Source organism: Balaenoptera musculus, chromosome 10, assembly GCF_009873245.2.
Source record: "Balaenoptera musculus isolate JJ_BM4_2016_0621 chromosome 10, mBalMus1.pri.v3, whole genome shotgun sequence".
NCBI lineage: Eukaryota > Metazoa > Chordata > Mammalia > Artiodactyla > Balaenopteridae > Balaenoptera > Balaenoptera musculus.
The window spans coordinates 47,153,069-47,225,157 of record NC_045794.1 but is presented as its reverse complement, the minus strand read 5'-3'; the positions used below and the strand labels follow the sequence as shown (position 1 = coordinate 47,225,157).

The 72,089-nt window shown below is 37.9% G+C and overlaps 1 long non-coding RNA gene across 1 annotated transcript; it reads right to left on the bottom strand.

Moving 5' to 3' along the window:
* Positions 1-17,763: 17,763 nt before the first annotated feature.
* LOC118901690 lies at positions 17,764-40,706 on the bottom strand. Its single transcript, XR_005021446.1, has 3 exons — positions 40,596-40,706; positions 19,739-19,824; positions 17,764-17,853 (listed from the first exon to the last, which is right to left on the bottom strand). It is a non-coding gene; the product is annotated as an uncharacterized LOC118901690 (long non-coding RNA).
* Between the last annotated feature and the right edge of the window lie 31,383 nt (positions 40,707-72,089).

The window sequence follows — 72,089 nt, the reverse complement described above, 5'->3', positions numbered from 1 at the left end:
ATATATGGCCTTTATTAGGTTGAGGTAAGTTCCCTCTATGCCTACTTTCTGGAGGGTTTTTATCATAAATGGGTGTTGAATTTTGTCAAAAGCTTTATCTGCATCTATTGAGATGATCATATGGTTTTTCACTTTCAGTTTGTTAATATGTTTTATCACATTGATTGATTTGCATATATTGAAGAATCCTTGCATCTCTGGGATAAACACCACTTGATCCTGGTGTATGATTCTTTTAATGTGCTGTTGGTTTCTGTTTTCTAGTATTTTGTTGAGGATTTTTGCATCTATGTTCATCAGTGATATTACACAAAAGACCCCAAATGGCCAAAGCAATCTTGAGAAAGAAAAATGGAGCTGGAGGAATCAGGCTCCCTGACTTCAGACTATACTACAAAGCTACAGTAATCAAGAGAGTATGGTACTGGCACAAAAACAGAAATATAGATCAATGGAACAGGAGAGAAGGTCCAGAGATAAACCCACGCACATATGGTCACCTTATTTTTGATAAAGGAGGCAAGAATATACAATGGAGAAAAGACAGCCTCTTTAATAAGTGGTACTGGGAAAACTGGACAGCTACATGTAAAGAATGAAATTAGAACACTCCCTAACACCATACACAAAAATAAACTCAAAATGGATTAAAGACCTAAATGTAAGGCCAGACACTATAAAACTCTTATAGTTAAACATAGGCAGAACACTCTTTGACATAAATCACAGCAAGATCCTTTCTGACCCACCTCCTAGAGAAATGGAAATAAAAACAAAAATAAACAAATGGGACCTAATGAAACTTAAAAGCTTTTGCACAGCCAAGGGAACCATAAACAAGATGAAAAGACAACCCTCAGAATAGGAGAAAATAGTTGCAAATGAAGCAACTGACAAAGGATTAATCTCCAAAATTTACAAGCAGCTCATGCAGCTCAATAACAAAAAACCAAACAACCCAATCCAAAAGTGGGCAGTAGACCCAAATAGACATTTCTCCAAAGAAGATATACAGATTGCCAACAAACACATGAAAGAATGCTCAACATCACTAATCATTAGAGAAATGCAAATCAAAACTACAATGAGGTATCACCTCACACCAGTCAGAATGGCCATCATCAAAAAATCCACAAACAATAAATGCTGGAGAGGGTGTGGAGAAAAGGGAACCCTCTTGCGCTGTTGGTGGGAATGTAAATTGATACTGCCACTGTGGAGAACAGTATGGAGGTTCCTTAAAAAACTAAAAATAGAACTACCATACAACCCAGGAATCCCACGATTTGGCATATACCCTGAGAAAACTATAATTCAAAGAGAGTCATGTACCACAATGCTCATTGCAGCTCTATTTACAATAGCCAGAACATGGAAGCAACCTAAGTGTCCATCGACAGATGAATGGATAAAGAAGATGTGGCACATATACACAAGGGAATATTACTCAGCCATAAAAAGATACAAAATTGAGTTATTTGTAGTAAGGTGGATGGACCTAGAGACTGTCATACAGAGTGAAGGAAGTCAGAAAGAGAAAAACAAATACCATATGCTAATACATCTATATGGAATGTAAAAAAAAAAAAACTATATGGAATCTAAAAAAAAAAAAATCTATATGGAATCTAAAAAAAAAAAAAAAAAAAAGTGGTTTTGAAGAACCTAGGGGCAGAACAGGAATAAAGACACAGATATAGAGAATGGACTTGAGGACAGGGGAGGGGGAAGGGTAAGCTGGGACGAAGTGAGAGAGTGGCATGGACATATATACACTACCAAATGTAAAATAGATAGCTAGTGGGAAGCAGCCGCATAGCACAGGGAGATCAGCTCGGTGCTTTGTGACCACCTAGAGGGGTGGGATAGGGAGGGTGGGAGGGAGAGACAAGAGGGAGGAGATATTGGGATACATATATATATGTATAGCTGATTCATTTTGTTATAAAGCAGAAATTAACACACCATTGAAAGCAATTATACTCCAATGAAGATGCTAAAACAAAAAAGCATAGCTGAAACATTTTAAAATTGTTACCATTGTAAAACTACGTCAATGCAAAAGGATAAAACATTTGGATTGAACAGCTATTGATTCATAATTGTTAAATATTTATATTACTGGGAAACAATATTTTATTTTGCAATAATCTATTTCATTCATGCTATATGAGAGAATGATTTGATCAATTAATTAGTATTTTCTCTTTCTTAAGTGATCTGTGGGTTTCCATTTGTTCTCTGTCCTCTGGCCCTGCAAATGTTAGCAGTGGGCAGGACCTGAACTTGCTTTCAAAGACCCGGAGCAAGTGATTGATTGGCAGGTAGATAGCTAATTTTCAGTTATTCCTACTGTTTTCATTTGCTAGGTCTGCAAAAAAAAAAAAGGAAAAAAGTAGCACAGACTGTGGGGCTTAAGCAACAGAAATTTATTGTCTCACAGTTCTGGAGGCTAGAAGTCCAAGATCAAGATGTCAGATGGGTTGGTTTCTTCCAAGGGCTGTGAGAGAAGGACCTGCCCCGGGCCTGCCTCTTTCCTTGGCTTGTGGATGGTCTTTTCCCTGCGTCTTTACATCATCTTCCCTGTATGTGTCTGTGTCCAAATCTCCTGTTCTGATTGGATTAGGGTGAGTTATATTGCTCAGGGCCCACCCTAATGGCTTAATTTAAATTTAATTATCTCTGTAAAGACCTTATCTCCAAATACAGTCACATTCTGAGGTACTAGGGGTTCAAACTATGAATTTTGGGGGAGGATACAATTCTGCCCATAACGATTCTGCCCGTAACGCCTAATTACAGACATGAAGATGTTGGCCCTTTGGGGTTTTTTCCTATTGAACTGAACTGTTGTCCATAAATACTTGCACATTTTCCAAAAGACATTAACACATGTCAAGTGGTTTTTAGCCACAAAGGACAAAAGGTCCTATAATTATAATAATTTTTCTGGATTTAATTTTGACTCTCATTTCCTTAAATGAGACAAAATTTTATATGATAATAGCTCAGCTAATAGATATAATGTGGCATTCTCCCCAAAATCTATTTGTGCTGTGCTTGACAGAAGGAGGAGTTCTCCTCAACTTTATCAAGTTTTAGCAATGCTTCATTTTTTGAGTCCTATGCAATTACTCTTCAAGCTAATAAACATGTCATTATTTTATGATTGCTAATCTATTTTTATGTATCTGCATAATATGTAGTTGATGAACTTTAATAAAATCTGAAGTGAGGTCCCCCCGCGGCCATTTTCAGGCTTATTTTGCTGCAAACCAGTGCGTGGAAATTCAGTTCGCTCAGCATCCAGTGTGTTTCTCTTTAAAATAGATGGGCTAATGAGAAGCATGTCTGTGCTGGCCCTGTATAATGGTCTGGTCTGTAACACTGGTTGTTAAAACAAGCTACACACCATCCAAGACCTAACTGCCAATGATTCGATGGTGTAACATAACTTAATTGGATATACTTTCAGCTTAGAAAGGTAAATAGGAAACAAGGCAGCAAGAATAAGCATGTCTGCAAATATGCCATCTAACTCTGTTTCTGGAAGAAATCCAGGAGATTACAGTCTAAACTAAATCAGATAATTCTGTCAGTTTTCTCTCCTGAAGAAATGTTCTATCCCAAGTAATCAGTAAATGATTGAACTATTTATGGGTTCTACCTAGGACCTAAATAAGAATTCTGGAAGCATAGAAATTTGGTCTACAGGATGGAATCCTAAATACTTCTTCTTTTTGTAAGGGCATCCTCTAGGGTCTTTCTCTTTTATACTTCTAACAAATAGTTTGCATAATTGCTCTTCAAATCATAATTTTTCCATGTTATATTGTATTTTATTATGTACCTGTCTACCTTCCCTATTTATTGCAAACCACTATAGGCCAGAAACCCTTTTTCTAATTTTTTAATTTAAAATCAACAACCATAGTGTGTTACACAATTTAAAAATGGAATAGGAATAGCATAAAAATGAATTTTAAACTCTAAAATTAGAGAATGAAAAGGGTTTCCATGGAGTCAACTTGAAGAATTCCCCATTTTCAGGTAACTGGATGTTACCTGAAACATCCAGTTTCAGGTAACATAAGGTATATAAGTGATGAAAATCCCCCACAAACCCATAAAACATACCAGCGAAGGGCCATGAGCCTTAAAAAATTTTTTTTTAACACATAAGCCAGTTGCTAATGTTACACTTTCTCTCCATGGTGACATTCACTCCAGCCACAAGTGTGTCAATGCATATTTCTCTTTCAGCTGGAAAGCAGTGTCGGTAGTTAGGTATCAATTCTCTATCATGTGGTCCCCACCCCACACAGAAACCCCAACATCCACCCAGTTTTCAGAAATGAAATGTCAAAGGGTACTTGAATCCCTAGTGTGCTTTGAAAATAAAATATTAAAAGTGCTCTTCTTATTTTACTTACTTTCATTATAATTACTGAATATTACCATGAGCTCATGCTGATTGAGACATATATTCAGATATTCAAAATCAGGTTAAAATTGTGTCTGTGTGTGTGTGTGTGTGTCCATTTTCTGTATGTTTGTGATTCTGCTAAATACTTTCATGCCTCATTAAGAGAAAAGATTATTCTCCATCTTATTTCCAAAGTCCCAAAAAAGGTCTGGCACATAATGGCTGGTGATATATATCTATTTGAGTTTGGCAATCCTTAAAAAAAAATTATGTTCTTAATGACACCTCATCAAGGCTGTTTTATCTTTTTCCTATGAGGGCTTTACACTCCAGTTTCTTTGTTTTGTAAGAGCTTCTTCTTTATTTACAGCTAACTGAAAGTTCTTTAACATAAACCACTGTTTTCTCACTTACATATTCCTGAACAAAGAAAACATTAATGTATCATCCCTCATTTATGCATAATGCTTTTTAACCATCAATTCTTACTTCTAGAGTTTGATCTTCCCTCCATAACTCTGCCATCTGTTGTTACCAAAAAGTAGATTCAACTGCAATCGTGTGTGTGTGTGTGTGTGTGTGTGTGTGTGTGTGTGTGTGTGTGTGTAGTAGGGATGGCTGCGTTAAATGAAGACAGCAAATTGATTACTACCTACTTCCACTCAAGAAACCCATGAGTTATGCATTACTGTTCTATGTCTAGCATGAGCAAAGACTATTCTTAGAAACAGAGAAGAGGATGCTGACAAATCGTGGTACCTTCCAGTAAACTGTATTTGAAAACCAGCAGCTAAAACTGTTAAAAATAGGGGTACAAAACAAAAATCAGAGCATAAGACAAAAATCCCTACAAGTTTAACAGAAATTTACTGAACCATAAACCAAACAGATATGCGTCACCTATTTTTTGTGTGTGTGTGTGGTTAATATAACTGGATGCTAGGAACGTATACCAGGAATCATTTGTGAGTGTGTGTGTGTGTGTGTGTGTGTGTGTGTTACAGGTGGGTGGAGGATTGGAAATTCCTGGAAACTAAAAAGACCTAGATTTGTTTGATGTCAAGATTTGCTTTCCCACTATATTTGCTGGTAATTATCATATCCTTAAATCTTTGGGAAAATACTGACTCTGGTCAGAAATGCTAGTCATCAACTACAAAGGATATAACACTTCTGCAGTTCTCTGCTACTTACTAATTTGAGGAACGTAGGTTAGAGTCTGTGAACTTCAGTTATCTCACCTCTTATGGGGAGTAACCGAACCTTCTAGAAACGCTTTAAAAATTAAACATGGTAATGTCTATAAGCACCGGGCAAATAATAGGAGTTCAATAAATAGAGGTTAACATTTTCTTGGCATAGTATCTTTCGCATTGTAAAAACCTCCAAAATACTGGTGGAATGTATGACTGATTTAAAAATATACTTTTTTAAAGAATAATTTAAGGACAAGCCTTTATATAGGAGCCAATCTGAAAGAGCTCTCAATAGTCAAATATAGAACAATTTGAGCAATAAATAATGTGATATTGTATTATAACTCAAAGAATAAAATAAATATAAACAAATCTATCCTGATATAAATAATGGTTGAGTAAATAAATAAAAGGGGGAGAAGGGACAGATCTTCCTTATGAAGGAATTCTGAGTAATGTATGTAGATACTCTCCCTCCCACTGTTTGATCCTCCCTCCTGTCTTGAGTGTGGGCTGGATTTAGGACTTACTGACTCCCTTATAAAGAATATAGTGGGGAAAGGGGTAAAAAGGTAATTTTACAGTAGTGAAACCTGAGACACCCTACCTTAACCAAGTGATCAAGGTCAACCTCACCAGTGATAAGTCATCACAGTGATATCACAGGTCCCCTGACGTAATGTGATGAGAAGGACACATCACGTCTGTGGTGTTCATCACAAAAATCCATAACCCCATGGCTATTCTGACCCTGAAAATAAAATGTGAGGGATCCTTTTCAAAATGCCGGACTAGTATACTTCAAAACTGTCAAGGTCATGAAAACAAGGAGAAGTGGAGAAACTGTCACAGTCCAGAAGAGACTGAGAAGATGTGACAACTAAAGGCAACATGGTGTCCTGGATTAGAGCCAGGAATGCAAAAAGGACATTAAAGGAAAAGCTGGTGAAATCTCAATAAATTCTGTAGGTTAGTTAATAGTAATATACCAATGCTAATTTCTTACTTTTGGCAAGTGTGCCACAGTTCTATAAGGTGTTAACTATAGGAGAATCTGAACAAAGGATATGGAAATTCAGCATTAGCTCTGCAACTCTTCTGTAAGTCTAAAATTATTCCAAAATAAACATTTTATTTAAAAAATGAAACTTTCATCTGTGGCATCACTCTTCTTATTAACTAATTTCAAACAAAAAGAATATGCACATAAGAAGCTGAAATCTTGCCTCTTCCTCTGGTTCATCCATAATATCATAATTCAGTGTTTAGTGAAGTTGTGAGGTTTAATCAACTCAAAAAGCAACATTATAAAGCTCTTTGAATTCCCAAGATGAAAGAAAATTATATATAAGTGTGTAAATGAAGTCTTCATTTGGCCATTCAGAAATGTTCCTGGATACGGGAGGCCTAAATAAGAGATGAATCTTTGTAAGCTGTTTTCTCTAATCAAATCCATTCTGCCTGTACCTGTGAGTGCATAATGCAGAAATGACTGACTAAAAATGGAAACGCCAATCAATTTGATTATTTAATATCATGTATCACACAGCCCCAGCCAAAAAAAAAAAGGAATTTTTCTTGCTGATTTCATCTATGATTTTGCTTTTTTTGCTTTTTAAACTCGTGAAATTTAGACTGCATGCAGATAGAAAGGCATTTCCCCATCCACGGGAACACGGACAGGTAGCACTTTTAACACTGTGAGATGAGAGCCATCACATGGTTAATGGTCTATCAAACACACCTCTTTGCAGAAATGATGCAATTCAGCTGGAGGGGCTTCATAGTTTTTGACAAGTTTCCCAGCCCCCAGTACTCAGGGTCATCAGTGGGTGGTATTTAACAGGGGCTCTGCTCCACTCTCTGTGGATGTAGGAGAGTCGCTCAGATACCTGCCTACCAGCTTTGGTCCCAGCCTTTGACCTTCCACATTATCAGGTTTGCATTTTTGGTTTTCACTGATGAATAAACTTAGAGCAGATTGGCATTTCTGGTATCTGGTTAAACACAGGCTGCAACTACATCAATGCTAAAACTACTACATTTGATTTTATCAATGCAAACTGAGGATCAATCTGGTGAACAAAAGTTTTAGTTCTGTTATTGACTCATCTGTCCAGCTTTTATTATTGGTTTCAGCAGAAGGTTGATTCCAAATAATCCAAAATAGAATTTAATTAGGAAGTCCTTCTCTTGGTCTCAAAATATTTATTCATAAGTCAATTCATATAGCAGGGAAAGCATGGGCTTTATAGTTATACAGATCTTCCTGATAACTTTATTAATTATCTGTGTGACCTTGGCAAGCCAGTTAACCTCCCTGATCGTAATTTCTTTTTCCATAAAATGATAATATAAAAACCAACCTTGGGACTTCCCTGGTGGCGCAGTGGTTTAGAATCTGCCTGCCAGTGCAGGGGACACGGGTTCAATCCCTGGTCCGGGAAGATCCCACATGCCACGGAGCAACTAAGCCCGTGTGCTACAACTACTGAGCCTGCGCTCTAGAGCCCGGGAGCCACAACTACTGAGCCTGCGTGCCACAACTACTGAAGCCGGCGTGCCTAGAGCCCATGCTCCTCAGCAAGAGAAGCCACCACAATAAGCCCGGGCACTGCAACGAAGAGTAGCCCCTGCTCGCCCCAACTAGAGAAAGCCCACGCGCAGCAACAAAGACCTAACACAGCCAAAAATAAATAAATAAATAAATTTATTAAAAAGAAATAAAAACAACCTTACATAGCTCTGGTTAAGATGGAGTAGATTCAAATATGCAAAAGCACTTACTACGATGCCTGACTCAATAAATTCCCTTTCAACATCAAAATGTTAGAGACAGTGATTATATTCCAAGTCGCTCACAAAAAAACTAGATAGTCACGCTACATAACTGAAATATGTCTGTTTCAATAAAAAAAATAAATCAGAAGAAAACACACTGTTGCCACATTCCTAATTAATGCAACATAGGAAATTTTTTTAAATGAGGAATTAAATTTGTGCTCCTACATGCAATCTAAATATCTTGATTGTTGGCACTTAAAAAAAGTTCGTTTAGTAATGAAAGTGATTTTTTGTTTGTTTATCTAACAAATGTCTGTTTTCCAGGCATTTTGCTGGGCACTGGAAATAGGGGGAAAAAAACAAAAACAACCACAAAAAAAAAAAACAACAGTGAGCAAATGAAGATGAGGAAACTGTCTTCTTGTTGCTTACAGACTAGTGAGAGAGATATTTAAGAACAAACGTACAATTTGAGGCTGAGATAAGGCCCCTGAAAATGCAATGAGTGAGAGTGATGGAGACAAGGATTTTCCCGGATGATGAAAAGGGCGGAAGGTCAGGGTAGGGAAACAGGGACCAACTTACACAGGCAGTGTGTTTATACATGAGAACGATCTACGGGATGAAATGTTAACTGAACTGTGATTGGTGAAAACAAAAGTGAGAGGATTTGTTCGTGCTTCCCATGAGGGAATGAGCCAGGGAGGGAAAGAATGAAACAGTGAGGAGACTCCGTTTCCCCTGTGAAGTGGCTAAACATGTGAGGAGGCTGAGTGCAACTGGCTGTTTTCAGGTAGAAACATGTATCTGTGACACTGACATCAGCCACTGAGAAAGGAATTCAAAGGTAGCTGATCCCAGAACAACATAGATGACCTGCTTTGGAAAATGTAGAATAAATGCGGCTTGCCTGGGCAACAAGAATGTTAGCCATAGGACTGCACCAAAACCCAAGAGCTTTAGGAAGGATAGTTTAGAGACAACAACCTGAAAAAGCATTTTTTTTAACAGGATAAATGCTTCAAACCTGTGTGAGTAATCCTGGAATTTTCAATAAGCCGTATTAATATAAGGAATGACTGACTCTTGACTAATAAATGAAAGAATGAAGTTTTAGAAATGCAATCACCATTCCCTAACTCAAATGGTTTATTTCACAACTTAAAGTTTAACATTAAACAAATACACCTCAAGTCACAATGCAATGATGATTGATGTTTTTCATCAACAACCAATTATCATTCCATCAAACCCTGTTGCCTGGGCCAAGGAAAACACACAGTACGCATCTAGAAAGGGTTATTCTCCATACCATTTCAAAATAACTTGCAGGATATAACTACACTTACTGCATTTCTGACTTGTTAGATCATGTCACAGGGAACCTCGGTGAGAGAGTTTGGGTGTTGTGTTATCACCTGTGCTTTCCAAAGGATATTAATTGCTTTTGCTATTTGAAGTTAAAAGGAAAACACCGTTCATTTCTTTGATTTATTCCATTAGAACAATCTGCATCTGTGCGTTCTTTGTCTTTTGTTAGCTGTGAAGGCAGCCACTTAGGTATCGAACATGATGTCAGGCTGTGGTGTGAGAGGTCTTGCAGGAGGTACAAAAACTGAAGGGATTTCAGAAAAACAAAAACAAAATAAAAACATCCCTTTGACAGGGCTTCAAAGGAGACCATCCCATTCAGGAATGGCTCTTCAAAAAAAAAAAAAAAAAAAAAGCACAATCACTTCCCATTTTGTTCTGGGCTCAGCCAGTGGTTCAAAAGAGGAGTGATGGATGGCTTGAAGGCCGCTGTTGTAAAAACGCCCCACGTTCACAGGGAGGCCTTTTGTCCCAGCTCACTTTGCAAGCAGCTCCCTCAAAGAAGCAGGAAGCTTTCTCACCACTTCTCAAACGACTCTCCTCTGGGGAGGCAGCAACAGCTGCTTCACCCTCAGCAGTTCCTTGCTGAGGAAGACAAAGAATGCACCTTCCCTGCCTGAAACTGCAGGGAGGGATGAGCCTTGAAATGTAATTAATTGCTCAAATTGGAATTTGGCCAGAACCCCAGGGCTAACAACTACACTTACAGGGGAGGAAGAAAGGCTTTAATGAACCTAGAAAAAAGAGATCTAAAAATTATATTAAAACAGACAATACAATATATCTCACCGTGACACTGCAGCAGGGAATGACTTGGATGGGAGGAAGGAGGGAAGGAAGCTGGGTCTCTTGGAATTCTGGCTCTCCACAGTGTGAATAAAATCACTAAGATGACTTTGCCCCACTTCTAAGAACTTGCATCACACCAGAAAGATAATTAAAGAGCAGATTTGGCTTGACTTTATTATTATTTTCATCTTAACCTCAGTAAAAATGGATACACTCTTATTAAGGACGTGGGTTCCTATGTGAGTGGCCTACACGGAAGCTTATGCAGAGCAGCTCTCAGGGGCCTGAACCCCAGCCCTCGCCAGACTCTCCTCGCCCAACCTTAGAGTCTCACTGTGTGCAGTACATGAGAAGACAAGGAAGGGGGCACCCAGCTGTGGAAATTCAAATTCAATTCAGCCAACATTTGGGGGGGCAAGTGGGACTGGGTGCTAAAAGCTGTAGGGCATCACAACAAGTATCTCAGATAAAAGATGTTAACGGGCCACTCTGGGCTTTGGGGAGGTGGAGGGAAAAGACACAGCTGGCCTTTGACTTGAAACCCAGAGCATGAGAGGGGAATCAACGCCGAGAGCAATGACTTCTCTAAAGAAATGGGCTCAGAAAGCACAGCCAGATGCACCAGACACAGCACACAAGGTCCAAAAAAGGGTGTTTAGGGATGGGCAGGACACCATACCTGCCAAGTGGGAGAGTGATTTCCCAGTGGGTGGGCATCATCTATGGCAGAGGATCTGGGCCAGGAGATAGTTGGCAGGCAAGAACCCTGGAGGTCATCATTCAGTCTTTCAACAAATACATATTGGGCGTCTACTGTGTTACAGATGCTGTGCTTGATGTTGGGGGTATAAGTGCTCAGCATGATAGACAGAGTCATCTGGGAAGTTAGTTCACAGGCAGCAGTAAGTCAGCAAGAGATCTAGATTCATGAGCCAGAATCTAGTTCTCTTTGGTAGGAGAACCAGAGGCCAGCTTTCAGATCAGAGGTCCCCATTCTAAACAGTGACAGCTTACAAATAAGTAACTAGGAAACATGAAAATCAGAGTCTATAGACAAATATTTTTCAAAGTAGGTTTCACAGGTAAAGAGCAAAGAAGTGAAGGAGGAGGTCTTTCTTCTGACCAATGAACCTATGTGCTTTCATGTGGCCTCCTTGTAAACAAACCTATTTTGTCCTGGTCGAAGAATAAATTGTCTCATGTAGGGCTTAAAATTTAAGAATAATATGCTCTAAGTTTACCATTCACATATACTTTATAAATATTTATTAATCATCTACTATGTACTAGGTACTGTGTCAGGTCCTTACATGCCAAGATGAAGGTAAGTCCTGCCCTCAAGGAATTGGTAGTTAATTGGAGACAGACAAGAAAACAAACTATCATGAAACAATGTAAGAAATGCCATAACTGCCTCCTACCCCTCCACCTGCATCCCACTAGGATTCTGGTCCAATGGACCCAAGATGGAATTTGGGTCATCGAGAGCTCGGCCTAGGCCAGGAAATTATAATAGAGATGAAAAGAAGCAGAAAGGTCCACTTCAGAGGCAAAATGCTTATGCAAAGGCTAAGTGGGACACTCAGATGAGGCAACAAGTCCAAAGCCTGCAATACTGGGTGGACCTAGAATGAAGTGGGGGCTGAAGGAGAGAACTCTGTGTGATATGACACAGAGAAGGAAGCTGCTCAAAAAGTGAAAATGTGGCTTATTGATCTGGCTTTAGAGGGAGAGGGAGGTTAAACAAGTTTCAAAAAGTCAAAGCAGGGTAATATAAAAGGCAAATGCATAAAGCTCTGAGAACAGAGGGGGTGAGGATGGGGCCTCAACTGTGGTGCAGCAGAGACGGGTTTGTGGAGGGATTAACGGGAGGAAGGATAGTGATTTGATTTTCTAAGAATGAGCAGGAGTTAATCAGATGCAGGAAGAAAAGAACATTCCAAGGAGAGGCAACCCCCCAGCAGAGACATGGCTGCTTCTGAGACCTTGTTGCAATTGGCCCGATGGCTGGGCTTCTATAGAGCAGCTGCATGCGATGAGGTTAAACCAGAAGACAGGAGTCAGATTAACGTTATTTTCATCTTAACTTCTTAATGGAGTAGACGTAGGGAGAAAATGTTCTTGTTTACATTCTTTGGATAGCTGATCTATAAATCACAAACTTATAGACTTAGGGATATTATAGAAACTATCCAGTAAAGATTATTTTTATTGACTCCTTCGAAAATTAGTTTCTATTTAGCCCACCATAAGTCAACTAGAATTATTTGTGGCTTGCTAACAGTTCAATATCTTCGTCCTTTCTTAGGAAAGCACTAAATCTGCTTTGTTCAGTTAAAAATGAACATGTCTCCTGATGAAATTACAGCCCCTTATATGAACCCAGTACTTAATCACTGTTAAATATAAATTTAAGTGCTGAGGGCTTAAAAGTTGCATAGCTTTCATTTTTGGATCTTTAACCTCTCATATACTTATTTTCTCAGATTTCCTGATTTAAAAATTACATGAGATAGATTCAGTCATTAGCCACAAATTAAAGATTTGCCACAAGATACTTCAGTCCTGTGTAGGCTAAAATTCTGTTGCTGGCTATTTATGGGATTCATCTTTAAAGTCAACAATCCAGCATCGAGAGGCACTTGGTTGCTGTGCCATTGTTTAAACAATTATTTGGGTGCTTGTTGTGATGGTGATGTGTCAAATACTGTTCCTAATTATAAAAATCCTATCCTTGGATCAATCTGTACCCAGGTAACATTATTTTCTTCTTTACGCACGTTCTTTTAAATATTACCAAATGCACAATCACATAACATTACAGATTAAACTTTTGGAACAAGTAGCTGGGATCGTTTGGTGCTAATAGCAGCCAAGGCAGAGATTTGTGTTATACAGAGCAGGAAACTGTGAGCACTTTCATCAGATCTATTTATCGTTCAGCTTAGTTTGTAGTCTTTATTCCGGGTGAATTAATAATAACCCTTTAGAATCACAGAGGACCTTTCTTATGAGAATACAAAGCATTCTCTCATACCTTCTCTAATTCATTTTGCAACAACCCCGTAAAGCAGGAAGGGTCAGGTATTCAGACAGGAAACCAAAGCAGACGCTAAATGACTTTCCCCGGGACATATGGTTAGCCACAGACAGAGCCGTAACAAGAATGTGAGTCCCTTGACATCAAGGTCAGCATGGATGCCATCGGAGTGGTGATTCTCAAAGGAGGATCTGTGAGGGCTCTCAGCTTAGCCACGGGCTGGGGGCTATGAAGTCAAAAACATGTCCATTCACTGTTACTATTAATTCTATACAATGAATGTCTGGGATGTGACAATCGCTGTAATATGGTTGCTGGTGTGAGGCCTCCTGTCTTTAAAAAAACATATAAAACAACCCTCTCCCTGAGCCCTTCTTCTTGTGCTACTACTCTACTATTCAATTTCACTCCCTTTCTCCTTCCTTCCTTCCTTCCTTTTTTCCCCCATCAAGAACAGGACTGAGACACACAGGCTGCAATCCTGGCACAACTTCAAACTAATAAGTTAAATCTTTGTTCAACACTTATTTAGTATGGAATGGGAGACACCAATTTTCTAATAGTAAAAATATTCTAGAAAAACAGATACACTTAATAATTCACATCAGCTGACTGACATGGGTTTCATTTTTTTCCTCCGGTCGTATTTTTGCAATTATTTTTCAAATCAAATGAATTCTTGGGAAACATATTAAAGCATTTGAAATGTAAGCAATAAAATAAATCACTTGCTCCCAGTAAACAGCACCACGCCTGTGCATTATTCAGGTTCAGAATTTAGCTGACTGTAACTGCTGAATTCAAAGACCAGTCAACTTTCATATGTATGCTACAATAGTACTAAACACACACACACCAGAGATTGATTAGCATATATGAGGGAAAGTTCTAATTTTTCACTTTTCACTGGAGGGCACAGTCTACTTTGGTGAGAGGAGAATGGGACCAGTTTTCATTTTGCTTGTCTGTAAAGAGCCCTGAGCAGAGCCTTGAAATCACTGGCACCATATTTCTGATTGTTTCCCCAGACCTGTACATCTGCAGCCCTAACCCTTCTCAGAGCTCCAGGCTCACTCTCTAATTGCCTGATTGCAAGATCCCTGTGAAGGCCACTTCTCCACATCAAACTCCATAGGTCCAAATCAACTCAACATTTCTCCTCCAAAATCCTCCAGTTTATGTCTCGAGACTCAAAAAAATATTTCTTTCATGGAAATCTCCTTCTGCATTTCTATAGTCACTAACTTTCGTTTGTTGACTCATTCACTCAACAGTTCATTCAAGAGTCCCTAGGCACTATTCTAGGCACTAGGAAACCAGAGGCCCTTAGGAAATTACCTAACAAGCAATGATAGTTACAATCCCCAGATCATAATTATTACAGCGCTACACCCTGGCTCTGTTACCTCATCCCCGAACAACTGCAATAATCCTTTCCAGGTCCGTTTTCTTCTTCCCCAGATCTATCCATCCTATTCCTCCCATCTAATCTATCTTATTACCTTATAGCTGCATTACTTTTCTTAAAAATCCTCTCCTCAAAAACAGTCTGTGAATTTCTATAGCCAATGAAATAGCCCACATTAGGGTCCTCGGCAATCTGGGCAGGGTGTCGTAGACAACAGAACCCTCACCTGCGCCTGGGGGGCCAGGTTTCAAGGCTGACCCCCAATGCTGATGCGACAGTGACAGAGCCCTTCACCACCCCGCGCCTCAGTCGCCTCACTTGTAAATGAGAAGATCATATTTAAAACGTATTCATGTCTAAAATCCTTTCCACTTCTGAAACGTTATGCTTCAGTCGATGAATGTACTCCAGCTAGTAGACAACTTGTTTTTCCCATGCAGGTCGTGTTCCTCTGTCCCAGTGTCCTGACTCTAAAATACCCATCTTTACTCTTCTTCTTCTCTCCCATTAAAAACCATGCACATCCCGTAAGGTTTTGTTCAAATGTCACCCTTTAATCCGTGGACTAGGAGTGAGATCCTCATTTGAACCCTCTTATGACTTTGTACACACCACTTTCTTAAATCAAGTATCCTGTAATTAAAGTGACTTTAAAATTCACACACTATGAGTCAGATGTAAAGAAACGTTATTTAATCACAAGCCTCTATTGTCTTTGAATAGCAATGGAAAAAAATACCTTATCCGGGTAACAGAGTCAATTTTTGTTTAAAGCTTATTCTCTTGCAGTTTAGCTAGGTGTATTTGGGGTACATGTTTTCACGGTTATCTCACACCTCCATATCTTAGTCTTTCTCCCCCAGTAGCTTCTGAGCAACAAGAGATTCCTAGAAAACATCATGGCGGCAGGCGTGAGCGGTCCCTGCCACCTGTGCAGTCCTCAGCTCCTCACTGGTCTCACCGAGCCATGTCACCTCACTTGACCATTGGAGAAGTCCTCTTTGCCTGCTGCATCTCCTGGTACTCCCCTGGCCTGCATGCATCTGCTACTGATGCCCAGAGGCTCCCGACCCAACACTACCCATTTGGCCTTGTCCTGCCCTAACATTAGGTCTCCTTGTTTCCCCTTCTGGGCCTGGGCATTTCTGTATCTCCCCATGACATACATGGGCTGCAGGCTGCAGGGGACCAGAGGTGGGAGGGGCTCCATCTCAAGCGCTCTATAGACTGAACACACACAATCATTTCTGCTCTACTGGAGTTGCTCCATGTTATTGTGGGACAAGAGTTGCAGAGCAGCAAAAAGTTATAGACATTAAAATTATCCAATTACTCCACTCATTCTGCTTTATGTTTTCTTATTTGAGACCATGCTTTATTCTTCCTACTAGAAGAAACCTGTGTTCAAATTGTGGTTTACTCTTCTCTGTATCCTTCTCCATAAACTAGCCCTAGAAATTTGCAAGTCTTCTGCCGTATTTTTCTATCAATTTATTAGATGTTGATTTCTCTTTTTTCTTATAGAAGAGAAAAGGAAAGCAGGTATACAGAACAGACGGGATTAAGAAAATGGATTTAAATTCTTTCTGTGCTTTATAGCTAGGAATTATGAATATTTGTCACAGAAGACAAATTTGAAAATTAGAAGAAATTTCACTAAAGTGAATGAATTACAGTGTTTATATGATACGGAGGATTTAAAAGCCAATATAATCTTATATCATATTTACAAAAGTATCATGTCCAAGCCTAAGAAAGTTTATTAGTTATTATTTGTATGCTGGTTACAGAAAAATGTGCTACATGGCTTTATACAAAACGGCTCTTATTGTCTCACGCAACAAGCAGTATTGTAATGGCAGCCCATGGAGGATATGCCAGCTCAGGGATAGAAACTAGGAACCAGGTCTTTTTTATTCTCCAGCATCAGCATCCTTGCTACCTCCTCAAAGTCATATGAGGGATGCTACACTTCCAGGTATCTTCTCCTTATCCTAGACAAGAGAAGGATAAAGGATTCTCCCCCTAGAAGATGTTTGCCTTTTCGTTCAGGAAAAAATGTTCTTCCTAGAGACTGTAACTGAGCAGGACTCTATGGGGCCTTCCCAGGACAGGACCACCACCCCCACCCATGACCTCATTTTCCCTCTTGTTTGTAGAAAAATTTTAGCCTCCTAGGCCTTCCCCGAGTTACAAAGAACAAATTTAATCAGAGAAGTGAGAAAATGCAAAAACAAAGGAAAACAGTCAAGCAAGACAAAATAATAATAGCTTAGCCATTAAACAAAGTCAAGGAACTTTAGTTCCTCCTCTAGGGCTATAGATAATATTCTGGGCCATATCCTTGAGCTGTTCTTCAGATACTGAAAGCCCCACAAGGTGGAAGAAGTTAACTGCATGCTGACCAAAAGCAAGTAGACCCCAAACCAGTTGGAGCTAGAAGGTCAATGATGTTGACTTCTGAAACACCACCCTGTTCCCTGTTACCTCACCACCAACCAAGCAGAAGAATGTCTAGGAGCTGATCACACACCCTACAAACCCCCTCCCTCACCCTGTATTAAAATCCTTTCCCTGAAAGCCATTGAGGAATTCAGGCCTTTTGAGCATTAGCTGCCTGGACTCCTTGCTTGGTGCCCTGCAATAAATGCTGCACTTTCCTTCAACCCAAGCCAATGTCAGTAGATTGGCTTTACTGCACATGGGTGAGTGGACCCAACTTTGGTTTGGTAATAAGACTTCTACTTACATATCATTAGCTAAGAATATTCTTCAGGTCCTCTCCATCTCCCCATAACTGGAAGAGAGTCAGGGACAGTGAGTGCTTTAATTTTCCTGCCTTGAAAAAAAACACAGGAGAAAAGAAGGTTGTGAAAAGAAGGCGCTCAATTTTGAGTACCATCTTTAACAAGAAATAGATGACAGAACAGCTCTTGCTGAAGAGAGAAATATTTAGCCTCAAGAATAGGAAACTGTATAAAAAAACAATGCCTGTCTTGAAATATTTGAAGGGCTATTATGAGAAGGAGACTTGTTTTGTGTTGTTCAAAAAGGCAGATCCAGAATCAATAGGTGGGTCTTACTGGGGAAAAGTTCCTACTTTACCCTAGTCAGAGCACATTTGTTTTCAAGAAAATAAACCTAATCAAATTAGATTAAGATAAAAGTACAATTGACACTTGAACAACATGTGTTTGAACTGCATAGGTCCACTTATATGTGGATTTTTGTTGTTGAAGTATCGCTGATTTATAATAATATTATATTAGTTTAAAGTGTACAACACAGTGATTCAGTAGTTTTACAGATTAGCGCATTTTTTTTCAGTAGTACATACTACAGTGCTACACGATCCAAGCTTGATTGAATCTGAGGATGCAGAACCACAGATAAGGAGGAACTGCTTCTATGGAGGAACAGTATATACGAAGGGCCGACTATAAATTACAAGTGGATTATGTGGATTTTCAACTCCTTGGAGGGTCGGTGTCCCTAACTCCCACATTGTTCTAGGATCAACTTAGTTAATGACGATAACACAGAGGAATATCATGGATCATGAGGTACAGCAGGTATCACAGGACCTCAAAGCCATCAGGCATTATCTCTCTCTCCCCTTACTTCCCTTCTCCTCCCCTCTCCTCTCCTTCTCTCAGTCTTCCTCTCTGTCTGTCTGTCTCCATTTCTCTCTGTCTCTCTGCCTCTCTCTCACATGTGCACGTGGCCTTTCATATCTGCTCCACTTTGCACAGTTGCAGTATTGCTCTCTCTCTGCACACAGCACACCAGTTCTCTGCTAAACTCATTTCTTACTCATGGCCCACCTCAGGTATCCCAAAAGGATGAATTCCTATAGTTTAAAAAGTTGCTTTCTGGTCTTGATTTCAAATTTCTAAGAGGACAATATCTCACTGAACCAGCGAAAGTCATATGTTTACCCCTGGTTCTGTCAGATGTAATCAAGAAAAACAAGGATCCATGGGACATGGGGCTATCCTTACTTAAACTGTGACAAGGCAAATTCTCTAAGAAGACTTGGAGATAGAGAAGAAATCACGGACATATCAAGTAAATATTCCCATGCCTGCCCTCTGTCATTCATCTTCCTCTCTACTGTCAAATTAATCTTTCTGAAAGACAGTTTCATTTATATCATGTATCCACCTATTCACAAACTTTCCATGACTAGACTGTCTATAAAATATCGCCTGGCACTCAAGGTCTTTCGCAATGTAGTCCCAATGCACTTTTCTAATTTGATTTTTTACTACTCCCCTCTCTTGCTCCAATCAAATACAGAGAGGTCTTCTACCCTTTCCCCTGTACTTTGAGTGACCACACGTGCGGTTTGCCCAGGACAGTCCCAGTTTGTTCTGTTGCTTAGGTACAATTATTAAAAGTGCCCCATTTTTACTCTCTAATATGCCCTGATTTAGATGACAGAGGAATAATCCTCCTACCTAGAGGCCCATCCCCTCATCAACTTCAAGTTGGCAAAGCTTCACTATTACTCAACATCCAGGAAAAATGCCAACTTATTTTTACACAAAGCCTTCTCCAACCTAAGAAGGTCAAAATAATGCCTCTTTCCTCTTAACTCCTATAGTATTTTATTTGCTTCTTCTCTTTATTATCCTTGACACTTCCTATATTTTATCATAATTGAAATTTCTGATTGCCCTTGTGCTCATTTGGAGGACCCAGATGAATAATTATACAATTACCTTGCTTTTGTTAGGATGTAAAACCAAGAAACATGTTCAGCCGACCAAGGTGGTTTATCATGCTGCAGAAATGCACCTGGAAAGCACTAAGAAAACAAAATCGCATGGATGAGTGAAATCAACTAAGAATCAAATTTTAACATTAACTCAGTGGCTGCTCTAGGAAACTGAAAGAAAATCCCTTTGTTGTGTGTGTCTTACCTTCACTGTCAGGTTCCAGTTAGCTCCAGAGAATGGCTGATATATCAACAACAGAGGTGGCAGGGCTGGGCGTGGTGGCAATTCTGGGTACAGTTCTTGCACTCAACCACCTCAGATTCTCTTACCTTTATTTGCAACCCCTTTCCTGGTGTCTGATGGTAAGGTCATAGAGTCAGGCTCTCAGGGCAGACAGGCCTGTGTCAAACCTCAGCTTTGTCACTTCTAGCTCTATGTCCGGGGCCAGTTACTCATTCTCTTGGAAGCCTTGGTTTCCCCATCCATAAAATAGAGTTTGACAGTGTAGATCCCATAGAGTAGTTTTGAGGACTAAAGGAGATAATGGGTGTAATCTGCTTTGCACAGGATGATTCTATAATTATATTTTTATCATTATATGGTTCAAAGTCTATGAAACATGTATCTCTGAGCACCCATGGAATTATTGCCAGGATATCATAAAGTTACATATACACCAAGCACTGCTGACAGTTGAGTAAATAATATGTCTCACATGCATAAGTGCCATTATTTTTTGAAATATTAGAATTAATACAACAAAAAATAATCTTAAAGTATTCTGAATGCATCAATTATAATTATTTTCTTTATCAGTAGAGACTAATAGTGTTAACTGGATCAGATGACTGGCCATGAGAGTTTTAGATGTTAAAAGTGCTTCCATATTTGAAAAGGGCGGTAGTTCCTGCATTTACTTTCCAATTCTTGATGGACCCTTTCAAAGGAGAATTTTCCATTTCTGCAGGTTTCTATGACCAGCTATTTTCCATGACATACATACCTGGCTCCACTGGCTTCTGCAGGGCTGGGGCACTGAGCACCTGTGTGTGGCCAAGTGTTCTGGAATCTTACAGAGGACGTGAGGGTGGGGATTACTTGCCCATGACTTGTGAAACAGGAACTGAAAATGTAATCAGGCAAAGAGCCTCTAGGAAGTGCCCATCGAATTCCCAGATGTTTATGCAAATGTGTTATCAATTACAAGTTGTCGGGCAGGAAGGGAAAGTTCAGGTACAAACTTAAGGAGATGCAACTTAGGGGACCCTGGAGAGACAATGCTCAAAGCAGAGGCCCTGGTAAGCAGATATCTGCCTCAACTCTCTATTGGAGGTCAGAGCATCTAAAATCTACATGGGCAAGTGAACACAGTTCCGCTATTACAGTGTCATTTTTTCATGTAAACATATTATACCCTCAACTTGAGTGTCAGTACTTTATGTACAAACAAAGTCTGACTCAAATTTATACCCCATGTAATATCTAGAAGAGTGTCTTGCACATATTAGGTGTTCAAGAGCTGTCTCCTAACTATTAGCATCATTCAGCCTTGGAAGAGGCTGCCCTCTCTGATGGTACACATTACAGCCCTGGTGGTATTTAAGCAATGTCTCATTAACAGTTGTGTACTGGGGAGACCTTCAAGATGGCAGAGAAGAAAGACGTGGAGATCAACCTCCTCCCCACAAATACATCAGAAATACATCTACATGTGGAACAACTCCTACAGAACACCAACTGACTGGCAAAAGACCTCAGACTTCACAAAAGATATATATATTTTTTCCTTTTTCTCTTTTTGTGAGTGTGTATGTGTATGCTTCTTTGTGTGATTTCATCTGTATAGCTTTGCTTTTACCATTTGTCCCAGGGATCTGTCTGTTGTTTGTTTGTTCGTTTGTTTTTGTATAGTTTTTAGCACTTACTATCATTGGTGGATTTGTTTTTTGGTTTGGTTGCTCTCTTCTTTCTTTCTTTTTTATTTTCTTTTTTTTATTACTTTTAATTTTTTTTAATTTTAATAATTTTTCTAGTTTTTATTTTAATAACTTTATTTTTTTTCCTTTTTTTCTTTTTTTCTCCTTTTTCTTCTGAGCCTTGTGGCTGTCAGGGGCTTGGTGCTCTGGCCAAGTATCAGGCCTGTGCCTCTGAGGAGGGAGCACCGACTTCAGGACATTGGTCGACCAGAGACCTCCGAGCTCCACATAATATCAAATGGCGAAAGCGTGCCAAGAGATCTCCATCTCAATGCTAAGACCCAGCTCCACTCAACAACCAGCAAGCTACAGTGCTGGACACCCTATGCCAAACAACTACCAAGACAGGAACACAACTCCCCCATTAGCTGAGAGGCTGCCTAAAATCATAATAAGGTCACAGACACCCCAAAACACACCACCAGATGTGGACCTCCCAACCAGAAAGACAAGATCCAGCCTCATCCACCAGAACACAGGCACCAGTCCCCTCCACCAGGAAGCCAACACAACCCACTGAACCAACCTTAGCCACTGGGGCAGACACCAAAAACAACGGGAACTACCCACCTGCAGCCTGTGAAAAGGAGACCCCAAACACAATAAGTTAAACAAAATGAGAAGACAGAAAAACACACAGCAGATGAAGGAGCAAGGTAAAAACCTACCAGACCAAACAAATGAAGAGGAAATAGGCAGTCTATCTGAAAAAGAATTCAGAGTAATGATACTAAAGATGATCCAAAATCTTCGAAACAGAATGGAGAAAATACAAGGAATGTTTAACAAGGACCAAGAAGAACTAAAGAGCAAACAAACAATGATGAACAACACAATAAATGAAATAAAAAATACTCTAGAAGGGATCAATACCAGAATAACTGAGGCAGAAGAACAGATAAGTGACCTGGAAGATAAAATAGTGGAAATAACTACTGCAGAGCAGAATAAAGAAAAAAGAATGAAAAGAATTGAGGACAGTATCAGAGACCTCTGGGACAACATTAAACACACCAACATTCGAATTATAGGGGTCCCAGAAGAAGAAGAGAAAAAGAAAGGGGCTGAGAAAATATTTGAAGAGATTATAGTTGAAAACTTCCCTAATATGGGAAAGGAAACAGTCAAACAAGTCCAGGAAGCTCAGAGGGCCCCATACAGGATAAATCCAGGGAGAGACATGCCAAGACACATATCAATCAAATTATCAAAAATTAAATACAAAGAAAAGATATTAAAAGCAGCAAGGGAAAAGCAACAAATAACATACAAGGGAATCCCCAAAGGTTAACAGCTGATCTTTCAGCAGAAACTCTGCAAGCCAGAAGGGAGTGGCAGGACATATTTAAAGTGATGACGGACGAAAACCTACAACCAAGAGTACTCTACCCAGCAAGGATCACATTCAGATTTGACGGAGAAATTAAAACCTTTACAAACAAGCAAAAGCTAAGAGAATTCAGCACCACCAAACTACCATTACAACACATGCTAAAGGAACTTCTCTAGGCAGGAAACACAAGAGAAGGAAAATACCTACAATAACAAACCCAAAACAATTTAAAAAATGGTAATAGGAACATACATATCAATAATTACCTTAAATGTAAATGGATTAAATGCTCCCACCAAAAGACACAGACTGGCTGAATGGATACAAAAACAAGATCCATATATATGCTGTCTACAAGACACCCACTTCAGATCTAGGGACACATAAGACTGAAAGTGAGGGGAAGGAAAAAGATATTCTATGCGAATGGAAATAAAAAGAAAGCTGGAGTAGCAATTCTCATCAGACAAAATAGACTTTAAAATAAAGACTGTTACAAGAGACAAAGAATGACACTACATAATGATCAAGGAATCAATCCAAGAAGAAGATATAACAATTATAAATATCTATGCACCCAACATAGGAGCACCTCAATACATAAGGCAAATGCTAACAGCCATAAAAGGGGAAATCGACAGTAACACAATCATAGTAGGGGACTTTAACACCCCACTTTCACCAATGGAAAGATCATCCAACATGAAAATAAATAAGAAGACACAAGCTTTAAATGATACATTAAACAAGATGGACTTAATTGATATTTACAGGACATTCCATCGAAAAACAACAGAATACACTTTCTTCTCAAGTGCTCATGGAACATTCTTCAGGATATGTCATATCTTGGGTCACAAATCAAGCCTTGGTAAATTTAAGAAAATTGAAATTTTATCAAGTATCTTTTCTGACCACAATGCTATGAGACTAGATGTCAATTACAGGAAAATATCTGTAATAAAATGCAAATACATGGAGGTAAAAAATACACTACTTAAAAACCAAGAGATCATTGAAGAAATCAAAGAGGAAATTAAAATATACCTAGAAACAAATGACAATGAAAACACGATGACCCAAAACCTATGGGATGCAGCAAAAGCAGCTCTAAGAGGGAAGTTTATAGCAATACAATCCTAACTCAAGAAACAGTAAACATCTCAAATAAACAACCTAACCTTACAACTAAAGCAATTTGAGAAAGAAGAACAAAAAAAACCCCCCAAAGTTAGCTGAAGGAAAGAAATCATAAAGATCAGATCAGAAATAAATGAAAAAGAAATGAAACGGTAGCAAAGATCAATAAAACTAAAAGCTGGTTCTTTGAGAAGATAAACAAAATTGATAAACCCTTAGCCAGACTCATCAAGAAAAAAAGGGAGAAGACTCAAATCAATAGAATTAGAAATGAAAAAGGAGAAGTAACAACTGACACTGCAGAAATACAAAGGGTCATGAGAGATTACTACAAGCAACTATATGCCAATAAAATGTACAACCTGGAAGAAATGGACAAATTCTTAGAAATGCACAACCTTCCGAGACTGAACCAGGAAGAAATAGAAAATATAAACAGACCGATCACAAGCACTGAAATTGAGACTGTGATTAAAAATCTTCCAACAAACAAAAGCCCAGGACCAGATGGCTTCACAGGTGAATTCTATCAAACATTTAGAGAAGAGCTAACACCTATCCTTCTCAAACTCTTCCAAAATATTGCAGAGGGCGGAACACTCCCAAACTCATTCTACGAGGCCACCATCACCCTGATACCAAAACCAGACAAAGATGTCACAAAGATGGAAAACTACAGGCCAATATCACTGATGAACATAGATGCAAAAATCCTCAACAAAATACTAGCAAACAGAATCCAACAGCACATTAAAAGGATCATACACCATGATCAAGTGGGGTTTATCCCAGGATTGCAAGGATTCTTTAATATATGCAAATCAATCAATGTGATAAGCCATATTAACAAATTGAAGGAGAAAAACCATATGATCATCTCAATAGAGGCAGAAAAAGCTTTTGACAAAACTCAACACCCATTTATGATAAAAACCCTCCAGAAAGTAGGCATAGAGGGAACTTACCTCAACATAATAAAGGCCATATATGACAAACCCACAGCCAACATCGTTCTCAATGGTGAAAAACTGAAACCATTTCCTCTAAGATCAGGAACAAGACAAGGTCGTCCACTCTCACCACTATTATTCAACATGCTTTTGGAAGTTTTAGCCACAGCGATCAGAGAAGAAAAAGGAATAAAAGGAATCCAAATCAGAAAAGAAGAAGTAAAGCTGTCACTGTTTGCAGATGACATGATAGTATACATAGAGAATCCTAAAGACGCTACCAGAAAACTCCTAGAGCTAATCAATGAATTTGGTAAAGTAGCAGGATACATAATTAATGCACAGAAATCTCTTGCATTCCTATACACTAATGAGGAAAAATCTGAAAGAGAAATTAAGGAAACACTCCCATTGACCACTGCAACAAAAAGAATAAAATACCTAGGAATAAACCTACCTAAGGAGACAAAAGACCTGTATGCAGAAAACTATAAGACACTGATGAAAGTAATTAAAGATGATACAAATAGATGGAGAGATATACCATGTTCTTGGATTGGAAGAATCAACACTGTGAAAATGACTATAATACCCAGAGCAAGCTACAGATTCAATGCAATCCCTATCAAACTACCAATGGCATTTTTCACAGAACTAGAACAAAAAATTTCACAATTTGTATGGAAACACAAAAGACCCCAAATAGCCAAAGCAATCTTGAGAAAGAAAAACAGAGCTGGAGGAATCAGGCTCCCTGACTTCAGACTATACTACAAAGCTACAGTAGTCAAGACAGTATGGTACTGGCACAAAAACAAAAATATAGAACAACAGAACAGGATAGAAAGCCCAGAGATAAACCCACGCACATATGGTCACCTTATTTTTGATAAAGGAGGCAAGAATATACAATGGAGAAAAGACAGCCTCTTCAATAAGTGGTGCTGGGAAAACTGGACAACTACATGTAGAAGAATGAAATTAGAACACTCCCTAACACCATACACAAAAATAAACTCAAAATGGATTAAAGACCTAAATGTAAGGCCAGACACTATCAAACTCTTAGAGGAAAACAGAGGCAGAACATTCTATGACATAAATCACAGCAAGATCCTTTTTGATCCACCTCCTAGAGAAATGGAAATAAAAGGAAGAATAAACAAATGGGACCTAATGAAACTTCAAAGCTTTTGCACAGCAAAGGAAACCATAAACAAGACGAAAATACAACCCTCAGAATGGGAGAAAATATTTGCAAATGAATCAACGGACAAAGGATTAATCTCCAAAATATATAAACAGCTCATGCAGCTCAATATTAAAAAAACAAACAACCCAATACAAAAATGGGCAGAAGACCTAAATAGACATTTCTCCAAAGAAGACATTCAGATGGTCAAGAGGCACATGAAAAGCTGCTCAACATCACTAATTATTAGAGAAATGCAAATCAAAACTACAGTGAGGTATCACCTCACACCAGTTAGAATGGGCAACATCAGAAAATCTACAAATAACAAATGCTGGAGAGGGTGTGGACAAAAGGGAACCGTCTTGCACTGTTGCTGGGAATGTAAATTGATACAGCCACTGTGGAGAACTGTATGGAGGTTCCTTAAAAAACTAAAAATAGAACTACCATTCAACCCAGCAATCCCACTACTGGGCATATACCCAGAGGAAACCATACTTCAAAAAGAGTCATGTACCACAATATTCATTGCAGCTCTATTTACAATAGCCAGGACATGGAAGCAACCTAAGTGTCCATCGACAGATGAATGGATAAAGAAGATGTGGCATATATATACAATGGAATATTACTGAGTCATAAAAAGAAACAAAATTGAGCTATTTGTAGTGAGGTGGATGGACCTAGAGTCTGTCATACAGAGTGAAGTAAGTCAGAAAGAGAAAAACAAATACCATATGCTAACACACATATATGGAATCTAAAAAAAAAGAAAAAAAGATTCTGAAGAACTTAGGGGCAGGATGGGAATAAAGATGCAGACGTAGAGAATGGACTTGAGGACACGGGGAGGGGGAAGGGTAAGCTGCGATGAAGTGAGAGAGTGGCATTGACATATATACACTACCAAATGTAAAATAGATAGCTAGTGGGAAGCTGCTGCATAGCACAGGGAGATCAGCTCGGTGCTTTGTGACCACCTAGAGGGGTGGGATAGGGAGGGTGGGAGGGAGATGCAAGACGGAGGAGATATGGGAATATACGTATATGTATAGCTGATTCACTTTGTTATAAAGCAGAAACTAACACACCATTGTAAAGCAATTATACTCTAATAAAGATGTTAAAAAACAAAAAAAAACAACAGCAACAACAACAACAAGAACAAAAAGATGCAAAAAACAGAAAGGATATACAGACAGGATCACAAGGAGCCACGACCTTGTGAAGGCACATCGGTGGAGCTTGGGAACCAATAGCTTGATTAGAGCCATTCATACTTCTCTCTGTTTAAACTCTCTGCCTTAATAAAAGAGCAAGCATGCAGGGGCACTGAACTGTTTTCAATGTTCTGTACATGACGCAGGCTTCTATGCTGTTGATGTGTTTTGATGTAAAGCTGAATAAACCAAACTCTAGTTGTTGCCATTTTTTTTTCTTTTTTTTTTAACATCTTTATTAGAGTATAATTGCTTTACAATGGTGTGTTAGTTTCTGCTGTATTACAGAGTGAATTAGCTATATGTATACATATACCCCCATATCTCCTCCCTCTTGCATCTCCCTCCTACCCTCCCTATCCCACCCCTCTAGGTGGTCACAAAGCTTGAAGCTGATCTCCCTGTGCTATGCAGCTGCTTCCCACTAGCTATCTATTTTACATTTGGTAGTGTATACATGTACATGCCACTCTCTCACTTTGTCCCAGCTTACCCTTCCCCCTCCTCGTGTCCTCAAGTCCATTTTCTACATCTGCGTCTTTATTCCTGTCCTGCCCCTAGGTTCTTCAGAACCTTTTTATTTTTTTAGATTCCATATAGATGTGTTAGCATACGGTATTTGTTTTTCTCTTTCTGACTTACTTCAATCTGTATGACAGACTCTAGGTCCATCCACCTCACTACAAATAACTCAATTTCGTTTCTTTTTATGGCTGAGTAATATTTCATTGTATATATGTGCCACATCTTCTTTACCCGTTCTTCTGTCTATCTATGGACACTTAGGTTGCTTCCATGTCCTGGCTATTGTAAATAGAGCTGCAATGAACATTGTGGTACATGACTCTTTTTGAATTATGGTTTTCTCTGGGTATATGTTCAGTAGTGGGATTGCTGGGTCGTATGGTAGTTCTATTTTTAGTTTTTTAAGGAACCTCCATACTGTTCTCCATAGTGGCTGTATCAATTTACATTCCCAGAAACAGTGCAGGAGTGTTCCCTTTTCTCCACACCCTCTCCAGCACTTATTGTTTGTAGATTTTTTGATGATGGCCATTCTGACTGGTGTAACACACTATTGTAAAGAAATTATACTCCAATAAAGATGTTAAAAAAAAATTGTGTACTGAAAATTAGAAAAAGTTTAGTAGAACATCTGTTAGTGAGGCCATAGAAGAATTGGACATGAAGACATCCAAAACTGTTTCTAATGTCAAGTATCAGTGATTCTATATTCTGAAGTTAACTTCTATAGTTCTATGACAATGAAAATTTTGACTCAGTGATTTAATGGACAGCACTCTTGAAAATAAAATTCAACAATATTATGCCTGATAGAAAGCATTTTTTAAAAGTTCTTATGGATTTTAAAAATTGTATAATTGCAAATGTTCATTAGGATATAATTGAGTAGTCCTCTTTCCCTACTTACTAGTATGTGCCAGGGTGCCATAATTATACGAATAATTATGAAAGGAAAATGTACTCCCTCAAAATGAAATTTATTTTATTCCTCTCATTGAAAATGCCTTGGCAAATCTATGAAAATTATTATAGATGTAGAGCTCTACTTTGGGCAAAAGACATTAAAATAGGGCATGGAGAAAAGAAAAAAAATCACATAATAGATGGAAATATTACTTAATACTCCATACATGAAAATGCCTGTTCTCTTTTGCACAGAAATAATAGAAGAATGCAATAAAATCTGTTCACCATTCATGGAGGTCCAAGTGTTAGAAGATGTTTTATGTACTTTGTCTTTTTATCATACCTCTGATTTTCGTTAGTTTATGGCTCCGCTTCAAGTTTACTTTTATAGAGATTAATGCAATTTATACAGTATATTTCATTTTATGATATAATTAACAATAAGTGGATAGTAATTAAGGCTGTGTGAGATGGAGGAAAAATGCCCAGGAACTAAATACCTTTAAAAAAAATGTGCTCTTTGAGTTTAATAGCATTTGAAGTATTTAAATAGCTTAAATTAAATTAAAGTTAATAGAGTTTAATTAAGGTTACAGCCAAAAAAGAAATATTCTGTCATAAAAAAAAAGTTATTCTGGAGTCATGGACATTTTTTCTCTTGATTCTCCATGAAGAAACAGCTTTGGGTTATTAGGAGTCTTCAAGATTACTGTACAGTCAAAGGCTCATGAATTGACGATGTTGCGTGAGAACTAAGAAGTATTCCATTTCCACAGGTGAAATTTCTTACAGAAAACCCCAATGTAGGTATGCAGAAATTGTTAACACATCAGGCCAACCAAAATTCTACTACATTCCACATTCAAACATGCAGCAAAAATGATTGACATGAAGTGGAAATGGAGAATAGCCTCTCTAGACAATCTTGTGCATAGGGAACCTCAGAGATGCTTTTCCCTAAATCAGAAAAGTGAGGACTTGTTTAGGGTTTTTTGTTTGTTTCTCATTTAAATTGTGCAATGATGGACTTAGTTCTTGCATTGGACAGTGGCCTGCTTAGTTCTTGCATTGGACAGTGGCCTGCTTAGTTCTTACATTGGATGGTGGCCCGCTTCTAAAAGGCAGGATCATCAGGAGAGGAGTTGATGAGACAGTAGGAGGCTAGCAGAGCTTCAAAACCCAGCAGAACCTGACTGATGGCACCATCCTGGCTTCTGATAGGGCCAGTCTTAATACCATCACATACACTGTCAGGATCTCTTTGTGTTCACTAGTATTGGTATGTTTTTTCCAGATGTATGGATTGGCATATGGCGTATGGGTCAAATACCCATTTCCATTCCCTTAATAAATCAAATTCTAATGCTCTTAAAAAAATAAATTCTAAATATCTAAAGCAACAACACGGATTTAATTTTTTTAAATGCAATTTCATTTAAGTTTATCTTTATCCTTATATAGGTAAATTCGGATTTTTTTAAATGAAAATAAACCCGAAATTAGTCACACACACACACACACACACACACACACACACACACAACAATTTTGGGAGGGAAGAAAAGAAAACCTGCAAAATAGAAGATATAATAAGGACTATTCAACTACAAACTGAACTCCCTTTTTTTTCGTCTTGGCTTAGATGAAATGAAGCTGAAGTGATGTTAAGCTACATTGTCATTTCCATGGGAAGAGTAAAGGAATGACATAAAGTTTAATCCTCTATGCGTGGAGGCCAAACTACTTAACGGTACTTTCGATTTGGGCTTGTTTATAAATGTATCTCACATTTTCTTTTGTCATTGGTACAGCAAATGTTGCATAGCACTTGGCACAATGCAGTTACTGAATAATGAATGAAAGAATTAATTAATTAGTGAAAGAATATAAATTTCAGATGTCTTTACTCATTTGCTTAACTAAGATCCCAATCAAAACCAAAAGCCTCTTTTGGGTTATCCTGTGAGTATTATAAGAGAACAGTTCTCTCATTTCTCAAAAGAAAAAAGCCTGACTTCTTTTTAATCAACTGAAACCCCCATCATTATTCTTAAATTTTAAAACAGAGCTTTAAAAGAATTCCTCCAATTACTTTAAAAGAAAAAAGACACAACTTCAAGTGTGATTTTCTGGTGACTTGGGTTCTTGATATTCTTTGATTTGCTTACTTTTTCTATAAAATGAATGGCGATTAAAGTATCTTATCATCCAAGTCACTATGAGTGGTGTAGTAAAGTATACAAAACATGAAGAAATATAATATGTTATATTTCTGATTAGCTGTGTGACTTTTGGCAAGTCATTTAGCCTATTTGGACCTTAGTTTCCTCACTGAAAGTTTCACTCAAGAGCTGTTGTGAGGACAAATAAGGTAGAACGTAATATAAGACATGATATCAATGGAAGACATTTCTGCAATATTTATGTAAATCATATTTTTCAAGTTAGATCATTTAGAGAGAAAAACATATCTAGATTTAGAGATAAAAACATGTTTAGGGCTTCCCTGGTGGCGCAGTGGTTGAGAATCTGCCTGTCAATGCAGGGGACACGGGTTCGAGCCCTGGTCTGGGAAGATCCCACATGTCGCGGAGCGACTAGGCCCGTGAGCCACAATTGCTGAGCCTGCGCGTCTGGAGCCTGTGCTCCGCAACAAGAGAGGCTGCGATAGTGAGAGGCCCACGCACCGTGATGAAGAGTGGCCCCCGCCTGCCACAACTAGAGAAAGCCCTCGCACAGAAACGAAGACCCAACACAGCCATAAATTAATTAATTAATTAATTAATTAAATTAAAAAAAAAAACATGTCTAGAAGAGTGGGTAAATGAAAAGAATACTGGACTTGGTATCAAGAGACGTATATTCAAGTCCCAACAGTTTTACCTTTGTAGACCAGAGCCCTTAACCATTCTGAACCTCAGTTTCCTCATCTACAAAATGGAGGCAATAATACCTCACAGTGTGGTTGTGATCTAAGATATAGAGAAAATTAAGGAGAGACAGGAGCTAGTCTTTTCTGTGAGGAAACTACATAGTTCAGCCTCCTTCATTCCATGAAGATGAAGGGAAAGGCTGCAGGACCAAGGTGGGTTCCTTCTCCCACCATGAAGATTCCAGAGCCTCCGATGAAGGCAATGTTCAGGCATGTAACAGCTATCTACTTCTGATTTTAAACTCTAGGGGTTTTCCCACTCATTTTGAGAGCCTCCACCTTGTTGTTCCAACACCACATCCAGTCTCTTCATGGAAAAGCCATAACCAAGAGAACAGAATCACTTGGCCAGAAGGGATCTTAGAGGTCTTTTGATAGCAGTTAAATGTTTGCTCTTTGGTGCCATCCTTCCTGGTGTCCAGTTCCAGTTCTGCAACTTACTGGGTGTGAGTGCTTGAGCACGTTACTTGGCTTCTCTGAACCTCAATTTTCACATTCTATAAAAGAGGAATAATAATATCTATTCCAGTGGATTTTGAGAGGATTAAGTTAGAGAATCAAATGCCTGTAAATTTTGGTAAATTTTAAATAAACATTGGCTATTATTTGGGTTAATTCCTTCATTTGATGGGTACAAAGAAAATAATAACAATAAATATAAGTAATTCCTGGTAGAGTTCCTTGCCTTTTGAGCATATTTTCCCATGTGTTACCTTATCTAATCCTTTTGGTGCCCCATGGAGTGGGTTATTATTAGTACCATTTTGTAGAACAGGAAACTGAAGTACAGGCAGATGATGTAATACACCCCGGATCTCTTCCAGAGCTCTTAAGTTAGGTCTCTTCGACTCCCAGACAATACATTTTCAGTTGGATCAGGCTAACCCTAGGCAGAAGGATTAATAATAGCTAACATTCACTTTAGGTTAGGCACTGGTTGGGCCTTTACATGTGTTATCTTATTTAAGCCTCATAACAACTTTATAGTAAAGAAAATATTAGAGTCTCCATTTCAAAAAAGTTAAAGTAACATGCACAGGGTAATTGAGCTATTGAGTACTGGAGCCAAGTTTGAACCCAACCAATTTCATGTTTTATCATTAAACTTAACTGTGTCCTGATAGAAAGCTATGCTGGAGCACAGTGTTCAAGAAAGAATGTGTCTTTATCAACCATTATGAGAAGTGAGGGAGAACACGGATTAATAGCAATATGCCAAGACCTTCATATAGGATCTACTGTGTTAAGCACTTTACCTATGTTATCTTCATAGCTACCTCAAAAGGTATATGTTATTACACCCACTGAAACAGACTCAGAGAAATTATCCTTCACTTAAAATTACAAAGCTAATGGCAAAGCTAAGATTTAAACCCAGATGTGAGAGTGAAGCTCTTGACCTTTCTATGACAATGACACTGTAGGCTTTTAAAACATAGGTGAATTTAGACATCATCTCCACTGGTTCTCACCCTTGCCTATGAGCAAACTGAGGCTGTAGGAGCCCATGTTTTTCCTCGCAGTTAGAACTTGTGACAGAAGTCAACTTGCCCAACTCCTAACCCAGTGATCTTTCTAGCTCACCAGGAAGTATAAACGTGACCTCTGTCTTGGGGAACTCATACTCTAGGTGGAGAAACACAATCAGAAAGCAACACATGTTAACATGTATCAGAGGCTGCATCCTGTGCAGAAGGGGCATGTTTTCTAGAAGTTACAGAGACACTGGGTCAGTGAGGACAGAAGAGATAAGTGTGCAGACTCTCCAGTTTAAGACACATAAGAATCACCCCTGAGGAACCCCCTTAAATGCAGATTCCCAGGCTGGGACCAGAAAGTCTGAAAACAACAGCCTACATTGTTTAATAAATAGCTCTGATTCCAAAGCATATGCTCTAATTCCCTGCTCTGAGAAATAGGAAACTTGTGGGTTTGTTGAAAGAGCAGTAAAAACATAAGATTGGGTGTAGAAGATAAGAGCAGATTGAAGAGCATTTTGGAAACCAGGTAAAGCAATGCACATTTGATATAATAAAGAGGGGAGCTTTGGAGAAGGGGAGCCAAGATGAGTGAGGGCTCCATGAAGGATGGAGTGAAGCAGTGAGTTCATGGGATGAGGAATAAAAGGTAGGAAGATGAAGGGGTGTGTTTTAGAAGCACTTCAAATGGCAAATCCATAGAACGGGCAGCTGGTCAGATGCAGGGCATAAAGCAGATGGACTGTAAGAGCACCTGGACAGAGGAGAAGTAGTGGGTCTGGCTATGGATGTGCACACCTACGCATGGCTAAAAGCTAATAAATACCACTTTAGTCGTACACTGTGACAAAGTTAAAAATTCTTCGTGAAACATATAGTCATAAAAGACATAAAGTGCTCCTTTCAGCAATTCCTATGTGAAAAAGGAGGCCAAACCTCACATTCCTCATAGAGTCCTGAAAAGAACCCTTTTAAAAGGACACAAATTAGAAAATGTTTTGCTGATACTTGATCTCCCCCAAACCAGGAGGCCCTCGGTTTGGCTTGGAAAAGGTTGATTATTTAACTCGTCCTCAGCAGTTTTCTTCATATCTCTTCATTTTTGCCCAAAGACAGAACAGTGAAAAACTAATACTGGATATTCAGAAAACTATCTTCAGAAAAATCTTAAAATGCTCAACCAGCATCTTTTTAAATCCTTTTTGCAGTTAGAAGAAAGGTGAGGCACTAAAATTGGATATCAAGGAGTTCTAGTCTGGAATGGGTAATCTTACCCAAAAAAGAGAAAAAAAATCAATAAGATAAGAATACAACTCAATTTCAGTTAAACCAGATAAACCACAAATAACTCTAAGAACTTTCTAATTGTTTTTTTTTTTATAACTAAAGGATCCAGGTCTTTGAAGTTGTTTCCATTAACACTTGAAAATAGAAGCAGGACACTACGGTCTATAACAGTCGTTCCCAACCTTTTTGGAACCAGGGACCGGTTTCGTGGAAGACAATTTTTCCTGGGGGGGGAGGGGGGAGGGGGGATAGTTCAGGCAGTAATGTGAGAGATGGGGAGCGATGGGGAGCGGCAGATGAAGCTTAGCTCGCTCGCCTGCGGCTCACCTCCTGCTGTGCAGCTGGCTACCATCCGAGGCCCAGGGGTTGGGGACCCCTGGTCTATATCATGTTTAAGATGCATGCGATCTAAAATGAAAACCTGAGACTCAAAGGCTAACCAACTAAGTGACAGTATGTGTACGTTTTCTTAACAACTCATACATTATCACTGAGCACTGCAGAGACACTGAAGGGGTTGGGTAAAAAAAGGAGGGCATTATAATTCAACTACAAAGTCTAGTTCACTAGCTAGAACATTAGTAAATGTCAATGGATCAGCTTTGTTAATCTATGAACTTTGTACTGGTAAATTTTTGCTTTATACATGATCGTTGATATAACCTAAGTTTTTCAATTTGAGGACTTCAGGTCCCATAGTTTAAAAAGGAAAAAAATCATCTGCTCTTATTTAGACAGTTTATTTCAGTAAAACAACAGGATCTTTGGTTGTTTCTGCCCCACCCCCCGCCAAAATATACTAATGTTACCAAGTCTAAGCTCGTAACTGCTTGCCGCACAACAGGCCAATAATCGAGAGACGAGCTGTTGGGGCAGGGAATAATGACTTTATTCGGAAAGCCAGCAAACCAAGAAGATGGTGGACCCGTACCCCAAAGAACCATCTTGCCTGAGTTAGGATTCAGGCTCCTTTTATACTAAAAGGGGAGGGAGTAAAGTCAAACACTTCCTGGTTCCCATCAGCCTCCAGAGGGTATGTGTTTAATTTCTCTCCTCCCTGCAGTCATTCACGGGTGGGCCTGGTCAGGATGTTTCCTGTGAGCCAAAGGTATTTTAGCTTAATGCTCATTACCTGGGGAGCAGGGTTCCCAGAGACGGGCCATTATGTATAATTTAAGCTTATAGGCAACATCCCTTTAGTGATTAACTTGTAATAGAATACAAAAGGTTCTTCCCTATTACACTGAGAGTCTGCCTACTCATCAAGGGAGTCTGATTATTATAGCAAATGTTATTAGATGAACCAGTCATTTTGGGCTCACATGAACAGAATTTGGAGTATTTCTATGCTAAAACTAATCTGATCATTGGAAATATTTCACTACTTTATTTAAATTGTGGTCATTCTCATTTATTCATTTATTTCTTATTAAACTGAGTACCTATTATAAAACAGGTACTGCTAGGTGTCAGCAAAAGGATAGTTGAAATATGTGGGAAGGTGGGATTATAAAAATGAAGAGCTCACAGTCTAGTGAGAGAGAGTTAATTATGCAAATAGCTAGAATTTAATGTGAGAAACACCATAATGGATAAATACCAAATGCTGTGGGTACACAGACATATGAGGGGGAAGGTTTCATTTGAACCCAGTCTAAAAGAATAAATAACAACTAAGTAAAAGGGAGTGACATTCAGGGCAAGGCATTCTTGGCAGGTAACAAGCCATGAAAATGCTAAGAGATATGAAAAGAGAGACTATGTTGGCGGGGCCATGAGTACATCTATTGGTAAAACAAAGGGAATCTTAGGATGTCCAGATCTTAGAGAGGATCTTAGGAGGACGATGATAGGAAAACACAATCTAGCCAGATTGTGAAGGAGGTTATATGACATATCCTGTAATAAAGTGGGAGCTGTTGGCAGTTTTTACATAGGGGGAGCTCCATATAACGTTTGGATCTTAGAGAATTTCCATCTTTGTCAGAAGGATGGATTGGAGTGTGGAGATGACTCAGTTTAGAGAGAAAGCTGGCACAGATGTGGACAAGGATATGGGGTGGATAGAAGGAGGTATACCGAACACCACTGGCGAAGGGGAGAGGTAGGGTGAGGATAAAGATGTGGCTTCCCACTTGGGTTGCTGGTAGGCAGTTTTTTGTGCACCAGTTAAGCTATAGGATAAAGCCCACCATATTATATGATCTCAAGGACTACCTTAAGTGTCTACTAAGACTTAAGACGTAAGTGTCAAGAGAATATGTTCCACTCTTAGCTTTCTTCTTATTTATCCAGGACCCCAGGACATGAATGTGGTATCCATTTATTGTCTGCATCATGGAAGAGGACACATGTCCCACAGCCACTGATGCCATTTGGTGGAGGACAGCGTGGGTAACAGGATGCAGCTGGAGATTCATAGATTTCTAGGCTGCATATAGTACCTTCCCATCTTTGTCCAGGTGACTGATTATCCCCAGGAGGAATTCAGGTCAGTTCTATTGTTAAGAGAGGCCATGGAAGTCAGGGTTTGGGGAGGTACAGAACTCATGGCTATGGAAGATGTGATAGAACACAGGAAGTCAAGTGCTGTAAGATGTTTAATCCCTGAGGAGTTAAATGGTTATCTGAGGGATCCTTTTCTATGGCCCACCATTTCCTATATACGTCATCACTCAGAATACGCAATTTGGTGGGCATATAAAACCAAGTACATAAATGACTACTATCACAGAGTTAGGCAAACTGTTTAAGAGAAGTTCAGAGTACCACAGTGCTCAGAGGAGGGTAAAGAATACCCAATTAGGGCTTCCCTGGTGGCGCAGTGGTTAAGAATCTGCCTGCCAATGCAGGGGACACGGGTTCGAGCCCTGGTCTGGGAAGATCCCACATGCCGTGGAGCGATTGGGCCCGTGAGCCACAACTACTGAGCCTGCGCGTCTGGAGCCTGTGCTCCGCAACGAGAGGCCGCGACAGTGAGAGGCCCGCGCACCGCGATGAAGAGTGGCCCCCGCTCGCCGCAACTGGAGAAAGCCCTCGCACAGAAACGGAGACCCAACACAGCCAAAAATAAATATAAATAAGTAAATAAATTTATTAAAAAAAAAAAGAATACCCAATTAGTGAATCAGAAAATAATATATGGAAGTAAGAGCATGAAGCTTTGAACAATAGCTTAAAATTCAATGAATTTTAGAGAGATTAGAGAGGAAGAGCATCCCCGTCAAAAAGAATAGCATGTTCAAAGGCTCAGAGAAGGAAAATGCTTGGTTTTTTAAGGAACAGCAAGTAACAGGGAGGATTGGAAAACAGACATAGAAAGAGAGAAGATCTTGGCAAGGTTGTGGTTGGAGAAATGTACATGATGGGAACAAAATATTAAAAACAGAAGGCACATAATTGGTAATCTGTATTCTGGAGTCCCCTGTGCCCAAGCTTCTCAATCTATATGATAGAAGAATACCTTCCTCTCTCTTTTTCACCATAAGCAATTATGAATTTTCACTCTGTTCCTAAAAGGTGAAAAGAAATCCAGGATATTATTATGAACCTGAATAATAATAGCTCATGTTTATTGTGCTAGGCATTGCGATAATAGATTATTAATTTAAATAACACAACAACACTATGAGGCAAGTGGTATTATTATTCATATTTTACAGATGAGAAAACTAAAGTTTAGTGATGTCAGCTTTCCAAGGTCACAAATAAGCGGGGAAACCAGAATTCAAACACTAAATGCAAAATTCAAGAAAAGGATTTGTTCATGTGCTCTAGATATATGATCTCTATAAGGGCTTCCAATTAAGTCAAGTTATACAAATTACCAAGTTTACCATTTTTGTAAAAAAAAAAAAAAGTAAATCAACTGAAAATAAACGTCTTATTCTGCTAGCAGCTCAGAGGAACGTTTCCCATCCTTTCAATCGATCACAGGTTTCTGACAGTCCTCACAATCAGGATCAGTGTAGCATAATACTGAAAAATTCCTGCCAGAGCCCAAAGGTCCCAAATGACCTTGGAAGACCACTTAATCCCTCTACTAAATGCCATCATCAAAAAATCATTACTTTTTTCCCTCAAAAACAAAATACCAACATTGGGAGAAAATCTACCTTAAATGAAAACAAGACACTGATCATAAGAAGAATTTTCTTGAAAATGTCACTACTTTGCAATGGTTTTACTTTTCTTCCATACATGTAAGAAGAAAAATACGCAGGATTACACTTATGCTGTCTTACCATGTCTCAAGTGACTCCAAGAAAGAGTCATACTTCAAAATAGGGGGAGTATTTCTATGTAAAACCCACATAATGGTAATTATGATCTTTTCTTTAGTTTTATAAAGCCAGCCCACCTCAGTGAATTCCTACATCCCAGACGGAAACTGAATCAGCTAAACAAAAAGAATAAAAGGTGGGAGATGGGGCACTAAATAAAATACCTTTTCCAAAGTCTCCAGAATTCACCCATATGGAATATTTGAACTAAGCATTGAATACAGGAGCTTCTGAGGGAAATTCTATTAGAGAAGCAGTAGACAAGGAAGCAAGAAGTGGTACCAATTGCCTCCCCCTTTCTCTACATTTTCCAACTTTAATCTCAAGGAAGAATGCACCAAACTTCTTATTCTTTCCTGGAACGATAGAATCTCTACAGCGCCCCTGAAAGCAGTGATCCTGATAAGTAAAATGCCATTAAGCCTGAAAGCAGCAGTTTTATGGACAACATTTAAATTATTTCCACGCGCCCTCTACTCACGCAGGATCAATCACCGTGATTGGTGTATTATAATTTCCCCGACTAAATTGGTCTCTCTCTTTTGCTTTTTCCCCAAGGAACTCAATTTGCCAGCAAGGAGCCTTTCCTGCCGCCCTCTATTCTTTTTTTCTTTTCATATTAACGATAATACAAAGGACTAAACTAAAACCCAAACTCAGAGATTCTCATTGTTAACCACTGGCAGACATTTTGAAAAGCTCCGAGCATATTTTATCCTACATTTCCATACATTTTTGTGTTAATTTCCAAGTCCAAGTTTTGGGACAAAAAAGCTCTTAGTATTAACGAGGAAACAACTTAGAGGGCAATAAAATTTAAGTTTACAAATTATTGTTCTATTTCTGATACAGTGTTTAACATTTCAGATATTAGCCTTTAAACATAATTAAAAGAAAAGTGAACTTTAGAACCAGGTGCATTCTTTAATGTACTTGATATAGGAAATGGAAAAGGGGGAAGATGTTATTTAAATTCTAGTTCTGAAGCACATCTTTCCCGTAATTGTCATAGGAAACTGGAAAATTATACCAACTATCCCTTGATCCTAGACACTGTTTCACCAATAGATTTTTGCTTTCGTTTCATAATTTCCTTTAATATTTGTACATGTCTTATTAAAGGCAATGGCTAAGTCTCTTTGTATTAAACAAAATGTATATGCCGTCAATGCCCCAGAATCTCTATGAATGAAGGTAATTATCTACAAAGGGGCAATATGAAAACAAGATCCCCACCGCTTTCAAAAGTATCTCTATTTCCACGGTTTCATAGAATGCCATTTGCCATGTTATTCAAATCAAGTTGAAACATAAATGTGCTTAAGAGAGGTCATGTTCTGGCACTTCTCAAATTTTTCTGCGAGGCATCGCTGATGAGGAGGAGACTGAAGAGTGAATACATACAGCCTGGCTTTGGAGGGCAGCTCCCAAAGCAACCCACTTCCAAACTTGAAATTTCTTTGAAATCTTGTGATATAGTTTTAAAATGCATGCAAATTGTGCCTACCGCTGCCTAAGGTATCTGTTTGATTTAATATGAAGATTAAAGTACTTATCTGGATAAAAACCAGCACATCAAAACAGTGTTGCTTGGCACTTCTGGCACTCCTTGAAGATCTACTGAGGCACACTTACCTTTAAGCCATGAATGGTCATCAGTATGATGCTGTGAAGACGGGATCAGCAATGAGAGATGAAGTGCCTCAACTCTAGCAAGGAGTTGCTGCTCCAATGCGACTATGGGTCTAGGAGGAAAATGATGCCATAAGAAAGAAACAAGTGGCTAGAAGGAAAGCTTAAAGGGAAACAAAGTCAAACTTACTTCATGATTTGCCTAGGGTCAAAGAATGATGCTTAATAATTACAATGACTTGATTTAGAAAAAAAATGCTATTAGAAAATGAATGGAAAAAGACAAGGAATTAAACTGTTCTTGTAGCAACAAAGGAGAGGTAATTTCTCATTCATTTGCACACTTTAAAAACATAAAACTAAAGATTTTTAGTTTCTTGTTATATAGTAAAATAAAGTTACATAGCAAATCTCATTTTAATAAGATGTCTTTAATTACATGAGATTTAGCAGAATGTAGGTATAATTGTTTTGATGACATAGTTTATTAACAAAAAAAAATTATGACATGCTAGTAGCATAAAGGAAGCCATATGCCATCATCCTTTAGGATCTAAATATTATTTGAGTGGAAGTATTATTTTTAATTAAAATTCAGTGAAAACATATAAGATTTGTATTAAAGTGATATTATTGTGCTATCTTCAGGGGAATAAAAATTTGACTTTAAATATTATCCAAAAGCCAGGTCTCTTTTGGTTGAGAATATACATTATCATATATCTCTGAGATTCATACCTTTATATCATTAAGCTATATCTTATCCAAAAATATTTAATGAGATCAGTGCTTGCTGAGAATATACACTCTGGATGCTGCCTGATTATGCTAACGATTTGAAACACAGATTTTTAACCATACAAAGTAGAGCTAAAAATCTGAACATATATTCAATTGGAGCAATCAAACTTTTCTGGTTTCTCAGCCTCAACCTAATAGCTATGAGTAGTTGATTGCTTTTTTAAACTCTTTATTGTATAAGTTTTCACATATATACAACAGATAAATTCCCATGTACTGTCAACTTTAACAATTTTTCACCAATCTTCTTTCTTCCATCCAACCCACTGTTTTTGTTTTGTTTTGTTTTGTTTTTACAGTTTTTTTGTTGTTGTTGTTGTTGGAGTATTTTACAGCAAATCCCAGACATCATGCTGTATTACCCATAAATACTTCAATGTGTATATCTAATTGATTCTATATAATCTCCTTGCCATTATAATGCAGTCATTTAATGTCTTACTTTATTATGTCTCCTAGTAAATTTGTCAGTTGAATTTTACTGAATAGAGTGTATATGATTTAGTATCTCAATACTATTATTTCACTGTAAATATTTAGTCTGGCCATACCTATACCATCCAAGTCTAATATTTTAATTGACTTCGGTAAATTCAGTTATGAACTGCACTAAAGGGCTTTTTTTGTTTTGCTTTTTTTGCAATATTAAATAGTCAAACCAGTAAAAACCACTTGTGGTTTTACCATCTGAAAAATAAGCATCTGAATGTGTATATACTGGACCAAATCAACCACATCATAGTCAAGTTATATAGAGGCCAGATTATGAAATCCTTAGAATAGTTGATTACTATTTAAGCAATTAGATTATGTCAAGATCACTTCAAAACAATAAAACACAGAAGCAGTAAGAGTGTGGAAAGAGAACTTTGGAATCCACACAAGCCTTGGTTCCAATCTCTACTCTGCTACTTAATCAACGCCTTTGTTAACTTCAGCTAGTTAGTATTCTGAGTCTCAATAACCTCATCTGTATTATGGGGATAAAAATGCCATTGTAACTATCATAAAACTTGTTTGAATTCAATGTATATAAAGCATCTGCTATATGATAAATAAAATTCCTTCCTTAATAGCTTCCCAGTCAATAGTCAGCAATGAGATGGAAACAACCTAAAAATTATCCTCAGTTCATATGTCTTTTAAAATCTTGTAGACTATTTCAAATACTGTCCCATATAACTAACAATTAATAGATGGCACTCATTCAAAAACACTTAATAATTTTTTAAATGTTTTCACTAGATAGATGTATGAATTTACTTGTTTCTTTCATGTTGGATAATACAGTAAAGAAAGATAATTAGCAATCTCAACTTTACTTGGAATTAGTTGGTATGAAATAAAACTCCTCAGTCGTATTTTTCTCAGGTAAAGTACTTCAATGAGATGTGTACTTTGGGGATCAAGAACTTTTTGAAGTGGTTATTATTAATCTTTAAATTCACAAATGAAGAAACCAAGACTGAAGGACACAATAAGGGTCAGAATAGAAACTTAGACTGTTGCCCAAAACTAAACACATTCCAGTAACTTATCTCTCCTCTACTTAATTGAAGATAGTTTGAAAAGCATTTTATTCTATTCCCCCCCCCAAAAGTAAGAGAATACATTATCATGTATTTGGCTATGGTACTATTTTACTATATAATATTGGAATATCAAAACTAAATCCTGATGTAGCTATGCGACAATGACCTTGGAAAACAGCATACATACACGCATGCAAAAGCCCACCTGTTCTAATAATCCCACTATGCTTTTGCGGCTCCCTGAAACTCTCTTTGTTGATGAAGATGCTTTTTCATGCAGCAAGGTTGAGGGTTATTGATCTATGAAAGTCTTTATGATTCAGCTGCTGTGGAACTGTCTAGTGTCTGTGTCTCCAGAGTGTGATTTTCCAGTGACACCAAGCTGATTCTTGGAAATTTACATGCTGTTATCCATTTGACAATAAATTGCTGTGTAAATCCTTTATGTGATACACATGCAGGGCACTTTTTAATAACAAGCTATATATCTTAATGGCTAATCTGTCTTTTTTCTTTTTCTTTTTTTTGGGGGGTGGAGAGGGGGGTTGCTTTTGAAAACTGGCCTTAATCTACTACAGAGGTCACTTATAAATCGAGCGCATAGGTTCTGTGTGAAGCAAGCAAGTTGTTTTAGCTTCAGATTTCACCCCAAAGTAATCATTGCATTGAGTTGCTTACCTGAGAAACTGACAAGATTCAGTTATTAATGATTTTTTTCTAAATGAGAAAACACATTTAAGGGCACAAGCGCCAAAACCAGACGTCCTGGTTGGAATCCTAGTTCTTCCATTAACTGGCTCTGAGATCTTGGGCAAGATGCCTAATTCTCTGTGCTTTCGGTTCCTCAGATGTGACACAAGGAAATATGTAAAACTGTTCCTACACCATAAGATTGTTGTGAGGATAAAATGAGTCAAAAACACTGGAAGTTCTTGAAGAGCACCTGATACATAATAGTTCTCGATAAATATGAATCATTGCTATCATGACCATATATAAAAGATCTGTCACGTTATAAGTAATATTTGAACCCCTACTGCATGCCAAGCATAGTGCTAGATGCTTTCAAATATTTTAATCAATTTCATAGTAATATTAAAGTACATGTTTTTCCCCCTGTTATGCTAATAAATAAACTAAGACTCAGAGAGGTTACCTAAATTGCCTAAACTCACAGAGCTGGTAAGCGATTGAACTGAAGGTCGATTTGAAGAGCAAAGAGAACGTCAGGTGCACCCTGGAGACCCAAAGGTCAGCCCTCCAGGAGTCAGCTGACAGTATGCCATGTACTCACATTTCTCCAAAGGTTAGGGATTTTTTTTAAAAAGTCATTTTCTATACCAGTTAATATCAATATTGCAGTTTATTTTAAATGCAGCTACAATAACTGCTAACTAAACTGACAATGAAAATATTTTAATGCATGTGTGGTTTTGCTAGTAGGGGCTGGCAGATGTAAGCAGGTAGATGGGCCACAGAACTTTCCTGGAAGGAAAATAAACTCACTAAGCAATGAGTTTAAAGTCAAGTTCTCTCCTCATAGTCTTGGAGATGCCATTCCTCCTACTTGCCTGTGCTACTCCTTCCCACATTCTTGCACGTGACTGGCTCTTTTTCATTCTTAAGCTCTAAGCTTAAATTCTCTCAGAAGAATGTTCCCTGTACCTATATGATCTCTCTATTACTCTTCATATCCCCACCCTCTTCATGCTGCTTGAAGCCCTTGTCAGAATCTTTCAGAATCTTCACGTTAATCATGTATTTACTTGCTTGTTGAATACTTCCCTGTTTATAGATCATGAGGGAATGGACTGTAGTAAATATTCAATAAATAAATGCATCAATGACCCACAAATATTTCGATTTCATCTCACATGTCTCAATTTTCTGGTCTTAAAAATATGACTTCTAGTGTCCAAATGTAATACTTTGTTTATGGAACTCTTTGGTTTTTTTTTTATATACCACTATAGCTTTAAAAAAATCATAATACTTAAGTATATAGCATTATAACTCACTTAAAAAATAAACCCCTAAATTAACCCTCCATTTTATATATTATTATATAAAAGTGGATGAACTCTTTTTTACTCCATTAATGCAAAATATGTATTACAAATGACACGTTACAAAGTGTACATTGTAAAATGAGGACAATAACAGAACTGAATTCATAGGATAGTTAGGATGATTAGATCATGCATGGTAGGCACTTAGAATAAGGGCCAGCACATAGTAGCACTTGTGTAATTTATTGCTATTTTTTAAATGATGATGAAGATAGGTTTTCATGACCTTAGCATTGTCATTGCTTGGCATCTTTAAATAATGGTAAAAAATCACCAATGCTACCCAACACTGTTTGGCATAAAATAGGTAGCCCATAAATATTCATTGTTTTCTGCAAGAGGCGCACCTCAATTTAAGAAAATGTATAGGGCTTCCCTGGTGGCGCAGTGGTTGAGAGTCTGCCTGCCAATGCAGGGGACACGGGTTCGAGCCCTGGTCTGGGAAGATCCCACATGCCGCGGAGCTACTAGGCCTGTGAGCCACAACTACTGAGCCTGCGCGTCTGGAGCCGGGCTCTGCAATGAAAGGCCACGAGAGTGAGAGTCCCGCGCACTGCGATGAAGAGTGGCCCCCGCTCGCCGCAACTGGAGAAAGCCCTCGCACAGAAACGAAGACCCAACACAGCCAAAAATAAATAAATTAATTAATTAATTTAAAAAAAAAAGAAAATGTATAATATTAAATGTTAATAGTACAATTATTTTAATCAGAGAAAGATCACTCATCCTGTGAACATTATACATAGATTTTGTTTTGTTTTGATTTTTTCTTAATTATACCTTCCACAATTGGATACAATTCCTTTTGTAGAATGGTGACAACTGGACAGAAACATCAGTGTTGAGTACTGGGGCAGTGGGGAGATAGCGTCGTGAAAGAGCAGGCACACAACGTTTTTTAAAGAGTTATAGGTCCTTTCAAATGGATAGAGCATCACACAAATTATAATATAAATGAACAGAAAATGTGCTTCAATGTACCAAACTCTGATTTACATCAGCTTTTCAAGGACATATCAATTGGATCAAGCAGCATGACACCTGCCACTTAAGGAGTCAATACATCGTGGAGGATGAAGGGCTGTTGTGATGATTTGAGCCACAGGAAGTGAAAAAACTATTAGTCCTTATATCTCCCAATCTCCTCTCAGAGAACACAAAGGGAGTCTTTAAAGAAAGAGTGGTTTGGGCAAGCAGTACTAAATAATCACTTCTCTTACTATGTAATCTTAACATTAATTGCAAAGTCTATGTACTCTTCAGGTGTGGTGCATACAGGGGTTGGAAAACTTTTCTAGAAAGAGCTAGATGGAAAATATGTTAGGCGCTAGGGGCCATAAAGTCTCTGCCACAACTACTCAATCCTGCCATTGCAATACAAAAGCAGCCACAGAGAATACATAAATGAAGGAGTGTGGTCGTGATACAATGAAACTTTATTTATACAACACTAATGGGCCAGAATTCACCTGCAGGCCTGACTTCTGGGCTAGGGAATTATCAAAACTAATGTTTCTTGAGTCATTGCCATATGTTCAGTCCACTGGAATGTCTTTCACTTCCAAAATCTTTTTTGTTACTTTACACTCTGAGGTCACTTTCCCTACATGTTGTGAAGATTAAATGAGATAATCCATGTTAAATGCCTGGGACAAAGTATCCAAAACAATTTAGCTCAATACATGTAGACCTGAAAGCTCGACTGAATTCTAGTTCTGATGCTTATTAGTTGTGTGGTCTTGGACAAGGTGCTTAACTTCCCTATACCTCAATCCCTTATGAAAGGAGATAATATGAAATGAGATAATAACTACTTATTTCATAGGTTATTGAGAGAAAATGAAAGAAGATGGATATAAATTGTTTAGAACAGTGCCTAGCACATGCTAAGGATTATATGAATGTCAACTACTATTATTATTATTACAGGCTCACAACTCTCAGGCACACTAAATACTGTTTTCTCCATTTAACTAAAAAGCAGGAAGAGCAGCATTAGAATGTTATATTAAAGAATTAATTCTAGGAGAGCCAGGAAAGACAGAGACCAGGATGGGCTAGAGTTAGTTGCTCTAGGTGGTTAGTTGCTGGAGTTAGTTGGGGTTAAATTATGCAGAATGTTAAATAAGACAAATATTTTGGACTTCATCTCCCAAAGAAGAGAAGAGTTGCCTAGGGAAATTGCTACTCTGGACCTGAATCTGATGAACGATGAATAAGCAGTTGGTGAAGCTGACAAGACTTTTTAAAACCACGTACAAAAGATTTCAGAAAATAAGAAAAAAGAGAGGGCCCCAGAGTCTCATGCACTCCAAGTATCATGAGTACAACACTGACTGTTTTGCATGAATTTATGCACGTGGAACCTCAGTGGTTTTCCCCAGAGCTCCTACTGTCCTCCAGTTTACCTGGAATAGAGTGGAGAGGGGACAGGGAAGAAGGGCTCAAAGCCAAAAACTAAAATCAGCTTTTTCCTAGAATGTAAGGACTGCAACAAGAAGCTAAAGCCAAAAATGACCTAATTTTCTCACACAAGATTGAGGAAAAAGAAGAAAGTCTAGTATAGACACTAAAGCCATTGTAGCAAATACACAAGGGAATGGACAAGAAGGAGTAGGGTTATTCGCATAAAGAGACAAACATCAAAGTGAAAGTTTAAGGTCTATCCATTTGTAATGGGCCAAACGAACAGCCGTCTATATTTTACTCCAAGGGCACATGATAGTCCAGGACTATGTTTTTAAACGCAACATCAAATTGATAATGGTAGGACCAGCAGAAGGCCAAAATGCACTAGAGTTCTAGATGACCAATAAATATCACTGGAGTAGTTGGCCCTGAGGTCCAGGTACGTGTAGGAGTTTAGTTTAGATCTTATTTATCTAGAGCAGTGCCATCCAAAAGAGATATACTGCAACTCACGTGTGTAATTTAAGATTTTCTAGTACTCATCTTTTTAAAAGTAAAAAAAAAGAAAGAAAGAAATTTTAAGGATGTATTTTATTTAACCCAACACATCCAAAATATTATTTCAACATGAAATCAATATAAAAAATTAATGAGATATTTTATATTCTTTTCTTCACAATCCATGATATATTTTACACTTATAGCACATCTTAATCCAGATGCTAAATTTTCACTGGTAATATTTGATCCATATTTAGATTTTAAAAGTGTATAGCTAGAAAACTAAACTTACAAACCCAAGTTGTTCCCAATGTATATACAAGTTTTCCAACAGTTGAATTGAATATTAGTTTTTAAACCTAAATTTATAATTAAGTAGAATTAAATGAAATTAAATTTCTATTCCTCAGTCACATTGTGACATGTCAAGCGCTTCATAGCCACATGTAGCTAACGGCTACCATATTGAAGACCTCAGAAAACTAGAACTGGTTAGGGTTGGCCCTGGACAGGCTCTCCAAAGGAAGAATACCAATTGTCTGAGGGAAAGAAATGCTTGAGAGATTGAATGTCCTTAGGATTTAGAGTCTTGTTCTTCAACCATTGAGCTGTATCACATTTTACCTGTGTTTATATCACAGTATTTAGTATTTCATGTTAATAGTGTGCTTTAAGTTGTAATTCTATCAAAATTGAAGGCAAAGAACTGTCTTTTATAATTATTTTATAATATTTACAATGCTTACCATAGTGCATAAACATCATGATCAATAAACAATTAATTCATTGATTTAATTCTTTATAAACAAATTAAATACTGAAGAGCCACAAGTTATTCTGATCCTTGAACCAGAGAAAAGTCTTATGGGAAGAAGGAAACGCTGGCTGATGAAGAGGGAAGAATTTCTAGATATGAGAATAGGACACAAAGGCTCACAATAAGCTAAATCTAGGGGTAGTGAGGTAAGGGGAGCATGAGGTAGTTGCCTTTTGGGTAGGATGGAGAGGATGAGACAGGATGCGGCTCAGAGGGTAGTCTACAGTATTGAGACCCAGTCTTGAACCACAAAATTAAAATGGAACTTAATATAAAGGAGGAGCCATTGCATGTATATAAAAATTTAAAAAATGGAATAATCAAAATGGTACTGGAAGAAAATTAACTCTTTCTGTAATATATCAAATCCTGGAGAGGTACAGGCAGTTTTGGCACTGTTGTTTGTATCTGTGGAAAAGACTAAATCAGAAGATGCTGCAGTTAATGCCATTAAAACTGGCCAAGGAATAATAGAGTACTCATTTAAGACTGTTCGTGGAATTTCCAAATGTGGCTAAATTCTAGCAAGAGCTATTTTAAACACTGTGTAAATCTGGCTCCAAAGTTTTGTGTGAGGTACCCTACCCAACTGCTCATATTGCTGAAAATGCCTGGAGTCATTTCTGAAAATTCAGATAGCTTATTTAAATACCTACTTTTCATATATCAACAGATTTTTTCCAGTGGAGGAAATGGGGGCAATGCAGTTCTGGGACCTTCCAACCCCTTCAGAATGAGCATTGCTTGACAGTCTGTGAATGATTTAACAGTGAGACAGACAGGGTTTGTAAGGCCAATAATTTCCGTCTCTGCAACTTTTTGAAATATAAACACACGTGATGAATTGCGTGTGGATTGATTAACTTTCCGAGCAACTCTACTGAACAAGGATTCAAGAAACAACATGGCAAAGATCTGCCCTAGATTGAATTATGGAATTGCTTTTAATTGAACCTTATTTATTTTGCTGAGGGTAGCAGTGCCCTGTCCTGCATAACCACAAGGAACCCAGTGATCTCTGGCCAACCAAAAAGGAGATTGGTTTCCCACCTTTGTAGCCGAGGAGAGCTGCACTTAGGCTCAAGCAAACAGTTCACCTGGAACTTCCCCTTTTCTAAATGTTATGACTCAGTCAGGCAAGATCTCAGCTGAATAGTAACATAAGCTAAGTTGACTTTCAGGATATTCCTATCAAAATTTGGACTCCTTTCCATGCCAGCTCCTACTCACAAAGTTTTCAGTGCCCCAGGTCACTCTCACTGAACAATGCCCCCTCTAATAACCCACACACTAAACCCTACTGACTTCACAATTTACCATTTCTGTCCACCAATCTCTTCACTTTCAGATAAGCTAATCCTTGCTAATAGGCTTGTTGCTTTGTTACTTTTTACTAATCCTAGACAAGATAATGTCTTAACCGGGTTAACATGTACCAAGGCCTTTAGGTGATCACTAACAGGGAATTCCAGATATCAGCACCAAGCCATTTGTAAAGACAAATTGAGGAGACTGGGTTCGTTGGTATCCTACAAATAATACTTACTGGGCAGACACCTTCTCCAGTTACATCTAGGAGGAACTCTGCTCAAATCCTAATGCACATGCTCTACACAGTTCATCTAGACAATAAATATGAACTGACTACCTAACGTATAGTGGACACTATGCTAGATACTGACAATACAAAGGCCAGTAAGACGTGGTTGGTATTCAAGTCAACCATCAAGCATAGTAAACAAACATATTAAATAATAATTACAACATAATAAGTCCCAATGATCAAAGTCCAGTGAGGACCCAGAGAAGGGAAAAATCAACACTTTCTGGAAGATTAGTGAAAGATTTTATGGGGGATGTGAAAACTGGACTGAGTCTTAAAGAATGAGTAAATGAATAAGAGTTACTAAGGAAAATGAAGAAAGGGAGCTTATATAGGCAGCTGAGGTTGGGAGAAAAAGAGGATGGGAGAGGCAGGGCAGGAAGGGGGAGAGAGGGAGGGAGAAAGAAACTGACAGATTCCCAGGAGATTTTATCTGACCAAATAAAATTGGGGCAAGGAAATGGAGAAGCTGGCGATTAAAGTTCTTCTCTCTACCCCCCGAGGGAATATTCTCTTCACAGTAAGAAGAATAACAAAAGAGAGGAAATAGAATTTTCTGAAAGAATTTGAAATGAATTTACATCTAACCCCAATGGGTTTTGTTATAAAGTAACTTTACTTCCTTTTTGGTCTCAATATATCCAATTACTAGAATTGCCTTAAGAAGAATTCGCATGCCTTTTTTGTAATACATAGATGGAAAATACTTTGTAACTCTAACAATGATTATTGATAAGTCAAAATTTCCTTTGGTGAAATATTATTAAATACTGTATATTTCAAAGAGAACATTTAAGTCATTTTTATATACTCATAATAAAATAGCAACTAATGCTATGCACTGGATGCTATATAAGCATTAAACATATATTAACTTATTTAATCCTCACAAGCATACACGAGGTATTACTAAAATCTCCATTTTATAGATGAGGATTCTAAGGCACAGATAGGTAAAGTGCTTGTTCAAGATCACACAGTGGATAAGTGGGAGGGGGCAGAGCTAGGATTCAAACCCAGGTGGTCTGTTTCCAGAGTCCAGGTTTTAATTACCAGACCATACTATTTCTTGTAACAATGGAAATGGAATTACCAAATGTACCAACTCTGACAAAACAGAGAATCTGGACAAAAATTTTTAAGGAGTTATATCATCCAGTACTCATGTCAATAGCGAAATGCCTATCGTATGCTGATCTGACAGTCTAGTAAGATAGCTTCCATTTATAGACTGTGATGGAATGAACAATGAAGTTATATTTAAGTGAATGTGATTAAACTCTGAAAATGAATCATCTCTAACTCAGAAGCATTTATTTGTGTTACCATTTTGTCATAGTAGATAAATAAAAACTTAAACCAATCCATTCACTAAATAATGATCCTCCCTAGGGTGACAAAGGCGTAGCCTCTCCCTATTTAAGTAAATGCTGACAGCAGAACCTGCACTAAGTGGAGCCAGATGGTTTAGAAGAATGAGACTTCTCTGCTCTGAAATGGAAAACACTTCCATGAAACTTGAGGCATGGGCTTCCACCCCAACTACATCTTTGCAATTTCTGTGTATGCACATGTGTATGCGATGTGTTATATATGAATGGCTGCAGTGCAATACCTCTTTAAAAGAATAAAAACATGTCAGACCTTATCTTCTATTTATCACATGTAACTTGCTCTGCCTTTAATTACATGGGGTGTCCTGACTGCCCTACTTTCAAGGACAAGAGTGAAGAAATCAAGTGTTAACATGTGCATAACTGAAGAATATTTTTACTTCCGAAAGAAATGAGTCAACATGAGCCAAACTTCATTATTTTTGCTGTTGTTTTAGGGAAAGCAACTTCTTTGTTACCAAAAAGAAAAAAGAACTTGACCATGAGTTGCTCACAGAATAGTTAGCCACTAAATATAGAAAGAAACTATTTAAAGCCAGTAGAATGTAGTCTATTCCCTCAATGGAAAGACCCCAATTAATTTCCAAAGCTAATATTCTGCTTGAATGCAAAGAAAGCTAAGGTGGAAATCAAAAGAACTGAATGTTAATCTCAGCTCTCTGCCCCAAAATCACTCTACCTTTTTTTTTTTACCATAGTCTTCTCTTTTGATAATTGAAAATAATACCTCATAGGATTATTATAGAAATAAAAATAAAATAACAATATTAAATATTTGCAGTTTGCCTATTGATAACTGATATAAAACACTTCAAAATATTAACAATGTAGGAATTATATTCTTTCTTTAGGCTTATATTTTCAGCAGAAAAGGCTTATTCCATTTTCTATATAAGAATTCAGCCATTGTTGTAGCAAAATGGATTAAAAAAAAGTGTTCAGGAAAAAAATGGTTGTCTTACTAAACCACATTCTTCAAAATGTGTTAAATGTGGATGATAATATAGAATATATGAAATTGTACTTGATGGTAAATACATAAATCTGTAGAGGGGAGAGAGGGTGGTGGAAAAAGCAAGAGGCTTATTATCCCACCAAAAACACATTTGGTTTACACACTGGAAAGCCATAGAAAAAAAGCAAGCAGCTATAGGAAACCATCACGTTGATTTAATTGGCTTTGAAGATGTGTTCTATGACCTCCATGTTGTACAACTGTGGAAGTTTACTCAGATGAATGGCTAAAAACACAATTACACATTCTACTCTAATTCAACAAATTGAAACTTGTAAAAAAAAAAAAAAAAAAGAGGAAAACACCCTTTATGTGAATATCAGCCATCTTTTTTTTTTTAAATAGGTTTAAAGGAAAGGATCTCATAGATAGTAGGTGATGTGAGACTGACTCACTGATATGGCTGGCTCAGGAAGGCCTGGTTTGTTTAACAAGGATTGTTTAACCCAAATCTATCCGATTAAATACGGTATTATCACATTCAATTTAGATCATCCATTTTCCAACATATCAAAAGAGCTGCTGATAAGTTGTTCCTTAACTATAAACTCAGGAAATATTTGCTGTAAAAAACATGACCCACAATGCCGGACTGAAAGCCCTTAAAAATTTTTGGCCAGCACCAGCTTAATTATTCCAAACTTGTCCTTTTAGTTTTTAGTTTGAGACTGGTTTTGGAATTAAATACTGTAACTGAACATCCTTTTGCGTTGGCTGTTGTATCGGCAAATCCAATAGAGGACAGAGCATGTGTATATGTATATTTGTAAAACTAGCCTGGCTGCATTAACTGTCTAAATTTTTTCTAAATTCAGTCCAACATTACAGATTATTTTAAAGAACATTTTGCATTGTATTTAACTTAACTGCCAATGCTTACACATCTTCCTTCAGGGCTTACTCCTTCCCCAGATGTTTTCGGTACCATCTATTAGACTAAAATAAATAATAAATACATAAAATCAAGGTATGCCAATAGCAGATTTATTGACAAATTCAAAATTTGAAAAATTTCACAATGGGACAACATAGAGTTTCTGAAGAGGCTATACACCACCGTGAGTTCCTCCTTATGATCTCACATTTCAAGAAGAATCTATATGAGCAAGGATTTCACTAGAAAACACAGATGCCGTTGTAGAACACATGCCAAGACATCCTCTTTGAGGTTTCAGGTGCCAGGTACCTCAGTGATCTCTAACAAGTCTCATATTGGGATCTGTTGTAGGACTTATGAATGGATTGACCCTGATATATATATACATATATACATGTATGTATATATATATATATATATATATATATATATGAAGTTACTCTTCATTTAAAGATCAAAATACCATAAAATCTGGTTTAAAATATTTTAGAAACTGTGCAGAGGCTGATGCTAAAATCAAGTTTCACTTTGCAAACATCCCTTGAAGAACTCTGCATTGTCAGAACATGCTCCCTACCTAAACAAGTCTCTATAGGTTCTGAAGGATTGATGCATTCATCCACAGCACATTTTCAACTTGAGTTTGCTCACAGATGGTGGAACTATGGAAGTTGCACTTTACCCATTGTGTTTCCTTCATAAAAATAGATCAGAAAAAAAAGACAGATTCTGGACCAAGATGGTGACATAGGAGGCTCCTGAATTTTCCTCCTCCCATGGACATGCCAAAGAGACAACTACACACAGAGTAGTTTCCTTTGAGGAAAATTCAAAAAACCAGCTGAGTGACTCCTACACATTCAGCAACTGAGAAAACAGCTGCATGAAAATGGGTAGGGAAGCCTGAGACACAGAATCACCATAACCTCCCCCCACCCCAGCACAGCACCATACAATCAGGAGGGAACCCTTAACTCCCAGCTTCTCCCTGAGGAGTGAAGGTTTGGACCGCATATCTAGCATCCCAACTTTTCAGGCTGCCACCTAAGAGGTGTGCTTCCTAATCACCTAGGTCTGAGAGCCAACAGGGCTGACATTCACATGCCCCACAGGATTACAGCAGAAAAAGAAGCAGTTTTTACAAAGGTGCAGGAGCATCTCCTGCAGCTGTACACCTGTGTTCAACACAGAAGAAGCAGGCAAAAATGCCCACATCCCAGTTTCTCCCCAGAAAGGGTTTGATTGCACACTTTCCCAGCTGCTGCCTGCGGGTCAAGCTTCTAATCCACACGCAGCTAGGTGCTGACTATGATCGTCCCTTTTGAAACACTGATGGGTCTTGGCACACTTCATACTACAGAGAGCCATGAAATACAAAGACAAAGGCTTGGATAAACACAAAGATTTGAGAAGCAACCAGAAGTCTGGGCCAAGTTGATTGAGGAGGTTCACCTCATGCATTTACCTAATGCACGGAGACCAACACAGAGAATCAAGGAAAATAAGAAACAGGGGAATATGTTCCGAACAAAGATATATATCCAGAAAGCAGTCTTAATGAAACAGAGATAAGTGATTTATCCAATACAGTGGTATACACGCATGCGCGCACACACACACACACACACACAAAATGGAATATTATTTAGCCATAAAAAGAAGGAAATTCTGCCATTTGCAAGAACATGAATGAACCTGGAGGACATTATGCTAAGTGAAATAAGCCAGACAGAGAAACACAAATACTGCATGGTATCACTTTATGTGGAATCCAAAAAAAGAAGTCGAATTCAGAATAGAGAGTAGAATGGTAGATACCAGGAGGAGCTGGGGTGTGGGGGGCGGGTGGAGGAAAGAGCAGAGGTTGGTAAAAGGGTACAAACTTTCAGTTATAAGATGAATAAGGTCTGAGGATCTAATGTATAACATGATGACTAAAATTGATTATATGGCATCGTATAATTGAAACTGGCTAAGACAGAACTTAAGTGTTCTCACCACTAACAAAAAAAAGGTAAATATCAGAGGTGATAGATGTGTTAATTAACTCAATGGTGGGAATCCTTTAAAAATGTATGCGTATATCAAATCATCACATTGTACACTTTAAATATATTACAATGTTATTTGCCAATTATACATCAATGAAAAAAAGATAAAATGTGTTAAATTCATTACAGCTCTCTGAGTTCATATTTCATACAGTTTTCTACATAAACCTTACCTGATATTTTATGCCATACATCCAATTTAAGCCAGAGGTATAACCAATCTTTGTGAGTTAAAAAGAGAAATCTATTTCAAACTTCACATTCCTTAATTTCAGTCAAAGATTCCCAAAAGATTTAATACTCTTTCAAGTCAGTTTAAGAATGATCTTGAATCCCTAATAATTTTCTCTTATAATATTAAGATTCAAGATCAGTATTACGATTTTTTTTCCTAAGGAGTTATAGAAATTCCCAGTAGCTAGAATAAAAATTATAAATTAAACAGTGGGTTAAAAAATAGTATTTAACTTACTAACTTTAATTCTAGAGTTTTATATAAGTGGAATCATATGGCACAGTGTGTACAGTAAATGCAGTATCTACTCTTTCTTAACCTGGCTTCATTGACTCAGCACAATTATTTCATGATTCTTTCCTGTTCTTGTGTTTATCAATTGTTCATACAATTTTATTGCTGAGAAGTGTTCTATTATATGAATACAATACAATTTGTTCATCCATTTATCTGGTGACGGACATTTAGGTTGTTTCTAGTTTTTACCTATTACAGATAAAGTTTGTTAAAAAAATACTCATGTAGACATTTGGACATATGCTTTATTTTCTATGATATAAATTTCTAAGGAGTAGAATGGCAACTCATATGGGAGTTATATATTTCCTTTTTAAGAAACTGCCAAACTGGTTTCCAGAGTACATTATTACCACATCCAGACCAATACTTGGTATGATCAGTCTTTTTAATATTAGCCATTCTAATAAGCCTATACTGTAATCTTGTGATTTTAACTTGCATTTCTCTAATGACTAACAATATCAAGCATCGTATCATGTCCTTATTTGCCATCTGTATTATCTTCTTTGGTGAAGTATCTGTTCACATCATTTGCCCATTTGTATCGGATTGTTTGGCTTTTTACTATTGAATATTGAGGGTTCTTTTACATATTCTGAATCAAAGTCCTTTATCAGAAATATGCTTGGTAAATATGTTATCCCAGTCCATGGATTATCTTTTCATTCATCCTCCTAACTGCCTTTCAAAGACCAGGAGTTTTTAATTTTGATGAAGTCCAATTTCTCAATGTTTTCTTTTATAGCTTTTGCTTTAAGTGTCATATCTAAGAAATCTTTGCCTAATCCAAAGTCACAAAATTTTCTTACTATGTTTTCTTTTAAAGGTTTTATAGTTTGACATTTTATGTTTAGAACTATAATCCATTTTGAGTCTTTAATTCGGTACCAAGTGTGTGTTAAAGTCGATTTTTTGGCATATGCATATCCAATTGCTCCAAGTCCATTTGTTAAAAAAGATTCTCCTTTCTCCACCAGCTTGCTTTGGACCTTTACTGAAAATTAATTGACCATGTATGTGTGGGTATATTTCTGGACTCTCTATTCTGTTCAACTGATCTGTGTCTACCTTGATACCAGTATCACACCATCTTGATTACTGTAGCTTTATAAGTTTTGAAATCAGCGTAAGTCCGCCAATTGTGTTCTTCTTTTTCAAAGCTGTTTGAGCAAATCTAGATCCTTTCCATTTTCATATAAATTTTAGAATCAGTTTATCAGTTTCTTTAAAAAAAAATAGCCTGTTGGAGTTTTGATCAGCTTCCATTGTATCTCTAGATCAAATTGAGGAGAACTAACATCTTAAGAATAGTGAGTCTTCTGGCCCATTAACATGGTATATCTCTCCATTTGTGTCTTTTTTCCTGTCTTTCATCATTAGTATGTAGTTTTCAGCATACAGATCTTGCACATTATTGTTAGATTTATGCCTAAGTATTTCACATCTTATACTTACTATAATTGCATGTTTACTTAATTTCGATTTTTATTTTTAGTTACAACTCTATCAAAATACAAGTGATTTTTGTGTATTGATTTTGTATCCTACAATCTTACTAAACTTATTTATTAATTCTAAAAGCTCTTTTGGCAGATTCCTTCAAACTCCACATCGAAAATCATGTCATCTGTGAATAAAGACATTTTTACCTCCTTTACAATTTATCTTTCTTTTATTTCCTTTTCTTGCCTTTTGCATTGGCTAGAACATATAGATCAGAACTGAATAGAAGAAATAAGTGTGAAAATGTTTGTATCGTTCCTGATCTCAGGGGGTAAGCATTCAGTCTTTCGCCATTATGATATCAACTGAAGATTTTTCTTAGATGCCCTTTAGCAAGTTGAGGACACTCCCTTCTATGCCTAGTTTAGTGAATTTTTATAAGAAATGGATGTTGGATTTTTTCAAATGTTTTTTCTGCATCTATTGAGATAATTATATGGATTTTAGTTAATAAATTACATTGATTGATTTTCAGATGTTAAACCAACACTACATTTTCTGGATAAACTCTATTTAGTGACTGTGCGTTATACTTTTTATAAATTGTTAGATTTTATTTGTTTAAAAAAATTTCTTAGAATTTTTGCCTCCATTCTCATGAGGGGTAATGATGTGTAATTTTCTTTCCTTGTAATGTCTCTGTCTGGTTTTGGAATCAGCATAATAATACCCTTATCGAATGAAAAGGGAAGTACTCTCTTCTCTTAAATTTTCTGGAAAAGTTTGTTTAAAACTGTATTATTTCATCCTTAAATGTTCGGTAGAATTCACTAGTTAGGGCATCTAGGTCTGGAGTTGTCTTTGTGGAGAAGTTTTTAACTACAAATTCAATTTCTTTAATGGGTATAGGGCTATTCAAGTTATTTATTTCTTCTTGAGTGAGCTTTGGCAGTTTGTGTCTTACAAGGAATTTGTCCATTTCATCTGAATTTATTCCTATAAAGTTATCCTTCCGATATTTGTAGACTCTGTAGTCATCTTATCTCTCTTACTCTTTATATAGGTCATTTGTGTCTTCTCCCTTTTTTCCTTAATCACTTGGACTAGAGATTTATCAATTTTATTGGTTTTCTCAAAGAACCAGTTTTGTTTTCATTTATTTTTCTCTACTGTTTTTCTGTTTCCTGTTTCAATGGAATCCCACTCTGACCTTCATTATTTTCTTTCTTCTGCTTACTTTGGGCTTAAATTTGCTCTTCTTTTTTTCTAGTTTCTTAAGTGGTAGCATTTAATTTTGATATGTTCTACTTTCACTTTTATTCCATTCAAAATAATTTCTAATTTCACTTTTCATTTTTTTGGACCCATGAATTATTAAGAAGTCTGTTATTTCATTTCCATACATTTGGAGATTTTCCAGATAATTTTCTAAATGTATTGAGACTTGTTTTGTGGCCCCAAATATGGTCTATTTTGGTAAATGTTCTCTGTGCACTTAAAAAGAATGCTTACTCTGTTGTTTTTGGTGGAGTGTTCTACAACTGTCAACTAGGTCAAACTGGTTGATAGTATTTTTCAAGTCTTCCATATTCTTGCTGACTTTCTATACCAAATGTTGAGTGAAGACACTGAAATCTTCATTTATAATTGTGGATTTGTCTATTTCACCTTTCTTTCAGTTGCTCCACTGATTTGCTTTGTTGTCAGAGAAATCTGCTGTCATCCTTACCATTTTTCCTTCAGCGTAACATGTTGTTTTTTCCTCTGCCATCCTTTTCATTTTATCTTTCTACGTAACATGTCTTTTTATTCCCCTTTGCCTGCTTTTAGGATTTTCTCTTTATCATTAGTGTTGAGCAGTTTCATTCTGATGTGTCAGTATAGTTTTCTTCATATTTCTGTGCTTAGGATTTGTTGTGTTTTGTGGATCTGAACATTTATAGCTTTCATCAAATTTGGAAACTTTTCAGCCATTATTTCTTCAGATATTTGTTCTGCCTTTTCCTCTTCAGAGGCTCCAATTACACATATATTAAGCTGTTTGAAGTTGTCCCATAGCTCAATGATGCTCTATTCAATTATTTTGTACTTGCTTATCCCTGTGTTTCATTTTGGATAGTTTCTATTGCTGTACCTTCAAGTTCACTAACCTTTCCTCTGTAATATCTAATCTTCAAGTTAATTCTATCCAGAATATTTTTTCCTCTTAGAAACTTTGACTTTCTTCTTTAGGAGTTCGATTTGGGTAATTTTGTATCTTACAGGTCTCTACTAAACTTTTGAAACCTATGGAATACAATGATAATAGCTATATTAATGTCATTACCTGCTAATTCTACATCATTTTTTAACCAGTTGATTTTTCTCCTCATTATTGGTAGCATTTTTCTGTTTCTTTGCATGGCTGGTAATCTTTTTTTTTTTTTTTTTTTTTTTAGAAATTTCATGTAATGTCTGAAACATTTATATTAACATATTTCCATACATATTTCCATACAAATACAAATACAAATATAAGATTTTTAGAAATTTCATGTAATGTCTGAAACATTTATATTAACATATTTCCATACATATTTCCATACCAATACAAATATAGGATTTTTAGAAATTTCATGTAATGTCTGAAACATTTATATTAACATATTTCCATACAAATAACCCAATGAAAGTTTAGTATTAGTTGTTTTGTTTGTTTTTTTATACTGCAGGTTCTTATTAGGCATCAATTTTATACACATCAGTGTATACATGTCTCAACTTCTGCCCTGCAAACTGGCTCATCTGTACCATTTTTCTAGGTTCCACACACATGCATTAATATACGATATTTGTTTTTCTCTTTCTGACTTACTTCACTCTGTATGACAGTCTCTAGATCCATCCACGTCTCAACAAATGACTCAATTTCGTTCCTTTTTATGGCTGAGTAATATTCCATTGTATATATGTACCACATCTTCTTTATCCATTCGTCTGTTGATGGGCATTTAGGTTGCTTCCATGACCTGGCTATTGTAAATAGTGCTGCAATGAACATTCGGGTGCATGTGTCTTTTTGAATTACGGTTTTCTCTGGGTATATGCCCAGTAGTGGGATTGCTGGGTTATATGGTAATTCTATTTTTAGTTTTTTAAGGAACCTCCATATTGTTCTCCATAGTGGCTGTATCAATTTACATTCCCACCAACAGTGCAAGAGGTTTCCCTTTTCTCCACACCCTCTCCAGCATTTGTTGTTTGTAGATTTTCTGATGATGCCCATTCTAACAGGAGTGAGGTGATACCTCATTGTAGTTTTGATTTGCATTTCTCTAATAATTAGTGATGTTGAGCATCTTTTCATGTGCTTCGTGGCCGTCTGTATGTCTTCTTTGGAGAAATGTCTATTTAGGTCTTCTGCCCATTTTTGGATTGGGGTGTTTGTTTCTTTGATATTGAGCTGAATGAGCTGTTTATATATTTTGGAGATTAATCCTTGGTAATCTTTGATTGGTGTCAGACATTATGTATTTTACCATGTCAGACACTAGATCTTTTTGTTTTCCTCTAAGTATTAAAATTTATTCTGGGATGCAGTTAAGTTAACTTGGAAACAGTTTGATCCATTCAAGTTTTACTTTTAAGGTATGCTAGGTGGTATCAGAACAGCATTTAGTCTAAGGTTAATTATTCCTCAGTAATGAGGCAAAACCCCTTCTGAGTTCTCTATCCAATGCCCTATGAATTATGAAGTTGTCCAGCCTGACTGGTAGGTACCATCCACAACCCTGTGTGAGTGCCAGTCACTCTTTTCTCTGATACTCTCAAGTGGTTCTTCCTCAGCCTCAAGTATGTCCCTCACACACATGTGCCTAACAGTACTCCACTGAATATTCGAGTGGAACTCAGATCTCTAAACTCTCCTCCATGCAGCCCTCTCTCCTCTGGCACTCTGTACCCTGAACTCCTGCTTTTTTTGATCCCCTCATATCCTGGCTCCATCTCTCCTACTCAGAGATTCCACCAAGCTCTGCCTGGGGTCCCTCTACCGGTACTGTGGTCTGAAAACTCTCTCAAGGTGGTGAGTGAGGCACTTATCACACTCACACCATTAGTTTCTCTCAAGGATCATCATCCAACACTGTCTGATGCTTGGTGTTTCTCACATATTTCATCTTGTTTTCTAGTTGCTTCACATGGGAGGGTAAATCCAGCCCCTGTTACTCCTTTTTGTTTGGAAGGAGAAGTTGCAAAAGTATATGTAATTTGTTAAAGTTTCCAAACTTGTTTTTTAAGTTTTATATATATGAGTTTATGAACTTAGATATCTTTTTATGCAGTGGGAGGTATACGATCTCTAGGTATGAAAACAGTTTCTTATAGGAAAACATACTTAATTCATTAATGTGTAAGGAACCCACTATAAAATGATTTAACATTCCTGCCGAGCCACTTCATTCTTTCTTTATTGAAGTATAATTGATTTACAATATTATATTAGTTTCATGTATACAGCATAGTGATTCAATATTTTTATAGATTATACTTCATTAAAAGTTACTGCAAAGCAATGGCTATATTTCCCTGTGTTGTACAAATAGATCCTTGTTGCTTATTTATTTTCTACATCCAACCACATCATTCCTTAATGAAGCTGTGAAAAAATTGTTCATTCAACATGTACGCAGCCTTCTTAAGCTAAGCTCTTCACTAGAGATTCAAGAGAACAAAACCAGACCAACTGGTCCCTCCCTCTGGGGCCCTATCCTTTGAGTTCAGAACAAAAGAATTGCTCTCGCTAAGAACATATTAAAGCACAGTTTTAACTATTTCCTATCAACAAGATATTTCCTTATAGCCCCTACAGTAGTCTCTTAGGAAGAAGAAAAGTAACAGAGCTTTCCACATTTAATATACTGTCAGTCATATCATTTGAAACTTCCTCACATATTTTTAGCATAAAAAAGAAAAGTTTAAATGTGACATGAGAAAGTATAAGTTAGAACATTTTTAAAGCAAGCAAATGACAGTGAAAACTCTAGTGTCTCCCTGTATTTTCAAGACTCAGTATGTGAACAAAAGAGAGAAAGAGAAACCCATCTCACCTAGCTAAGGAAGCATGTAAGCAAAGGGCATCACCTCTTTCTTTCAAGAGAGTAGAATTTCAAAGCCTTATAATTTGGTAGGGGGGGAGTGGGGAGGGGAGAGGAGTCAACTGATACCATTAAAGTTAATTGGAGATTTGGGAAGGTGTGGATGAGAAAACTCGTTTCCCACTGCTTTTCCCTGTATTTCTTCTTTTCTTTCTTTTTTATCATAAAGTTTCATTTTTTGTGTTCTAAGATATTACAACTAAGTTATGTAATAAGATGATGTGAGCTAATGAGTCTACTTTTATCTTTTTTATATATATATAATACACACACGTGTATGTGTATACACATGTATAAATTATTGCTGATATTTCAATTTAATACTTGGAATTACAATGATCAGATACATGTTTCACACTTGAAATGAGATTGTTCTTATAAAAATTTCCTATTAATTTTGACAAATGTAAGTTTGAAACTTTGTGACCTCACTCAGACACATCCTAGAAATCAATAAGTTTAGTTTTTTAAGAGTAAAATAGGACATTATCAATGAGTGGTCTGTCTGGAATCATAGATGGTATCAGTAACCCTAACAACTTTAGGGATGGAGGCTTGCGCCCAGAGATGGGGGCGGCAGCAGCAGCTGCACTGTGTTTGAAACCGGAGCACAGGGTAGTGAAGGACACAGTGTCATGCTTGATTTACTTAGAAATCATCTCACTTGTTTAGGAGCTCAGTTAGAAAATGAATTTAACACACTCAAGCCAAATCGGAATCATCTGAAATTCCTTCCATCCACACCTCATCTCCCATCTAGGAGAAAAAGGACAATTTCAATCAGAATAAATATATACTAAGAATTCATGTAAATTACTAGGTAAAATCAATATTAACTAGAGAGTAGGCTATGTGATCTGTATCCAACAATATAAAACTTCTGAAAGTGGTTTAAATTTACAGGACTCCTCCATAGTGCCTACCAATAAGTTTTATACCTAGGATGCATGACCAAATGATTTTAGACAAAATGTATTCACAACCAAACGGTGGATGATCTTTTTTTACTGGACAAATCCCAAGGCTGGGGATTAGAGAATTAAAGAATTCGTGTGAGTTACTTAAATATTTTTACCAGTTTTAACATGTTGATCATTTCATTAAGGTCCAGTTTACCCTCTGGACCTTAATGAACTGATCAACATGTTAAAACTGGTCAATCTTACAGCAATCTTCAAGGTTTATAATATCATCTCAGAATCCTTTATGAGAGGGTAGATTATGTATCAGTGTCTGGCATGGTGTAGGCACTTACTACATGTTGAACTTACTGAATATTTAGTGAATGAAAATACCCTTTAAGAGCAAGGACTGTACCTTTCAGGCTGTAGCTCTTTACTGTTGCTAGTAAGATGACAGTCATACCATTGTTATATAGGATTTAAGTCATTGAAGATTTTCTAGAAGCTAAGAAAAGGTCACATAAAAACTTTACTTCATAACCTCTTCTTATTACTTTTAAAATAACAAAATCCACATAGAGTTCCAAAAATAAAGCTACATTTTTCATGTAGACATTCCATATTCATTTACACCTTCATCTGTTTACCAAATATTACCGAGCTTCTATTAAACATTACACATTATACTATGTCCTGTGAATACAGAACAAAGGAGATGGTTCTGATCAGCAAAAAGTTCACCATTGATTGAGGAGACACACATCTAAACTAATAATTATGATACCTATGGGGAACAGACTGGAAAGAACACATGTAGTTGATTCAAAGAAGAAGTGATTGAGTCCAGATAGGGAAATCAGAGACTTTATTAAGTAGGGGTGGAAGTGGGAGGAGGAGATACCTGAGCTGAGACTTTAAAAACAATATAATTCTGTTCATGAAAAAACTGTATAATGTAAAAAGTCTGCAATATTATAAAAATTATTTGCATCTAAAATCCTATCTTATCTTAAAAAGGAGGTAGAGGGAAAATATCAAAGAGAGTTAATTAAATTTAAATATCATGCCTCAGACAGGAACACTCAAATATACTATTTTAGTATTTTACTCAATGTTGAAAATGAGCTGAACAGAGATTAAACATAACTTTGGATAATTTAAAGGAAACTGCGGGGGGAGGAGAGAAGATGGCGGAAGAGTAAGACGTGGAGACCACCTTCCTTCCCACAGATACAGTAGAAATACATCTACACGTGGAACTGCTCCTACAGAACACCCACTGAACACTGGCAGAAAACGTCAGACCTCCAAAAAGGCAAGAAACTCCCCCCGTGCTTGGGTAGGGCAAAAGAAAAAAGAAATAACAGAGACAAAAGAATAGGGACGGGACCTGCACCAGTGGGAGGGAGCCGTGAAGGAGGAAAGATTTCCACGCACTAGGAGCCCCTTCGCAGGCGGAGACAGGGGTGGCAGAGGGGGGAAGCTTCGGAGCCACAGAGGAGAGCGCAGCCACAGGGGTGCAGAGGGCAAAGCGGAGAGACTCCCGCACAGAGGCTCGGTGCTGAGCAGCACTCACCAGCCCAAGAGAGGCTTGTCTGCTCCCCCGCTGGGGCAGGCGGGGCTGGGAGCTGAGGCTCGGGCTTCGGTCGGATCGCAGGGAGAGGACTGGGGTTGGCGGCGTGAACACAGCCTGAAGGGGTTAGTGCACCACAGCTAGCCGGGAGGGAGTCCGGGAAAAAGTCTGCAGCTGCCGAAGAGGCAAGAGGCTTTTTCTTCCCTCTTTGTTTCCTGGTGTGCGAGGAGAGGGGATTCAGAGCGCCGCCTAAATGAATTCCAGAGACGGGCGTGAGCCGCGGCTATCAGCGTGGACCCCACAGCAACAGGGGCGCAGAGGAAAAAACGGAGAGATTCCCGCACAGAGGCTCGGCGCCGAGCAGCACTCAGCAGCCCAAGAAGCTTGTCGGCTCACCTGCCGGGGCGGGCGGGGCTGGGAGCTGAGGCTCAGCTTCGGTTGGATCACAGGGAGAGGACTGGGGTTGGCGGCGTGAACACAGCCTGAAGGGGTTAGCGTACCACAGCTGGCTGGGAGGGAGACCGGGAAAAAGTCTGCAGCTGCCGAAGAGGCAAGAGACTTTTTCTTGCCTCTTTGTTTCGCAGCGCGCAAGGAGAGGGGATTCAGAGCGCCGCCTAAACGAAATCCAGAGACGGGCGCGAGCCACGGTGATCAGCGCGGGCCCCAGAGACGGGCGTGAGACGCTGGGACTGCTGCTGCCGCCTCCAAAAAGCCTGTGTGCGAGCACAGGTCACTCTCCACACCGCCCCTCCCGGTAGCCTGTGCAGCCCGCCACTGCCAGGGTCCCGTGATCCGGGGACAACTTCCCCGGGAGAACGTACTGAGCGCCACAGGCTGGTGCAACGTCACGCCGGCCTCTGACACCGCAGGCTCGCCCCGCCTCCTCTGTACCCCTCCCTCCCCGCGGCCTGGGTGAGCCAGAGCCCCCGAAGCAGCTGCTCCTTTAACCCCGTTCTGTCTGGGCGGGGAATAGACGCCCTCAGGCGACCTACACGCAGAGGCGGGTCCAAATCCAAAGCTGAACCCCAGGAGCTGTGCGAACAGAGAAGAGAAGGGGAAATCTCTCCCAGCAGCCTCAGAAGCAGCGGATTAAAACTCCACAAACAACTTGATGTGATGTATCTGTTGAATACCTGAATAGACAACGAATCATCCCAAATTCAGGAGGTGGACTTTCAGAGCAGGATATATTAATTTTTCCCCTTTTCCTTTTTTTGTGAGTGTATATGTATATGCTTCTGGGTGAGATTTTGTCTGTATAGCTTTGCTTTATAATAGCTTTATTTTACTTCACTATATTATAGCCTCTTTCTTTCGTTCTTTCTATTTTTTCTCCCTTTTACTCTGAGCCGTGTGGACGAAAGGCTCTTGGTGCTCCAGCCAGGCATCAGGGCCGTGCCTCTGAGGTGGGAGAGCCAACTTCAGGACACTGGTCCACAAGAGACCTCCCAGCTCCACGTAATACCAAACGGCAAAAATCTCTCAGAGATCTCCATCTCAACATCAAGACCCAGCTTCACTGAACGACCAGCAAGCTACAGTGCTGGACACCCTATGCCAAACAACTAGCAAGACAGGAACACAGCCCCATCCATTAGCAGAGAGGCTGCCTAAAATCATAATAAGGCCACAGACACCCCAAAATACACCACCAGACGTGGACGTGCCCACCAGAAAGACAAGATCCAGCCTCATCCACCAGAACTCAGGCACTAGTTCCCTCCACCAGGAAGTCTATACAACCCACTGAACCAACCTTAGCCACAGGGGACAGATACCAAAAACAACGGGAACTAGGAACGTGCAGCCTGTGAAAAGGAGACCCCAAACACAGTAAGATAAGCAAAATGAGACGACAGAAAAACACACAGCAGATGAAGGAGCAGGGTCAAAACACACCAGACTTAACAAATGAAGAGGAAATAGGTAGTCTACCTGAAAAAGAATTCAGAATAATGATAGTAAGGATGATCCAAAATCTTGGAAATAGAATAGACAAAATGCAAGAAACATTTAACAAGGACGTAGAAGAACTAAAGAGGAACAAAGCAATGATGAAAAACACAATAAATGAAATTAAAAATACTCTAGATGGGATCAATAGCAGAATAACTGAGGCAGAAGAAAGGATAAGTGACCTGGAAGATAAAATGATGGAAATAACTAATGCAGAGCAGGATAAAGAAAAAAGAATGAGAAGAACTGAGGACAGTCTCAGAGACCTCTGGGACAACATTAAACGCACCAACATTCGAATTATAGGGGTCCCAGAAGAAGAAGAGGAAAAGAAAGGGACTGAGAAAATATTTGAAGAGATTATAGTTGAAAACTTCCCTAATATGGGAAAGGAAATAGTTAATCAAGTCCTGGAAGCACAGAGAGTCCCATACAGGATAAACCCAAGGAGAAACACGCCAAGACACATATTAATCAAACTGTCAAAAATTAAATATAAGGAAAACATATTAAAAGCAGCAAGGGAAAAACAACAAATAACACACAAGGGAATCCCCATAAGGTTAACAGCTGATCTTTCAGCAGAAACTCTGCAAGTCAGAAGGGAGTGGCAGGATATACTTAAAGTGATGAAGGAGAAAACCCTACAACCAAGATTACTCTACCCAGCAAGGATCTCATTCAGATGTGATGGAGAAATTAAAACCTTTACAGACAAGCAAAAGCTGAGAGAGTTCAACACCACCAAACCAGCTTTACAACAAATGCTAAAGGAACTTCTCTAGGCAAGAAACACAAGAGAAGGAAAACACCTACAATAACAAACCCAAAACATTTAAGAAAATGGGAATAGGAACATACATATCGATAATTACCTTGAATGTAAATGGATTAAATGCTCCCACCAAAAGACACAGGCTGGCCGAATGGATACAAAAACAAGACCCATATATATGCTGTCTACAAGAGACCCACTTCAGACCTAGAGACACATACAGACTGAAAGTGAGGGGATGGAAAAAGATATTCCATGCAAATGGAAATCAAAAGAAAGCTGGAGTAGCAATTCTCATATCAGACAAAATAGACTTTAAAATAAAGACTATTACAAGAGACAAAGAAGGACACTATATAATGATCAAGGGATCGATCCAAGAGGAAGGTATAACAATTGTAAATATTTATGCACCCAACATAGGAGCATCTCAATACATAAGGCAAATACTAACAGCCATAAAAGGGGAAATCGACAGCAACACAATCATAGTAGGGGACTTTAACACCCCACTTTCACCAATGGACAGATCATCCAAAATGAAAATAAATAAGGAAACACAAGCTTTAAATGATACATTAAACAAGATGGACTTAATTGATATTTATAGGACATTCCACCCAAAACAACAGAATACATATTTTTCTCAAGTGCTCATGGAACATTCTCCAGGATAGATCATATCTTGGGTCACAAATCAAACCTTGGTAAATTTAAGAAAATTGAAATCGTATCAAGTATCTTTTCCGACCACAACGCTATGAGACTAGATATCAATTACAGGAAAAGATCTGTAAAAAATACAAACACATGGAGGCTACACAATACACTACTTAATAACGAAGTGATCACTGAAGAAATCAAAGGGGAAATCAAAAAATACCTAGAAACAAATGACAATAGAGATACGACGACCCAAAACCTATGGGATGCAGCAAAAGCAGTGCTAAGAGGGAAGTTTATAGCAATACAAGCCTACCTCAAGAAACAGGAAACATCTCGAATAAACAACCTAACCTTGCACCTAAAGCAATTAGAGAAAGAAAAACAAAAAAACCCCAAAGCCAGCAGAAGGAAAGAAATTATAAAGATCAGGTCAGAAATAAATGAAAAAGAAATGAAGGAAACAATAGCAAAAATCAATGAAACTAAAAGCTGGTTCTTTCAGAAGATAAACAAAATTGATAAGCCATTAGCCAGACTCATCAAGAGAAAAAGGGAGAAGACTCAAATCAATAGAATTAGAAATGAAAAAGGAGAAGTAACTACTGACACTGCAGAAATACAAACGATCATGAGAGATTACTACAAGCAACTCTATGCCAATAAAATGGACAACCTGGAAGAAATGGACAGATACTTAGAAAGGCACAAACTGCCGAGACTGAACCAGGAAGAAATAGAAAATATGAACACACCAATCACAAGCACTGAAATTGAAACTGTGATTAAAAACCTTCCAAAAAACAAAAGCCCAGGACCAGATAGCTTCACAGGTGAATTCTATCAAACATTTAGAGAAGAGCTAACACCTATCCTTCTCAAACTCTTCCAAAATATTGCAGAGGGAGGAACACTCCCAAACTCGTTCTACGAGGCCACCATCATCCTGATACCAAAACCAGACAAAGATGTCACAAAGAAAGAAAACTACAGGCCAATATCACTGATGAACATAGATGCAAAAATCCTCAACAAAATACTAGCAAACAGAATCCAACAGCACATTAAAAGGATCATACACCATGATCAAGTGGGGTTTATCCCAGGAATGCAAGGATTCTTCAATATACGCAAATCAATCAATGTGATACACCATATTAACAAATTGAGGGAGAAAAACCATATGATCATCTCAATAGATGCAGAGAAAGCTTTCAACAAAATTCAACACCCATTTATGATAAAAGCCCTGCAGAAAGTAGGCATAGAGGGAACTTTCCTCAACATAATAAAGGCCATATATGACAAACCCACAGCCAACATTGTCCTCAATGGTGAAAAACTGAAACCATTTCCACTAAGATCAGGAACAAGACAAGGTTGCCCACTCTCACCACTATTATTCAACATAGTTTTGGAAGTGTTAGCCACAGCAATCAGAAAAGACAAAGAAATAAAAGGAATCCAAATCGGAAAAGAAGAAGTAAAGCTGTCACTATTTGCAGATGACATGATACTCTACATAGAGAATCCTAAAGATGCTACCAGAAAACTCCTAGAGCTAATCAATGAATTTGGTAAAGTAGCAGGATACAAAATTAATGCACAGAAATCTCTTGCATTTCTATATACTAATGACGAAAAATCTGAAAGTGAAATTAAGAAAACACTCCCGTTTACCATTGCAACAAAAAGAATAAAATATCTAGGAATAAACCTACCTAAGGAGACAAAAGACCTGTATGCAGAAAATTATAAGACACTGATGAAAGAAATTAAAGATGATACAAATAGATAGAGAGATATACCATGTTCTTGGATTGGAAGAATCAACATTGTGAAAATGACTCTACTACCCAAAGCAATCTACAGATTCAATGCAATCCCTATCAAACTACCACTGGCATTTTTCACAGAACTAGAACAAAAAATTTCACAATTTGTATGGAAACACAAAAGACCCCGAATAGCCAAAGCAATCTTGAGAACGAATAATGGAGCTGGGGGAATCAGGCTCCCTGACTTCAGACTATATTACAAAGCTACAGTAATCAAGACAGTTTGGTACTGGCACAAAAACAGAAATATAGATCAATGGAACAGGATAGAAAGCCCAGAGATAAACCCACACACATATGGTCACCTTATCTTTGATAAAGGAGGCAAACATATACAGTGGAGAAAAGACAGCCTCTTCAATAAGTGGTGCTGGGAAAATTGGACAGATACATGTAAAAGTATGAAATTAGAACACTCCCTAACACCATGCACAAAAATAAACTCAAAATGGATTAAAGACCTAAGTGTAAGGCCAGACACTATCAAACTCTTAGAGGAAAACATAGGCAGAACACTCTATGACATACATCACAGCAAGATTCTTTTTGACCCAGCTCCCAGAGAAATGGAAATAAGAACACAAATAAACAAATGGGACCTAATGAAACTTAAAAGCTTTTGCACAGCAAAGGAAACCATAAACAAGACCAAAAGACAACCCTCAGAATGGGAGAAAATATTTGCAAATGAAGCAACTGACAAAGGATTAATCTCCAAGATTTACAAGCAGCTCATGCAGCTCAATAACAAAAAAATGAACAACCCAATCCAAAAATGGGCAGAAGACCTAAATAGACATTTCTCCAAAGAAGATATACAGATGGCCTACAGACACATGAAAGAATGCTCAACATCACTAATCATTAGAGAAATGCAAATCAAAACTACAATGAGATATCATCTCACACCGATCAGAATGGCCATCATCAAAAAGTCTACAAACAATTAATGCTGGAGAGGGTGTGGAGGAAAGGGAACACTCTTGCACTGTTGGTGGGAATGTAAATTGATACAGCCACTATGGAGAACAGTATGGAGGTTCCTTAAAAAACTACAAATAGAACTACCATACGACCCAGCAATCCCACTACTGGGCATATACCCTGAGAAAACCATAATTCAAAAAGAGTCATGTACCAAAATGTTCATTGCAGCTCTATTTACAATAGCCAGGACATGGAAGCAACCTAAATGTCCATCGACAGATGAATGGATAAAGAAGATGTGGCACATATATACAATGGAATATTACTCAGCCATAAAAAGAAATGAAATGGAGGTATTTGTAATGAGGTGGATGGAGTTAGAGTCTGTCATACAGAGTGAAGTAAGTCAGAAAGAGAAAAACAAATACAGTATGCTAACACATATATATGGAATCTAAGGAAAAAAAAAAAAAGGCCATGAAGAACCTAGTGGCAAGACGGGAATAAAGACACAGACCTACTAGAGAATGGACTTGAGGATATGGGGAGGGGGTGGGGTGAGATGTGACAGGGTGAGAGAGTGTCATGGACATATATACACTACCAATGTAAAATAGATAGCTAGTGGAAGCAGCCGCATAGCACAGGGAGATCAGCTCGGTGCTTTGTGACCACCTAGAG